We start from the raw sequence: 69,879 nt of genomic DNA, 5'->3' as shown, positions 1-69,879 counted from the left end.
GATGACACGCTGCTCCGTCCGAACGCAAACTCTGAGCACGCCATCCACGGAAGCTTGAGCCGGAATCATTTCCTAAAATATCATGACGCAAAGGTTTTGGGCTTTCCCACAGCATTGGATAAATGGAGAGTCGTGTCCGATACCGTCTGTCCCGAGCTTTCCCGCCCAAAATGTGTTTCTTCCGCGGCTCATCCGGCGGGATTTCCGCTTCGAAGCTCTCGAGTATAGCCGGACCGTGCGCATGGACACGGGAAATTCCCCGGCTTCTTTAGATGCTCTTTCTTGTGACACGACCGCTGTTCAGGCGTGTTTGTGCCCGTGACTTATGAGGGTAACAGCCGTAAACAATCCCGTTTCCCTTCAGGCTCATGACACGCTCGGCATTAGATCTTACGCGCCCACCGTCTCAGCGATTAGTCGTGAGCAGGCGCCATGAGTTTCGTTGATATTTCCTCCAATGTAACACTATGTATTGATGGTCAGAAGTTTAGACCATCAATACATGGTGTTACATTTAGACTCTAAACCCATGCTGCAGGAGATTCCAGCTCCTCAGAATCTACCAGATAGGGGTTGGGCTATGCAGGAGCCTTCGGCAAAGTGACGGTTGATGTTCAATTCCCGCGAGCATATCGTCCCAATATCGATGCAACCATATTGAAATGGCCAAGAGACGTTGGAATGATGAGAATCAGAGAATATGTATAGAGAACTTTTGTGTGTTTTCTTCTCCGTGTAGACCAAACAGGTTCGCGCGTCTATGAGTTCTCATGCATATGCGTTCCCGGACTGGAGCTTGTTTCTCAGAAAGTCGAAAATACGCAGGTGGGTGGCGTGGGTCCGATACCTGCTGCCGATCAGGTTTCCTCACGGGATTTCCTCTCCAAACAGCAGGAAGCATTCGCCGGGATCCGTCTTCGGGAGCGATATCTGGTCGACTAATCGGTGATAGACGGGACGTGAAGGGTTGGCTTTGTGGTCCAGCCTGGATATTTATATTCCTTAGGTGAACATCTCGAAACTCATATCGAGACGGTACTTAATAAAGATTGCGACCGAGGCTGGGCTGAAAAAGCAGTTCTAGAAGCTCTGACTCCATTTGGAGCGTTGACCTTAAAAAGAAGGGATGGGAAGGAGCGATGTCGGACAATAGGGAACATGGTCAGAGTACTCATATCTGTGATTCGAGATATCTACCACCATATGCCGCATCCTTGAGAAGAAGGAAAAGATTCGACCCTCCCGACAAGTCATTTATTATCCCGAGACTCGCCTGATTCAAAAAATAATAAATGTCATCCCACGAATTCGGCGGGAGGGCTGGGAATTTGAGAAGCTCCCCCACGGGCTGTCTGGGAGAAGTCTATCGATCATCACTCGCTCGATCAGAATCCCTGGATTTCTCGCGTGCCTCGGAGTCGGCAGTTTCCCTAGTCAAACCTCTGGTCCTGGATTTTCCGGGGATTCTCTCCTGTTTCTTATTGCTCCTCTTGGCCCATCTCCGATTCTGTTTTGGGGGAGGAGACGTTGACGGCACACCTGCAGAGACAAGCGTGAAACAGAGAAAACACGTGCTTCCCGTTAGACGTGAGGTCGAGCAGAAGATGGAGCCTCATCGGCGCTCCGTTCCTCTGCCGAGAATCACTCACTCGGGGCATGGAATGGGTTGGGGACTTCAACTCCTCCGGCTGTCGATTCTGTTTCGTTTCGAGAGTCGTTGAACCCTACACTCGAGCTTTTCCCTGCAAGACTTGCCTATTACACAGGCTGTTCGGAATTTTCTGAAATCAGGAGGGGAAAACCCCACTCACTTGAGCGCTGCGAATCTTTTCTCCTCATCCTATCTGCGATTTCGTCGTCGCTGTTGATGCCGTTATTCTCAGGGACCTCGAATCGGGCAGATTCTAGCCCATTGCCCGCGGAAATCGTCTCCGCTGTCGACGCAACATCGCATCCGAAAGCTTCAAAGAAGGGAATCGATACAGAGTGACCGATGATTTTCCGAGAAGCCTCGGACTTATCACTTCCGAGCTCCGCTCAACACATACCAGGAGGACCGCACTGGCTCAGGAGAGCGCACAGGATGAGAATATTGAATTCGCTCATGTCGATCGCTCTTATCTTCACAGAGCAATCGGTGACTCGAGAGGCCGTCCTTCAGACGACTGTAATCTCCGACGAGCGCTGAGGCTCTTCGGTCGCAGTTCCGCTAGATCAGCTCAGGCCGTCTCCGAGCGTGAGCATACTGAGAGAGCGGTTCTCACCAGGCCCGGACCCGGAACATACTCAATTTGATTGGCTCTCCAACAGCTTGGGAAGCGGAATATAGCCAGCGCCGTAAACACCGATAGACTGCCGTAGCTCCTCCATGAATAAAGAAACTCACGGTCGCCCAGTGAACTAAGAATGCTACGCGACACAGGCTGGGGTTTGAGACAGGCTTCACTCTGATTCTTTTTTGAATTGCGTGCGACGATGGTCGAAATCCCCCATGTAGGGGCTCCCTTGCCCACCACAATAAATCGAGGCTTTCTTTTTCAGGAAATAATGATGCCTTCATTCCACCTCAATCGGGTGGTGTTCTCATTCCCACACGATGATACCTACATAGTCAAACTTCATTTTAGAGGACAGTCAACTACGAGTGAGCACTTCCAAATCGATGTCTTCGTTTGCGATGAAATTCCGCCCCAAAATCGGAGCAGATTTCCTCAAATTTCCCTTGAGGATCTCTCGGATTCGTTCCGGCGCATATTCTTCGAATATTATCCCACTTTTCTCGACAAACATGTCCTGTATGAACTTCACGATTGTGCTGTTTGGACAGCCCTCGACGAGTGAGTGCGTGTAGATATCACTCCCAATCGAGCTCACCTGGAACAGTTCTTGAGAATGATTCCCAGAACCGATTTCTTCGTACATTCCGATTACACAGGCTCAGAGCATCGTTTCCGATCACCGATACGATGCTACCAGAGCGAAGAAATTCACCGACCGTGAGTGAGTCCAGCATGGACGTTTGGTAAGCCTGCCCGGTAAGGGTCCAAGCTATGAGAACTCTGACGTTCTCGAAGATGCGGAGCATCGTGCCGTGGTATTTCAATCCTCTGGAATTGAATCCTTCGAATTTCCCAGAAATCGCGAAGTTCTTCACGGCGAAGGTCGCTCTGACTGAAATCGAACCTGGAGGAGAATTCGAGAGTCCGTGACCGGAGATGTCTCCCGGAAGCGGTCGGGAATCAATTCGCTGGCCTCATAGGTTCGATTTTCCCCACCTTTAACTGGATGGACTTCTTGACGGGTGCTGCCGATCAGGCGCATATTCGCCAAATTGTGGGGTCGGAGCGAAGACAACGAGTAAAAAAGACCATCCTTATCAATCCAAGTCTCGTCTCCGATTTGAGGGAACAGGGCATCGCTGTATTCGATGCGTTTGCTCTTCACCACTATCTCAGCGAAGTAATCGAGTTTCCGCAAATCCAGAGCACCTGGAAATCGACGATCGGTGTTTTTTCGTTCGCATCGAAAAATATCGAGCACCCAGTTTTACCGAGACTATCGATCGGAGTGCATCGCAGGTTCGTAAGCTCAGTATGTCAAGCTTGAGCCCTAGTCGTACGTTTTACCGGTTCACGTCAGTCGTTCGGCCAACTCAACCATCAATGATCGTAGTGATCGTATGCGCAACAACTTGTGAAGATATTAATCTCGGGATGCGGTTAAATAGATTTATTGATTCAATTCTCATCCAATTGGGATCGGAAGAATGCGAGAAGTCGTTGGTACAAGAAGCGAATCGCTGCACGTGAGATGGATCTTTCGTCCGGAACACCTTTCTTGTTCTTCATCAGTCTTTTGTCCAGGCTGCGACTCCCGGCGACGATTCCGCATAGAAACTTACTGTGTCTTTCAGCGAAGCAGCCGATATGACCAACGTGGTCTGGTTCATGCTTCAATAGGAAGGCAGAGCACATTCCCTCGTCCGTCATGACTCTGTGATGCCCCAGATCGCCATCAGCGACGAGAAACGTCCCGGGCTCTGACGTTTCTCGGAGACGCCCTCGAATGATTTTCTTCATCCTCAGGGTCACAAAGGTCTTGGCACAGGCTCTCGCATTCGCGCCTACGATGTGAAGAATCAAACGACAACCGGATTGTCCCGCTGGATAAGTTATAGGAGTGGAGCATAAGGCTCGGCCCCCGAAGCAAGAGCCGCAAGTTTTCGCGATCCCGAACGTCTTCATGCTTGCCTGAATACTGACCGCTTCAAAGTCCCGTCTACCGCACTCCCGAACCGCACTGCACAGGTCTGAATTGCGGGAGAAGGCTGCGTTGATGAGCTCAGATGAATTCCCGGTCCGGCAGTGATTCCTTCAGAGTTTTTCCCGAAAGCCTCCTGGTCGCTGCTTCTGAGATCTTGTGCGGCTGCAAGACGCATGTGCCCTGCCCTGGCTGCACTTCCGAATGGCAAACATGACCGCTGGGTTCATTGGCGGACTAAGCTCCGGCTCTCACATACTGCACATAGAGGAAGTGAATGTAGCTCATATGAGCTTTGGCTTCCTCGTTTTCTGAGATGTGCGTTTGTTGAAGACTCGAGGAGGCTTGGGAAACATCGCGAAGTTTGTCTCGATAAACCCTTCCCAGAGCGGCCTCAGAGTTCCTGATCGAGGACACCATCCGGCGCACACGCCTACCGGGGCATGTTGGCTGCAGAGAAGCCTTGTATTACACCTTTCGATCAGAGATACTCCATCGGATATACACGAGCCTGGGTTTAAGTATCGGAGTCGCAGCTCATCCCAAGATGTTCGGCCTCAGTCCGCTCACTTGTTTGAGACTAACGATAGATACATGTCTAGCTTAAGAGTACATCATTGCCGTCTTCTGTGTGAGTCGCCGGCAATTTTTTCATATAATTCCGAAAGCTGTCCGGAAAAATCTTCGATAGGCGAGCGATTGCCGCCTCTGCGTGTCTCCGTGTTGAATCTTTGGTCGGTCAATCCGCAAGATTTCGGGGCACATGAGATCATCTGGACCGTCTGTCGTACCCGAATCATGAAGCTTTGGAGAAGGGCGGAGCCTCTCATGGGGGTTGAGGGCATGGATTCTATGGCTATATATGCTTAATATATAGATATCAGGAGTCTCGTCTTGAGGTCTGGCGCTAGAAGCCTCTCTGAAGAATTTCATCCCATCGATCCCCGAACGGATGGATGGGACGACCTATTTAGGTGGATTCCTTCGAGAAAACATCTCATTCAATACCCGCGAAGGACTCTGTTCCTCCGAGACCATAGAGTCTACTCCAAGAGCATGCCAGTCGTAAGGGACACATTGGCACCGAGTCAAATCATTTGGAACGTCGGTCATCCTCACAGCTGTTATTCGAGTTCTGGCAATGCGGAGGCTTGGTCTACGTAGACCCTTAGACGAAGCATGAATGTCTCAATACATATTCGGATCGGGATAAACGTTGATAGACCAACGAGGCCGATTAGGACGTCAGCATGGTCGGCCCCCCGCGCCGGGGTCCGAAGTTCAGAATCTGCAGACCTATTCAGAGTCCTGGACGCCGGTCTCGGCGCTGGCGAGAAGCCTATTCCATGGTCGATTCCCCGTTTCCTCATTCAATGCGCCGTTCACCTATGAGCTCACCAGAGAACTTTCACCATCGGACACTTGATCGTAGGATAATCAGACGAGGCTTGCCTTGATCGGATAGATCGAGGCACAGGTCGACAGAATGGGTGGCAGGAAGGGAAATCGCGAATTTAAGGAATCTTCCATCGACTCACGAGGTTTGCAGGTGAAACTGAAGAAGATGATCGCCGAGACCGCCACTAACAAGGCGACTCCGCTGAGTTTGATTAGAGAGTCAATGCTGAGCACATCGAACTTCCGCGCAGGCTTCCGAAATCGTGTGAAAGATTTCTGGGTTGTGGACGATCGACTTAGGATGTTATTTGACGTTTCCACCATAGTGCATCGTCGTCGTCATGGGAGAGGAACTGAAACTACTACAAGGCAGTCGCAGAAATAATGGGGGTAGCCTTCCCCCTCCCGGAAAATCTGGTCGGAGTGCAGAAGTATAGCCTCTGAGGAGTCACGCTATAATTCCGAGCCCCTGTCACCGACCCCTGGAAAACTTTGCGCCTGATCCTAGAGGGAAGGAGTCCTCATTAGTTGTTCCCGAGTAGAAGTGGCTCCTACTCGAGTCCTAGCTGTGGATTGCATCTCTTTTGAACACTTGAACCGACTACAAGAGTCTCCTCAGATGTGGAGCAATGCAAGGTGGCGGATCGAACAAGGTAGCAGTCTTCAAAGAGTTTTCTCTGCTTCTTGACAGAGGGGGGCTGCCCCAGGTCGGGCGTGAGGATGAGATGTAAGGACCGTTCCCATGACAAACTTGCTCAGTACCACAGAGGAGCTCAACGGAGTCGTTATCATGTAGCACCAGGGGAAAACTTCCGATCCCCACCTGAGGAACTCGCTCTGAGGGCAATTAAGGCTTCTTGCTTCAAGTCTCTCATCTTCATTCTCGAAGATCGTCTTGATTGGGAGCATCCATGGTCAAGGATATTTTGCTCTGATCACCCGATTCGTCTCCCTCAATAAGCATCATCCTGTGCAGCTCGCTTCGGTGTCGGCCGTATATGGTGCCGTCGACTTGCAGAACCCTGTCATATTCTCCCGATCACCGTGGGCTGGATTTGATCAGAGGTTAGAGGTCAGAGTCTTGTGCGAAGAAACTCCTCAAACGAAGAACTCCTGAAAAGACGTGGCTCTCGTATGTGAGGGCGCAAAAACCGTAGACCTAGCTGGATGCCAACATGGCAGAGTCAGCCAATCTTGTCATTGAGCCGGGATATCGTCAGACAGGCTTCCAGCCCCAGCTCTTTGGGAATCGTAGGTGGGCGGCGCGCCCAGGAGACCAGCCCGTTGGCGGGTCGGAGACGGGAACGGCGCTAAAGCATCCGCGTTGTTCGTCGGTGTAGGAATGTGGGGCTTCGCAACGGACGAGAAGATGAGGCGAATCACCGGCTGCTATGCGGAGCGATCTGTTCGTCCAGAATCGTGACGGTCAAGCGCGGACGGGATACAGTGGCTTTCGACCGCGGAGAGATGTTGGAAGAGGCGCCGAATTCGATGTGTGGGTTCCGAAGTCGGCTTAACCGTGAGACCTCCATCAAGGACACCCTTACTCGTTGTCTCTGCGCGCTATTGTTTCTCAGCCACACAAAGCTCTCCATCGTTCCCGTGATGCACGGACGCTCCAAAACGTTCTCTGTATCGAAGAATTAGACAGGGAGCCCGGATGAAGCTAGAGTTCCCCCTCGGACTGAGGTCATGGTCGAGGCCACCGATACAGAAACAGCAAAGCCCCGACGGGATGGAGGCCATCCCGGATCCCATCAGACTGCGATTATTGAGCTCCAAGAGCTGAGTGAGTCAGTATCTTAAGGCGGATTCAGCGAAATGTAGGGATTCGGTCCCGAAGAGAAACTTTACGCGCTCAGAACACCTATTTCGCATCGAGCGTTCCGTTATGGATCACACATCAACGACGATCTATCGGGAATCCGTGGAATATTAACGGAATCGTATCCGAAGAGGGAATCCGTCTCTGAATGGAATACGCATTGTCTGGTCTCATTCGAAGGTTTCTCTTCATAACGACAAAATCCGCGATCTTCTTCTGAAAGCCGCTGCGATCATGTCGAGCCCCGAAAATCATCCATTCCTTCAGATTGTAATCCTCTGACCCAGAATCTGTGGCATTGATCCGAGCTTTTAAGATCTTCGATCGAGTTCTCGGATAACTATCTAGAAGCTTGTAGCCGCCATCTCTATCTGTTCTAATGTCACCGAGGAAGGATCTGAGGAGCAGGAGGAGAAGGAAGACGGTGCACACAAGATCCGATCCTGGCAGAGTACGGGCCACCAAAGGTCCCACACCCGGGGCTCATGGGGGGGGGGGACTCTGGAAGCGGAAGTTGCGAACATATATTTGTGTTGAGACATCTTGACGAAGCCTTCGGGGCGGGCAAGGACGATTCCTGGAGTCCCTCAGGAATCGCCGGCGGAAATTCCTTAATCCAGGTCCGAGTTGAGCATCGGGAAGTTACCCGAATATTGTTCGAATCTCACGAAATATAGTCAAGTCAAATCATCGATGAAATTCTTAACTCTTGTGATCTTCAAGAGCGAGGATCCTAGAATTTTCGAAGTCGGTCTCTGACGGTCCAGAGCGTGGTCGTCACCGTTCTCATTCTTCCCCATTTGCGTCGTTCTCCTCCGGTGATCGGATTGCTACTGCGCGGAACTGGGCTCTTCCTACCCTCACCTGCCGAACGCTGAGAATGAACACCCACAACAATCAGAGCGAACGGAGGAGTTCCCAACATGATGACTTGCTCAAACTCATCGAGTAGGAAAACAACGCGGGTTTCCGTTTTTTTTTTTTCTGCCCCCGTTGAAGGCGTCTCGCCGCCGTGCTAGGAGCTCCCCCAGCGGGAACATGGGCTCGGTCAACACGACGACGTGTGGCGGTGTGGAGCGGAATTCGAATTGCAGCGGGCTCCGACTGGCACTCCAACTGGCCCCCGCGGCTCCCCGGAGCTCAGCGCGCATGTCTCTTCGCAGTCCGTTCGTCTGTACGGCGTGCCGTTGCTCGTACGGCGGCGGCCCGTGGTCTGGTTGCCTGGCGAGCTAGCGGGAACTCCGAGCTCCATGGGCCCCTGTCTGCATCGAGCCCTCTCTCGTCCTTTCCCTGTATGTGTGTTCTCGGTGCTGCTTGCTGCTGCGAGAGTGTGTGGGCCTGCGTGGAAGCCATTGCTGATTTCGCACTGATCCTGGCAGGGGTTTGCTGTCAAGTTGAGGTTGCTTTCTTCGTTGGCGAGCGATTCGAGCCTGAATACGCGAGCGACCGACTGACCGAGCGCCCGGCCAACCGACCGACCGACTGGCGAAGCGACCAAAGTGTCTGACTTACCGCTCGACCAACTCAGAGATCGAGCGAGCCAGCCAGCCAGCCAGCCAGCCAGCCAGCGACTGACGGACGGACCCACGGTCGGGCGGGCGGGCGTGCGGACTGACGGACTGCTTGACGGGCTGACCGAGCGAATTACTGAGTGAGTGATTGATCGATTGAGCGACGGACCGACGTTTGGAGCTAGCGCCCGATCAGGCAGGCAGGCCTCGAATCGATCGATAGTTTGTGCACTGTGATGAAGTGAGTGAGTGAGTCTACGACCGACCGTGCGAGTTAGCGAGCGAGCGACCGACCGACTGAGCGACCGATCGACGAGTCGAGAACGGTCTGCGCGACCAGCTAGCGATGGCTCTGCGTATTGCAACGACCTGAGTTTCGAACACGGCCTCAAGGATGAATCAGGTTAGCGCACGGTGACTACTACTGGGGGCCAAGCATGTCGATCGCGCTCCCAGTGGTAGACTTCGATACCGAGAGGGCCCGCTGTTGCTAAACTGTGAGCGAGCGAGCGAGCGTAAGCGTGCAAGCAAGCGCCCGCCCGCCCCGCCACCCACCTATCCACCAAATGGTCGAGGGCGCACGGTCGCGGTACGCCGCGATCGCGTAGCTTCTAGACGCCCTACAACAGCTTACTAGGATACGAACAACATCGTTTAGTTTTTGAAAGACGTCCGTTCATTCGTTTGTTCGTTCGTCTGACTGTCTCGAACCTCTCGAAGTAAGCAACCTCGACGTGACTGAGCAGAATGTGAAAGCACACCTTCAACTCCTGCGCGAGCGAAAAAAAAAAAGAAAAACCAACGCCAACATCAACCAACATCCAACAACGGCGATCCTCCAAGCGACGCGACAGCAGCAACTTCAGCAGAACGAAAAAACGAGTGAAACACATCAAACTTAAACCTCAACCATGGGGAATGAGGAAAGCCAACAGGGGGCCGAAGGAGTTCCCGGAGGAGCTCCCGGTGGCATGCCAGGCATGGGTGGCCCACGACCTCCAGGCGCAGGGGGTGGGGGCCCTTTGGGCGGTATGATGGGTGGTATGCCCCGAATGCCGTCGATGCCCACGATCCCGGGCATGTCCAGTTTACGTCCACAAGGCCCAGGTCCAGGCGGAGGCGGTGTCGGTAGTCTCCTTGGATTCGGTGGTAGTACCCAGCCTCAGGCGCAGCAAATGCAACAACAACAGCAGCAACAGCAACAACAAATGCCGCCGACGAGTATGGGCACCACACCGGGAATGGGGGGACCCAGGTTCCCCGCTCCTAGACCGACCGGCTCAGGACCAGGACCTCCGGGACAGACTTCGGTTCCAGGACAACAAGGAGTACCACCGGATCTTGATATGAGTGATTTATCGGCAGAGGAGAGAGCAAAAATACTCTCTGTAATGGCCCGTGCCCAGGAAGACGGCGATGCTACAAAAATGATGCCACAGCAACAAAATCAACCACAAGGAACGCCTAGTCAACAACAGCAGCAACAGCAGCAGCAGCAGCAACAACAACAACAGTTACAACAGCAGCAACAACAGGAACAGCAGCTGCAACAACAGCAGCAGCAACATCAGGCGGCGGCAGCCGCAGCTGCAGCACAACAAGCTCAACAACAGGCGATCCTAGAGTAAGTATCAGCTTTGTTGGTGCTTTGAGCGCGAGCGAGCGAGTGAGTGAGTGTGGCCATGTTCCTCTGTTCATGTGAGAGTGAGTGATCTTCAGAGGGTTTAATTTGCGAGAAAGCGAGCGAGCGATTGCAGACATTCCCGAATGCTCCCGTATGAACGAATTTCAAGCTCAGACGTCGGAGCGCGGACGGACGGACGTCCGCCGCAGTGCTCCGTATGATGATCTGCGGATGTCTCGACGTAGAGCCGCTGAGCGCCTTCAGAGTCAGACACGGCTCTCTCAGTCGTGCCGTCCCCGCGTGGCAACCGCATTGTTCCGCTCCGACGTTTCGCACGGTATGGGATGGTGGAAATCTTTCGTCTCGACGATGTCGGCTGTAAGGACCGGATGCTCCGTCGTCGGCTTCGAATTTCGGTAGTTTAATTCGAATCCACGGTAATCCGCAAAGTTCCGAGCGTATCCTAAAGAAATCATCCGGAGAGTCTATCCGGCGGAGGGTGTGAATGGCGGGCTAGCGCAAATAATACGCTGTGACACGTCGGGGCCTTTTCATTAAGTCGTTGACGTAAACTGGCTGTGACGTCTGACTGGCCGGAGGAGACGATGCCGCCCATTCCTTGACGCGTCTTTGGCTCGACTTCCCGAATTGTCAGAGCTCTCGGCGGCGAATCCTCGAGCCGCTCGACCTCCTGAACGACTTGCATGTGTCGTGAAGTACAGCCCGGTCGAGCGTTCGCCTGGCCAAGCAAATGGGTTCGCTCATGGCTTTGGTCGGTGCGGCGTTTGTTCGTCGAGGAGCGCCTTTCACAGCTCTGGCCGCCGCCGCCCCGAAGGCATTGTCATGCCTAACTCTCGGTGTTCTCCTTTATCACGAACTGTTCCCTCTTACCTTCTCGTATGCTAAAAAGCAACCTGGCCGCGGGCTACGAATAATCATAATACTGCTTCTGCTGCATAGCAGTATTCCTCAATCAGTTTTCTTCCCACGATCTCCACGACGGCAATGATAACAACGACAACAACAGCAACGACGACGGAATGAGGAAGGATAACGACAGCAGCGGAGCTCGAGCCTCCATACGAGGGTCAATTTTTTAATCTACGCAGAGGAATAATCTCAACTGGGGCTTCCATATAGCGCGCGGGCACTAGGGAATGCCCTGGGCGGGGGGCGGGCGGAGGCTTTCAGGGCTGGCTGGGCCACGGCTCCTCGTTTCCAGTGATTTCCGTACATACTGCCGACATGCATTCGTAGGAGACTGCTCCACGGCCGTTGAAAGCCGGCGGTGCAATCGATGGGTTCGACCCATGTGTCGTAAGAGGAGCTTGATGACTTCTGCTGCTTCAGTGGGCTCCCTCGGAGACACCGTGATACCTTCAACGGTCAGCAGATCGGAAATCGTACTTGATGACCTAGGCCATACGGAGATTTTTGGCTCCGGGTCCGGGCTGAGCAGTTTCAGAGCTTCCAGAAAGCATAGGGTTCATCCGGTCATTCTATATCAGGTCTAACTTAGCCTCAGTCGAAGGAAGACTTCTTGTCGAGGGGGCTTTGGGAAGAGTGCGAATGAGGGTCTGGCAGTGGGACGACCCAAGCGAGATAGGGCTCACTCTGCCATCTCTCAGGACTCCGACGGGAGCTGAGCTATTCAAAATTGTTGCTGGCGAGTTATGAGCGGCAATGCGAGCTGCGACAGCGTCCGTTGCCAAGCTCACTGTCGGCTGGCGGTTTCCCCCCTGCGGATACCAGCACGCCGCGCAGAGGAAACGGACGGCCGGGCGAGAAACTGGGGACATCAAGGGGGTCAGCAGAGTCACTCACCCGCGGAGCAAAGCGAGGGATAGGTAAGGGGACACCACCAGCCGACCTGTTCGTGAAAGAGGCGGTCATGCTACACTGCATGGTCTATGGATCCAACGTGGTGTGCTCGTCACCTTCTCCCTGTATTCCACTCGGTCAATTCATCCAGCCCGACCCAGGTCCTCCCAAATCATCCCCCATTCAAAACGTTCGTGATGGCAGGGCCCCGTCCGCGCACCAGCGTGTGTTTTGAGTCGGTGCTGTAATTGCTCCTAAAACCCGAGTCGTGAGTCCCTCCTTGGAAGAGTTGAATCGTGGGTTGCCGGGCTAATATTCTGATGAAAACGCGGCAAGCTCAGACCAGAGTATTTTGTACATCTCTCTGGGCATCGGAAAGAAACGGCAAAAATACCTCCCTTGATGTCTAGTAGATTCGAGATCGTTTCCAGCGATAGGAATCGACTCGCGTCTGTCTCTCAGAGCGGAGAAGCTATGGAAAAGGGAGCCTACGCTTTTCTTGATTTCAAATACTCGGCGGAAGTTTCGTACTTTCTCCCCGTCGGAGCAGCATGACGATTCGTCTCCTTGACGCAAATCACCATTTCAGACTCCTCTCGAGGAGTGTTTGAGCGGGAGAATTTGCCGCCTTTGCGCGTATCACTCGCGAGGAAACTTTTCGCAGCTGATCGCCGAAGACCCCAAGGGCCTGTCAGAGGCGATGTCAGGCTATCCGCTCTGAATGTGCGTAGGAGGTGAGACGGAACTGTGATTCCTCGTATCACTTTTCCCACCTTCTCCATCTGTGTTCTCGCTAGTCTTCCATTGACTGCTGAGTATGGTTGCGACCATATGCGTTGGTAAGCGTTCGATTGGAGAACCGAACAGTGCACCCAGTTCCTCCTTTTTTGAAGGAACGTAAAAACAGAACGACTGCCGGACAGTCGGATGGCCTGAGCAATCTGCACGTCACCTGCAGATTCGCCTTGTCCTGTTCCATTCTGTGGAATGGCGTTGTATCGTTCGGGAGGCGGCCGCTTACAGCACCCCGCTACAGGGGCATCGTACTTCGTCCGGGTCCCCGATGGAGCTCGAATGGTATCCGGCCCGGGTTTCTCAGCTCTGAAACTGCTCAGCTCCGCTACCTAATCTCCATTCAACGGGCTCTCGAAGAATTTTTCTATACGGTCGAAGGCAGTCAAGAAAGGAAGAGCGAAAAAGGAAGAAGATCCGAATTAAAAAGGGAAGGTAGATAGATAAAGAAGAGAAATGGAGAAAGAAATCGGATGGATTACTGCTGGAGTGTTTTCCCTCATCTGATGGACGCAGGCGTGGATCTACGCTTCGTATAATTCTTGGCTCTAGTCGCCTAGCAGAAAAATTCCATCCTCGGAAGGCTTCGTAGCTGGAAAGATCGCTAAAGAGATTTGAAAGAACGACTCAATAATTAACCATCTGAATAATTGAACAGCATACAGAATGATACAGGGATCTGGAGAGAACACCAGACTCCGGCTATTCGCTTTTGGACGTTCGGAGTATTTCATTCAGCCTTCCCCCGCGATGAAGATATACGGCGGAAATCTTCCGTAGAAGTTTTAGATCCATGAGATACGGAGCGATGATGAATGTCCTATCAGTTTTCCCTCGAGTCTTCGATAATAATTGCTTAATCGGCGATGAGCTATCAATTTGATTTCTCGAGAGCCCACAAGGTGGAAAACCCGTCCCGGCGGAAGATATCCGATGTCGTCAGATGCTACCTCGTTTGTGCGACCAGTATGCTATGTGTAGATCGTTGAGAGTGAGAGCTTGTCCGCTTGCTGAGGTTACCAGTCCCACGGAGCTATTGATTGCGCAGAACTCCAGTTCAAACTTGAAATCAAATTATGTTTCTCTTTTCAGGGATATAGCCGCAGCAGCCAGACCACAGCAGCGTTGTCCCATTTGTAAAAATACAGACCTCAATCTAGAGGCAGGTTGTCGCTGCGTCGACTGCGGCCGAGTGGCGTGCACTAGATGCGGAACGCCACTGCCACAACCAGATGGAAAGGTGAGTCGCGATTTCATCAAGGATGGGAGAGGAGTAGGCTGACGGTGCGGAGCGATCTGACCGAATTCCATGCAGATATTGATTTCTGAATGAATCAACGAAGGGTAAGAGGGGCGAGCTGAGAGCCCTGCATATGCGATGGAATTCGTTTCCATTTACCAAGGCACCGATTATCCCCATGATGAAGAAGCGAGCGCATGTCTATCATGCAATGACAATCTGGGAGGTGGGATATCCATGAATTCGTGACACATGTAGGGTGACCCTGCAAAGCTCCCATGATGCCCGAATCCGTCCTCCCATGGATAGTCCGAGAGCTTGGTCCGACGTCAACGGGCTCCCATTGCCAGAGACTCGATATTCGAGACTACGAGGAAGTCACCGGAGGAAGAAATTTCGAGATCATTAAGTTGATTGCTTCCAATTCTGAGAAGAATTAGGTCCCTCAGTCTCGCTCCGGAAGACGGTGGCCGCATCTGGAGTAGTCTCTCCGCGGAATCGCCGCCGACGCAGAATTAGTCACATGCTGGACCGGAGACTATTCCGGTCAGATTCCCGAAAAAAAATGCAACTTTGAAGGAAGCTGTGATGTCGAGCCAAACGTTTTATCGGGGAATCTCAAGCTCCTTACACTCTCTCGATGAGATCCCGACTCATGAAGTGCTCGGTTTCGATTACACAGTTTTCGAATCCAGTAGCTTCAACAACTTACTTAGCATAATAATTCCGTAGCTCGTAGACCGTGCCTTTACTCTGATCGGACGATGCTACCCCAAGCCTAGGATGGGATCGGGATTCCAGAAGAACAGCAGCGTCCACGCTGACAATCTCCCCCCCTTAACCACTGTGGCCATAGTGATCAGAACAGACTGATACGCCCAGGGAGAACGAGTCGAGTCTCTGAAAGTCCAGGGCCTCTCGATTTGCGGGAACGCCAATGACAGGGATTTTATTTAAATTCGAATTTAGAGTGAGTTCCGACCGGAATCGAGGCCGTGAGAGAGAATCTTATAGCCTAGGAAAACGGGCCACGACAACCAATCGATTCATGTTCCTTCACCGCCGAAGTGAGGTCTCATTCGCTCATTTCATCGCTTTCATCATGATCGGGGGGAAAGCTCGTGCATGACTTTGATATCTAACAGCTCTAGCGAAATCGATCTCCATCGGGAGCTCTTCCGAAAATCGTTCCCAACAACCTCGCGTTTGACGGCCAGAAGAATCGGTCGTGAAAATTACACGGAAGAACAATTGTCTCGCTAATGTCTTGTTCAGCTCGGTCCCATCAATGCCGAATAGAGTTCAAATAGACCGCTACCCTTGAAACGACGATCGTCAGCGGCTTGAGATTGAAATATTCATCACTCTGATCGGAGCCCAAACCCTGCAGTTTCGTTCCCTGAGACTGAAGACTCTGTTACGGGCCCTCCGCGTGGCCTGAACACTCGTCTCCGATGTTGGCTTGAGATTGCTTCTGGATTTGCATCAGGAATCGAGGAGATCTGCGACGTAGCATATGGGAGGAACGGAAAACATTTACGACATCTGAAGACATGAGTATCAATAAACGACCAGAACTATCATCGATACGCAGCGACCCGACCGATTTTGGGAAAATAACGAATTCCCCCTATCGAAGCTCGTCGTGAGTGCCTCCGTGCATTCGGCCGCTGTATCCCCATCTGCTGCCTACAGAGCTCCGAGAGAGTAGCAACGGATCGGATAGGTCGCTCCTGGAGGGACCCGCGACCTCATTGGACCGATGAACGAAGAAGATTCATCTTTCACTTCCCTCTCCGTATTTACGGTCCCTATTCCAATGACCTTTATGCGTGTAGGGTGTAGGCGATGGCACTTCATTATCCTCTCTCTGCTTCCATAATCTTTCGAGCGAGATCAAGCCAGCAGATGCTAATTACCCGGAGACGTCCGTCGACGGTATAGTATCCCGGGGGCTTAGATGATCTGAAAGATCGGGCTTGCCGGCTCATCTGCCGGCGAGCGGCTATCATGCCTTTGTTTCCGTCACTGACATAGTGCGATGACGTTTGCCTGATGCGGAAAGAGGAGACCGACTCGGATCCCGTCTTGTTATCCTTGACGTTCATGCTCCTTCGATTCCATTGACCGATCTCCTCTCGGAATTCGCAGCACGCGCCGACCGAACTAGACGAATCTTCTCGTTCCTTTGAGATCCGATCCGAGAAAGGATCGCAAGCAGACGGCTGAGCATGGGAAGTGATCTCTCTCCCGATAGACTGATGAAGGCGAGCGAGGAGCAAATTAAAAAGCTTTCGAAAAAAATGTTCACTCCAACGAAACTCCTCAACCGTCGGATCGCCTTTGTCCGGCAAGTACGCTCCGATTGAATGGAGTCCCGCGGGCCTAATATGTCGCAGCTTGGATTAATATTTTCTTACAATGTATCTCCTGCGAGCACGCAGGAAGAATAGAGGGGAAAGAGAGGAGGAAGGGCGACGGCGGCTCGAGAGGGAATCGAAGAGCCGCCGTCTCAACCCTCTTTTCGGTGTGCGGAACTCATGCAGTGCGACTCGCTGTCGGACGGATCGTTTCGCATCGAGGAAACCGTCTCCCGGTCGGAGTCCATCTTGCGATCGGGTGGCCGAGCGCTCAGAGGCAGAATCGGCGCGATTTCGTGCGGAATTTTCCCGTGACCGAGCGTTGCTTTCCGAGGAAGACGATTAATTCCCGGACCAATTAGAAACTCGTAGCGGAGGACGTGAGCGGAGCCGAAAGAATCGCCTCTCTGCTTTCCATGAATACCGTTTAGAAGTCACTCTGAGCTTTTCCGCATCCGAGGATTGTATGCAGAGCGGGCTCTGTTTGACTGTTTCCTCCCAACGCATTGATTCGAGGGTCTTCTGACGGATCGATACCAAAATTCAGGACTCCAAACGAATCCTTGGTTGGTGAGCCACATAAGCTCCTGAGCGATCATCTAGACTTCCATGTCGCACCCCGGAACGTCGTCATGTAAAGTGTAGCCCAGACGTGTTCCTATCGCGATTCCGCCGCTGAGCTGGCACACGGAGACCAGCGTCCGGTCATTCTTCCCTCTGGATTGATCGCGGAGACTATAATTTCCCTCAAAGTTCCGGGGCTCTCCTTGAAATTGAGGTCTTCAGCGTCCGGAAGACTCTTCGAGAAGACGGAATCGAGTTCGTTGATCCCCGCAGAATGAGATGATAATGATAACGTGTTGAGAATTCCTCCTCAATCCGCGTATCTGGAACGAGCTCAGCGCTATGAAAATAGGGACATTCCTCCTCCTAATAGATCCGTACGCGGGTCATAGCATGCGAAACGTGACGTCTCTGCTCGCATATCGCTCGGAACGGCAGCCGTGGAAGACTTTCAGAGTACCGGAGGCAAAGTCGATACTCAGAAGGAGGCGAAAATGCTCTTCTGCGACCGAAAAGAATTTCACGAGCACATCGAGGGCCATAAGGAATCTCGACCCAATATGGCATGGGACTCGCTCGAGGATGCGGCATGTGCGGGGCAAGCCGGTTCTAGATTTATTCCACCATCGACTGCAGCATCGGTCAATGCTTCTAGAGGCCGTTCCGCAAGCTCGACCTCGTCCGTCCCTCACTATCACAGCCGCAGCGGCTTCAGAAAGGCAAGAGAGTCGCCTCGCGGTCCAGCCGACTCCGGTGATGGTAGATTGTGGTGATCGGCCTCGAGATGACTCTGCCAACTCACCCCAGTTTGGCTCAGCTAGCCTTCCTTCGAAAACGTGAGATGGAACCTTTTTTCGCGTACTCGGAAGCCCGAACGTCGTAGCGCGAACTAAGAGTTCTGTGATACTCCTCCTCGAAGTTTCATGATGACGTGGAACGGGTTGCCAAGGTGTCCTGGGCACAGGAAAGGAATCCGTGGAACTGGATAAGGGAACGGTTTCCCGACACTCACTAAATCCGACTTTTCCGAAGAGAGCCCTCGGGGGCGAACTCTCCGATGATAAGAATCACCCGAGATGAATGGTCACGCCCACCCTAATTCAGAGACCTATTCGCACTCGTGTATCCAAACCCTTCTTCTGTTGAATGATATATTCGATTACAATTTCGACTTCCCGGACCATAGTCAGGGAAATTTCAGAGTCAACGGGGTTGATGATCAGGGTCCTTCCGGTTATATTGCGTTGTTTTCAGCGACTGTGCCGCCTGTCATCCTGGTTTGAAACCTTGGTAGGGACTCCGCTCGGATTTCGAGCGACATTACACAGTCACAGTACCGAATCCGGGCCGCTATGTATTTGTTTTGCGATCAGAATGTCGGGGTCGTGATTAATTGACTCGAACTACGCGTCAATTCAAGGGACGCGCTCTCATAATTCATCAATCCCTCTCCAACTCATCTATTAGTCTAAGCCCCGAGTTATACCTGCAGCGCGTCATTTGTCCATTCAATGATTCATCAATTCGTGCAACTCCTCCAGCTTTACTTCGCATCGGAGGGAGGCTGTTTTCAGAATGTTCGAGCGCCGCCCACGTCGAACTTCATCTCCTCAAACATTCAAGTTCGGGATGCTTACTTCACCGGCGGAGCAATAAATGACGGGAATAATCGCGAGGAGCCAAAACCGCTGGTGACTTATTGCGACTTCGTGGTAGCTTCTGAATGAAGTCTTCTAAGCCCTAAGCGAATGACGGAGCCTCAGCGTATTTCAGTCGAGTTAGCGAGGCACCTGTTTCTGGCGAGCGAGGATACCGAGCTTCCCGAAACGGCAATGATATGCAAAGTCGACTTCATGGGTCATCGCTCGATTCAGAGTCTCTCACAGCGGTTCCTTAGAGCGACACCGACGTCTACTTCGAAGTCCACTCGGGATTCCGAAGGACCCCGTGGACGCTCCCTCGGACGGCGATTGTAACTCTCGGACGCTGCATCCGAAATATATGCATGTATTCGGCTGCGGATTCATGTATCGTCGATTCACGAGCAATCACACCCGATCTGGGGAAGAATCTTTACTCGAAAAAGCTTACGGAAACGCGCACGATAAAATGATTAAGTCACAGAGCGCGTGGCTGAGGCTCGGGGAATAAAGAGGCTGGAGCTGTCATGATACCCGAGAGAGCTGTTTGAGAGTGTGCATCTAATTTCCGCATTTTCCCTCTCCGTATATATTTTCCTCTATGGGCCGGGATGAGCATGAACGATGTTCTCCTCGGGGTCTCGAACTTGACGCTCTCCTCCACTATGCAGCGCAACAGCCGATGATCCTCCCTCGAGTCGCTCTGGAATGTTTTTCGCAGAGAACTCCACGAAGGGAATATCCTTGAGGAAGCATCGCAGACAAACTATCGAACGCAGACCTATCCAAAACTCGGGATTCGGACGATTTTTTATTCAATTTCATCTCCATCGATTCGGAGTTGGAATCTCTAGCCCGGAAAAGTCGATTGCACTTCCAATTGCAACGACATCGGGATAGACGCTTCGCGATCACGAAACATTGTCGCATGAGGATTACGTGAGATAGTGGAATTTCCGCATTCGAGTCCTCGTGAGATGCTCACTCCAGGTGTTGCCGAATACTTCAGTGGCCGTATTCACAAGCCTTTCGATCGATTGACTCAGGGACGTGAGCGGTGATAACTCGCAGTCGTTGAAACCTGCTCGCGAGGCTGCCCGGACGGCCGTGCCGTCAGCTGCTTGTGGTGGCGTCCGGGTGCCTTTGACAGCTGCATGGTGTGCCCATGAACATCTGCCCGGAAAACTCCGCCATCTCACCTACTTGTGATGCGGAACTCCTGGAGAAGGCGATTCGAATTCCGTTATGAACTCGTCCACAGAATGTAGACGTCGAAGTGCTCCTGTTCTCACCTCGAAAGCCACATCAGCCCCCTCCCCGACGTTGTGACACGACGCCGCACCGTCGATCGATTCTCGTTCCGATTGATTTGAGACTAACGCGAATTATTCTTGTTTGCAGAGACCCTGGGTATGCATAGATTGTCACAAGAAATTCCAACCCTCCCGGACGGGCGATCTTCGAAGACAACCGACCCAAGCGGAAGGAGTTGCCAATCCTATGAATCCTATGAATCCCATGACCAATCAGCCTACCCAGGGGTCATTCCAAGACCCAAATAGTAAGTATTAATTCGTAACATTCTCAAACCTCTAGAAGTGCATCTTTCGCAATGATTTTTGTGGAGCCCCTGTGTGGCTCCTCCTCGCTCCGTCATGAACAAACTCTGCGCCAGCAGTTCGGATATTGAGCTGCGTGTGTGAGTAATGGTCGAATCGACGGAAACGCTTACGCTCGAGCTCCAACGGTGTGAGTTCGGGGGAGGTCGAGCTCATGGGAGCTTGAAGCCTCTGCGTCATCGAGAAGAACACTCGGCCGGACGGCGATCCATGAAGCGTTGGGGGAAGGTCGGATTTCTTCGCCGAAACATTTGTTGCCGAGCGAATCTTAAAAGCGGGCCAGAACATCATCAACATCAACAGTGACAACGACGAGATCCATTTGTCAAAGTTCCGTCTTTTTCCGTGCCGAGCTGGCTCCCTCTTCGTTCAAAAGATCTTGCCGAGATTTCGGACGCCAGCAGCGTCACCGTGTTTGTGGGAGTTGTCTCCTCTTTCGGGATATCGTCTGTATGACGGCGTTCCACTCCATTGAGCGCGCGAGGGACCGATTTTTAGCGCAGCTGGAATCGGCGGAGATGGAGTCGCCAGCAATTATCCAGAGGGGGCACAGTCTCTCCGATCGGTCCGCACGAATGTATTACGACCGGAGCGAGTTGAGCCTTAGGGAAGGAATAAGATCGAGCTAAAAATGGAAAGAGGTCGAGAGAAGCATCAAGCATTGAGCCTGAGGTGGATAAACTTGAGTGATTAAGCCAAGACCGGATCGAATAGAAACCCTAGGGCTCTTCTTCCTGAGAGAAAAACATTCACTCGAGAAGTACTCGCTGAAGGGATCCAGTCACGCAGATGTTTTGAGTCTTGGAAGAGCTCTGCGTAGACCGGGTAATTCCATCGAAGTGAATCATACCATTCCGTAAAATATGAACCCTCGCTGGCTTCGAGAATCGGAGCCGAGCCCTCCCGTGTGACTCCACTCTAGGATGCAGATCATCCCTGCATCAGGAGGTTGTATATACGTGGAAGACGAAGGACCAGGGTTTCGTATTCAGAGGGGGGTCGACGATTCGTTCAGGCGCTTCGAGGTTTCAATTATATCGGCAAAGAAAGACTAGAACAGTTTTTCCTCTTCCGCGCCCTGAGAGGCGAGACGGGACGAAACCGAATGTATCGGTAGATTCCCGCTGATTCTGAACGAGATTCGCCGTCACTCAAATCAGCATCCCGGAAAGGAGTCTCTCTGCCCTATACTCCGTCGGCTCGGCGCGCCGAGCACTCGTCTCCTCGTGGCGAACCGAAAACACGAAACCCGTAAGACCCGTTGCGTCGAAGCCGAATGATCCTGGACGGCGAAGGATGACTAGCCCGCTTCCGTGCTACGGGATCATACGTGAATTGTGTCCGAATGAAACGATCATCTTCGGATTCAGACGGCGGGTCTGCTCGTGCTCCCCGGAGTCGAAGGAGAAGAGCTCGCAAAAAAAATCGAGCTTCAATACGCTTCGATGGAAAATCCACAAGTGCGGTCTCTGGTCCCAGCATTGGTACTCTGGTGCGCAGGAGACGGGCGCTTCGAATACTCGCGTACCTTGGGCTTGAGCCCTTAAATCTGGGTTGGCAGGTAGAACATTACTGCGATAGATCGGACAGCACGATTATGGGAGCTTGTTTGTCCTACGAAAGGGTCGAAAGCCGGTCAGACAAGGGTCGATAACCCAATGAAAAGGAGCGTTCCGTCAGGCGGACGTCACATCACTTGACGACGATGAAACTACTCGTGAGAGTGAGGGAATCGGCTCACGCCAAAGAAGGGCGCGCCGCGTGACTTGATTCGCGGGAGGGGCGAAATGAGTGGCGGCCGCGCCAGCAACATCGGCCCCAGGCCCCTTCAGACGTATCGTTGGCGCCGAGCGAGTTAATGCGCTCCGTTCACGGGCGCGAAAACTTGACATACGTTTTTACGTCGAAACAACAACGGACGCATACATTGCCGCCTCTTATGAGGTGATATTGCGTACGAGAGCTCTTTCGCAGCGGAGCGTTAGCAAGAACTTGTATACGAGACGTAGGTTCAAGTGAAGCTGGCCAGGTACATTTGCGCTACGATCCCACATCCGAGGCCATGCGGATGACACGGCAGCGGCGGCCTTCGACTCGGACCGACGGGCGAGCGAGCGGTCGGCTATCCTCGTGAGCCAAGCTAGCAGGCTGCTCGTTAGCCGGAGGGCCGACCAACCCCAAAGAGGGCCTGGGCTAAATTTAGATCCCGAAAGCAGCGACCTCTATCAGGTGTCCTCGACAACACAACGGAGAGGGGGCGAGCTTCTTCCACGTTCGCTCCCCTCCGACAGGGCTAGGGGCAGATGTAGAGAGAAAAGGCGCGCGCTCCCTGCCTGCCTGCCGGGCAAGCAAGCAGGCTCAGTGGCCAAATGGTTGTTCTCCTTTGGTTCTCGTTATTACCCTTTTCCTTTCTTTTGCACAGGGCTCTTCTTTTTTCCAGGGGTTTTGGTAGTGGTGGTGGTGGTGGAGAAGGGAGGCGTGATAGAAGAAAGGAAGGGAACGATGCTCGCTCTGACTGCTGCTGCTGCTGCTTCACCGACTTGGCCGACCACGGAGGAGGCTTTCGAGCGAGCCTTAGACGACGCCTGGTAGTCAGCCGGGGCAAGCCGAACAGACGAGTCTGTCCCATTCCTCGGTGGATAGATAGAGCCGCAAGCTGGCAACGAACTCGCCTTCCGCTGACCGAGGGTTAGCAGCGGCGGCAGAGAAGGGGACGGCACATGTTCTGCGAGTGAGCATTGCGACCAACGATACGGCTGTCGATTCTTTCCCGCTTCTTATTTTGTTCGTTTCGGGAAAATGGTTCCGAGGTTTCGAAACTCTCTTCTGTACGCCGCTGCCATCTTCACCGTTCGCAGCCGAGATTTTCGACTTCGTCCATTGGTCGAATTCAGCAGCTCTCCGTGCTGCTTACTCCTCGCTCCGACGCAATATGAGAATCGCGAGATCCTCGGTGCCAAATATCACTCCGATTTCGGCTGCCGCGCTCTTCGCTGTCATCGTTCGTGCTCCATTATAGTAGATGTCTCAAATGACGGTTTTTTCTCTTCGTTCCTGAGGGAATCTCTGAGGAAATCCAGAAATAAAATTCATTCGATGGAGAGCAGCGTAACTTGAACAGGCCCAGTCAGAGCGATTCCCTGTTCGATAAGACTGGTGCAATTTATGCGCAAGCGTTCCCTGTATGAAATCGCTGATGCGAAAAGCCGAGAGTGCTTCCGCGTGTCGTGGGCCAGTCGAGGAACAAACATGCGTGATACACATGTTGCTCTCCCAGATCTCACTCGTGCAGCATAGAAGTTTCATTCGATCCTTGTTCGATATGAGAGCTTCCGTCCCGTCGAAATCGAAGGCTAGACTCCAAGTCCGGACCCGCGGGGCAGAGCGAGTGCCTGACCTAGATTTTGCTTAATATGGTTGCTTTGGGAATTAGAGAAAGCGGACACTGACCACCGAGGCTATAATTGAGCGAGCTAGCGCATTATCAGATCGATGAAAGAACGAAATCGAAGAATTCATTTACACGGAAGGAGCGAACGTCCAGAGCTTTATCTTCAACTCCAAGGAATCAGTCGAGATTCCAATCTCCGCCCTTTGCCCGAGAAGTTGAGATATTGACAACAATGTCGGTTTCGTATACTTTAGTTACTAGCTTAATTGCTCAAACTCAAGCGCACGGATCGTGGAGCGAGAGTTCCAAACGAAATAAATTGGCCTGTCCCAACAGTCCATCCGAATAGGCACCCTTGCTTCTGTGACTCCGTGGGATAGAACTCCTAGAGAAACTAACGCCTCGTACTTTTTTCCGTCATCAGGTATGCAAGCTGGGGGAATGGCCAACCAACAAAATTTGATGGGCCAAAACCCGAACCTAATCGGAAATCAGCAGCAAGCTGGCTTCCCAGGATCTAATTCGGGAGTTGTTAATCAAATGAACCCTATGGCTGCGACAAACAGGCCACCAAATCAGATGAACCCTATGCTCGGTGGGCAAAATCCACAGATGATGAACACAGCGGTCAATCCAAATCAGATGATGAATCAACCGGGCATGATGAACCAGAATCCAATGATGAACCAAATGACTGGCCAGAACCCGGCGATGTTCAATCAGAACTTGGGTGAGTCAGAAACACTAAAATCAATCGATTCCTAGATTCCTCAAATCGACGTGGAGCATCGCTATCGGAATTCCAATTTTCAATCCGATTTTTTTTCAATCTCAATTGCTCCTTTATTTGTAAGGGAGGGGGGGGGGCGGAACATCATAGGATGCGCTAAGGATTTGCGATCAACTGAAAGATATTCGGGGGGCCATGAGCCAAACCTCGATGTCCGCCAGGCGAATAAACAATTCAGACGCTCGGTGTTCGCAACAAACTTCGGTGAGATGGAGCACCTACTTCGCAGGTTGTTCGCCCTAATATTGAAAAATATGTCGAGTAGATCGGCCTTGTAGAGCTGCTTCAGAATGCGGAGGTTATAGTCGTCTAGAACATCCGTGAGGGGCTTGGGATTCCATCCCATCCAAGCTCAGCGGACCTACAGCGGAGCATGAGTCTCTTCCTGAAGTATATCAGAACTCCGTCGAGGATTTCACGGAGGTGAACCAGGGATGGGTTCCAAACTGGGGAAAAATATAATAGCCGGGAATGATAAGCGACTCGAAGAGTCGAATGTAGGGGTCTGATTATCAAGCAGCGGAAGATGGTGTTCACGAGCGTCTGGGAGGATCGGACCAGTTGGACAATGTGATCTCTGAAGTCCAGATTCCGTCGTGCAAGAGCAGGATAACACATGTCCGTCCAGCGAGTACTGCCAGTCGAACCCAGACTGAAGAACGACGGTCTTCGGGAGCGAGGGAGACATACCATGGGCCGAGCACCAGTTAAGAACCCCGTCGGTAGATATTTGGAGTCGTACACAGGGGTCTTCGTTTTCTATGGGGGTCCCCAATTTCAAATCGTCGGCATGGAGCAGGTATTCGACGTCGGGGAGCAGGTAGTCGGCAATGTCGAGTACATAGATAGCAAATAGCAATGGAGAAAGGGCACTGCCCTGGGGCAATCCACGTGGAGCGGGGAAAGGCTTGCTAAGCGCGTTATCAACTTTGATCCTGAAAAAGCGGCATCGGAGGAAGGCTTCGATCCATGAGATTGTGGATGTATGGATTCCGATTGAACGGAGTTTCGATAGAAGGAGATCATGGTCGAGTCGTTCGAATGCGCTCTTCTGGTCGAAGTAGATGCAGTGGAGGTGATGACGTCGGTTGATGATGGATGCCCAGTCTCGGCTCATGACCAGAAGCTCTGAGAAAGTCGACCTATTTCTGACGAAGCCATGTTGGCGGCCGTCGAAGAGAGAGTTCTTGACCATCTTGGCCATCATGATGATCCCCAGGGTCCAGAGCTCGAGGGCCAGTAAGGCCCTCTCGTCCTCAGGAGAGTCGACGATGAGGCAGAAAGATGAGTAGTTCGGGTGGAGGCTTTTGAATATGGACACAGTAAGGGATCCTTCCACATTGGGTTTGATTTCCCGTACATTTTCTCGGAATTCCCCGCCGAACACATGGTGGGGCGCATTCCGAGAGCGAAAAGCCTTTGCGACTTGATGGGTTCTTACGCAAGGAGTTGTACCTTTCGGGCGGGGTGATTCTGGTTGGATCTTGGACTTGGGCAATATTTCCGAGGTTCCGCTAGACGGTTCCCGTCGGCGTCTCCGTGAGGATTTCCGACAGGGATTTCCAGTCCCATCTGCCGAAGATGTGGGCGGGATTATCCGCTCCCCGGGATCTGCTCATTACGCAAGATCTCTTCGGCTATGCTACGACGTCAAAGTGACAGCTCCGACGATGCCTACGTATTCCGTCCAATTTCCTACCTCTTTCCGGACCCATGATACGAGTCTGTGACAAAATCACCGAGACTTGACATTGAAATCTGCAGGAAGCAATCAACAAGCAATGGGCGCCGCGACGACTCAGCAGCAAAGCACAGCGTCCTCGATATTAGGAGGACTTCTCGGAGGTGGAAATAGTCAGCAACAACAACAAAATAATCCGAACCAACAACAATCCACCGGAAGCTCGTTGCTCGGTAGTATAACTGGTGGGCTTCTGGGAGGAAGCACGCAGCAGCAACAACAACAACAACAGCAACAACAACAACAGCAGCAGCAACAACAACAGCAGCAGCAGCAGCAGCAGCACCAGATGAACATGATGCAGAACCAGCAGGGCTTCCCAGGTGAGTTCCGGTTGGAGTCCCGCGGTGTATGATGATTTCAGGAATTCTGAACTCATATACCTTGTCGTCCCTTCATCGGAGGGCTTGGAAGAGTACTGTAGCTTCAAATTCTCGTTGTCTTTCAACCAGAAAAATTGGACAAAGGACTTCCTCGGACTCGTCTCACGGTTCCGCTAATCCAATTGGACCCTGCATTCCAGGCATGATGGCACCTAACCAGGGACCTGGTATGATGGGAGTGGGCCCTGGTGCAATAATGAATCAGAATCTGAGCCAGAATCCAATGATGATGAACCAGGGCCCACAGGCCATGATGGGTCCCAATGGGCAACATATACTGGGACCTAACGGTCAACCCATACTGGGTATGGGAAACGCACAACCCATGGCCATGATGGGAGCCAATGGTCTACCTTTGCTGGCAAACACACAAACTGGACAAATGGGACAATTCGGTGCAATGCAACAGCCGTTTGGAAACATGCAGCAAGGTTCGTCTCTCTCGATTCTCATTGAATTGGATTCTCTTCGCTCAACAAGAGCTCAATCAAAAAATTTACCTCCGCTCTCGATGCGGAAATAAGCGGACAGGAACCGACACTGATTCGCGGGTCCTAGATGTTGGTGGTTGCCAATAGAAAAACATAGACCTCGGCGTTTCCGTGAGCGCCTGATGAGTTCCTCAGCAACCTTTCAAGCCAGATCGGAACTCGCCATGAGACGCTTATTTGATCTACACCTCGTACAGGCATGAATCCAGCTTTAGGACAGCAGTCGTACGGGTATGGTCAGGGACCAGTACCTTCAACGAACGATCCATATGATCCGTATGGCAAGAGGCCTGAAAATCAACAAATGCAGCAGCAGAGCGATGCCAACTGGCAACAGCAGCAGCAACAACAGCAAAACTGGCAGAATAGGGTAAGTGGAGAATCCGTCTTCGCACCCGTATGCGCATAAGTTTCTCTCCGAAATCGTCTTTATGTTCGGAGCTCCTACTTTCTTCCCTCCGACCGTGTCGAACCTCGAAGTGTCGCCTTCCGTGAATCACTTGCGGGCGAGCGGCAGGTGGACTTTAGGCCCGCCGGCTCGCTCATCCGACCGCTAGTCGAGGGGTCGGAGGCCCGGCCTCCAAGAAAGCTCAGCGTACCGCATCTTGGAATCTCACTTTTGACATGAGGAAGAATGCTCGGAACTATCCACTCTTTTGGGGAATCCCCAAGCAGAACCCCGATCGACTCCTTCCGTGAAAAAACTTCGCTCCTCAATCGCGATTGAACGCTTTCAGACAAACGACCAGGACGGAAGAATGGCCTCGATGATGGCGGGCCCTCAGGGCAAGCCAGTGGTAGCGACAAACCAACAAGGAGCACGTGAGTATGATGTCGTCATGGTGGCTCAACGAGGAGCTCGTTATGGAAGTGGCGGCATCATCATCGACAACAACGACGACGACAACGATGACAACAACAAAAACAAGAACGATCGGCGTCGTCGCAATGATGACGCCGAAGACGACAGCTCAGAGGACTCGGATGGATCCGACGATGATGATCTGATTGAAGACGTTCTTATGACCGTCTATCAGACGGGGGGGCAGAGAAGCCAAATGGTCGACGCCGATGCTGCTCTGGAAGTTTACACTATTCCGGAGGAGGCTGAAGAGGAAGCAGCTCTTGACCTCCCGGTAGCCAGCGGCAGCACGGCGGGCCTATCGACGAGTCAAGACATACTCAACTCAGACACTGCCCAGAGCCTGCTACGGTGGAGAGGTAGGCCTTTGGCCCGGCCCGGCTTGGCCCTGTCGAGCAAGTCGGGCCAAATGGTTGTCGCACGCTCACCTCACCACCAAAGCAAGGCGAACCGCGATCGTCACCGACAGATCAGTTTCCGCCGACATCAGTTGATCCGACCAGATACTAGCCGACAGACAGACAATACGTTATTTTGCTGTTAATCGATCGTCTAATAATTATTCCACCGAATGAGTGACCGATTGACTGAATGGCTTCCCTAGCTCTCGATTGAACGTTTCATAATCTCACCCGTTGATTGACTGGCTGACATTCTGTTTTCTCTTGGAGGACGCTGGGCGTCATCACGTCAAGTGAACTCACTGAACGAGTTCACTTGAAGGCTCACCCAGGTAGCATGGGGTTAGTGCCCCTTGCATACTCGACCCCCTCTATGACCAACTGGAGAATATTCGGTACAGAGAATTGCGTAGGCAGCTGAGCGTTTCCCCTTATGTTCATGTTCGACAGATTGTCTGATTGATTTATTGATTGATTGATCGACTAAGTTACTCGACGAAGCGTCTCCGTGGTTGATCCTAGCTTGAAAAGTTGGATGACACGTACGAATCGTCATTCCTTCCGTGGCTGGATGGACGACGGCTGGTTCAAACGATGAATGGCTGGAACCGAGAAGGGCGGTTGCAGCGATCGAAAATTCGGATTGTGATCGATCCATCGCTCTGCCACTTACTAAGGAACTATCAGTTTCTCCGCTCGGTGATCGATTCCCGACGGTTGGCCGGCCCCAATCCGAGAGGAAGGAAATGAAGAAGCGACTTCGCTTATTGTCGCTCCGTGGGCGACCTCTGCTTTCGATCGGCTTCTGCGAGAACGCTCGAGTACTTGCAGATATGGGGACTCCAAACCGATCATCAAGATAAAAGGCTACGGAGCGGATAAATGGATGGAGGAATGAATGGTAGAAACTATGCACATATGATCGATTTATTTATCGCTTCGAATGGTTTTCATTTCTCCACCTTTTCCTCCCGCTGAGTGGTGGCGAACCGATAGTGAATATTTGCAAGGCATGTTTTTATTCACGCTACAATTTTCTCACATTTTCAAATGCGTTCTCTCTGACGTTCTTGGGCTAGAAGCTATCGAGAATTGAGCTCGCATCTCAGTTTGCTTTGGGAAGTGTCCTTGTGCCGTGGTTCCTGAGGAGGGCAACTCCGTTCCCACGCGAGACGCCCAGAAAATCGCAAACGAGTCCGGGGCCTGAACCTCCGTATTCCGAACTCACACTGCGTGTTCCGGACGCTCACGGACATTCGGATTCATCGTGAATCTCCGATTTGCTCACACAAGGATGTCGTCTGTTGCGAACGTTGATAGGGAGTCAGTCCACGATTGGAAGTCATATCGACGGCGTAGGAATGTGACAAGCAAGCGAACCTAGGAAACCTCCATGAGTCTAATTACCCCTTTATGTCCTCAAATCACGAATACCACCGAAGTAGATATTGAACATTCCGAAATATGATCAAAGTATTTTTAAAGACCTGAGAAGAATGCTCGCCCAATGCAAATCGGCACAGGAGCACCGCGGTGGTTATCGAGAAAAATAGACGTGACGTACTGATGATCCGGAAGTTTGTTCCTCTTACTCTCGCAGACAACAAATTCACGAAAAAAACTTGTACTCACAATGATGGTCTGATCTGGAAGCGATCGCGTTTCGACCTTGGCAGTCACCGCTGATGTCGTGTGGTTGTCTGGTCGTACTCCTTCCTGAGTCTGTCTCCCTCCCTCTTTTGCAAATAATCCTTTGATGAGTCTTCCACCACATGACCGATTGATCGTTCGATTCAGTGATTGGACGATAGATCGGCAGAGCTATCGATATACTCAGCCTGATGACGATCAATCGACCTCTTTCCTGTGTTCCGTTGTGAGACCCGACAATTAGCTCCTGCCTAAATAAAACGCCACAACATGCTCGCTTGGAAGACCCGCCCGCATGATATGCTTCACCGCATAAATATCTCCGTCGCGAACACAAAACCATCATCAGAATCACGATCCAGACGTGGAATACTCGAGCTCAATGCTGTAATCTGCAAGAGAGGCACCGCATGAGTGTTTATCTGTCTGTGTGTCTGTCTGTCTGTCCGTTAGTCCTGAGTGCGGGACAACCTTTGGCGGATCCTCCTTGGCCTCCGTCCTCCTCTAACGGCTCTGCTGTCGACTCGTTAGCCATAGTCTTTGTATGCCGACCCGAATCCCGGAGCCTGTCGATCGAACGAACTTCAGGCGCTTCAACGCCAGGCTCAACTCACCTCGTTCTCCCCTTTCAGGCCAACAAGGTCAATTGCCACCGCAGCAGGACACACGCGAGCAGAAGCCTAAAAACCTCGCAGCTCCGCGTTCCCAGAGGACTCTACCAGCACAGGTAACATCTTCCTCCCCGATAGAAAGCGCTACTAGCTATCATTCTGCCCAACCGGCTGTGGTTCAGTCTTCTGCGAACGAAATCGCTTCTACACAATCGTCTGTTGCCGCTCGAACGGTCACGGTAACGGCCATGTCGACCCCGCTGACCTCTGTGCGCGAGGAATCGCCACACGAGCCCCTGAGTGCAGCATTCTCAGGTCTGTCCGAACACACACAAGCTATTCTTGACAAACTCAAGAACACACCGCCTCTGGCCGGTGCCTCCTCGACCAATGGTCTGTCGCAAAGACAGAACGGCTATACCTCCGCCAATCGGTCGATTGCCGGTTCCACATCGCCAACGGATCAGCGCTCCAAGGATCACAAGGATCGTTATGGAGAAGGGCCCGCACCGACTGCAGCCCAGAGTCCAAGTTTCCAAGCGACTGCCTCTTCCCAGCGACAGGGCTCCGGACAGTATCCCGAGCCCAGCTGGAGATCGCAAGACACTGAATTTGCCCAAAGGAGAACTATATCCACTTCCGATGAAGATAACCGAAGATTCGAGAAGAATGACCGGAGGCTCGACTCCGACAGCAGAAGATACAACTCCGACAGAGACCGCTACTATTCGGATAGGAGATACGATGCCGAAAAGCGATACGACTCTGGAAGGGGACCCTATGACCCCGAAAGAGGGCGTCACGTTCCCGATCGGAACAGATCCGATGACGACAGGAGATACAGCTCTGACAGAGATCGTTATGAGTCCGACAGACGTGTCGAGCCGTCATCTCGACGATACGACGATGAGCGTCGCGCTGAAAGGAAGATGTATGATGACGTCGATGATGGATCCTATGATCCCGACAGACGTTATGACGCAGCCCACAGATCGAGAGACGATTACGAAGATGAGCGCGAGTACAGAGAACAGCGTCCGGTTAATGAGCCCATAATCGCAACACGGATCGTTCCCCGTGGCAACGAGGACGCCAGTCTTGGTTCATCACTGAGTTCTCAACAACACAATCAACAGCCATCATCAAAGCCCGAGGTGCGAAAGCGACTACCCCAGCAGCCAGGTGGTACCCTAGATCGAGACGCGTGGGAGGGTTTATCCCCGATCCAAGACATGTCTCCAATTTACGAAGAATCTAGCAGCAACGGCCACTTTCACATGCAGAGGAGCTCGATTCCACGTGCACAAAGCGGCACGATATCGGGAATGCTTGCAGACTTCGACCGTGCGGTCGCGGGGCATGCCACCGATATGTATGGTAACCCTCTGCTCCAGACAAACGAGCAACGTTTGCAAGTGCAACAGCAGAATCCGCAGCAGCAGCAGCAAATGCAAGGCTATCCTCAACAAGCGTTACAGCATCCGATGGATCAACAAGAGCTGCAAAGAACCCAACACCAGCAACCACAACAACAGCAGCAGCAGCAGCTGCAGCAACAACAAATACAACAGCAGCAGCAATTTCCGGATTCGCACCAAGCTCCTGCGAGTCAGATGCAGCCTCAGCAGGTGCAACAGAACCTCTCGATGCAGATGCAAGGCCAGCGACAATTTCAACAGCCTCAGCAACAAATGTCGCAGCAGCGACCGCCCAATCAGCTGCCGCCCCAGCTGCAGCAGCAACAACAACAGATGCCTCCCCATATCCAGCAGCAACAACAACAACTGCCTCCGCATCTCCAGCAGCAGCTGCCTCCCCAGTTGCAACCGCAGCAGCAGCAGCAAATACCTCCCCAAATGCAGCAACAACAACAACAACTGCCTCCGCACCTGCAACAGCAACTGCCTCCGCATCTGCAGCAGCTGCAGCAACAACAGCAGAAACTGCCTCTCCAGCAGAACAAACTCCCGGCGAGCCTGCAACAACAACAACAAATACCTGGCCACCTGCAGCAGCTCCCTCCCCACCTGCAGCAGCAGCAACAACAACAGCTTCAACAGCAAGCTCTGAATCAGCCTCAAGCGCAACAGGGAGGGGCGCAGAGGCGCCAACATCGACGTCTCCCGCAGGAACCGTCGGAAATCAAAGCTGTAACGCCGAAGATGGCCGCTGCCGCAGCTGTGTCCACGATGACCGACACAGGCGGCCGTCCCATACCAGCCCCACGGTTGCTAGGTAGTCAGCCGACTCAAGTGAGCCCTCAGACGGTTCTAGTGCAACAGGCTAACGCTAATGTGGGTACCTTGGTGACACCGGTAGTCGCTAAACACCCAAGCCTGGTTTGTGGGGTTCAGAGATGCAACGCCACCCCTGTTCAGATCCTGCAGCCACATCAGTGCACCGCGTTAGTGCAGACGCCCAGAGCCGCCCAAGTCGCCCCCAACGCATCAATTCAAGAGCCGGGCCAAGCGCCACCTTCCTCCTGCCCACATCATCATTCGGCCGCTGTCCCGGCAGGAGCTTCCGTTCAAAATGTGACGTGCTGTCATCACCATGCGGTCGCTACGACTCCGGTCCCTCAAGTGGTCCAGCTCGTACCTAATCATCTCCCCCACCATCATCAGTCTACTAATCAAACGAGCGACCATCGATCATCCGTTGGACCGATACCGCAGCCGCAGCAACACGCGTGCCAGACGACCGGTGTTCAGATCAGTTCGAGCTCCAAGACCCCCATTACTCCTCAAACCCCAGGAAGTACCCAGGTAAATTGAAGTGCGTCGACAGCTACCGGCCAACCACCGCCACCAAGAGGAACTTCGGCTAGGGAGAAATTCACTATTGATGTTCTTGATGTCTATACACAACGATTGATTATTCAGTCGATCGATCGATCAATCAATCTGTTGACCTTAGACGGTTGATTTGATTGGTGAATTGATGACTAGAGCCGATGATCACTCTGTCCGATCATCTATCTGACTCTCCGACGCTCCATCCGACCATCCATCCACCCTTCGAACTGCCTCTCTATCGAATACCGCCTCCCATCCATGCAACCATCCGTTCATCACTCACTCAATCAATCAATCCATCCATCAATCTATCGGTCAGCGATCTCGATAATCCCCTCCTCAAATCGATAATCGTAAATTATCCCGAAACCCCGATCCAGCCACTGCAGCCACCACAGGGTGGGCCGATACGGTTGCGATATTGAATCGAGAGCCTATGATGAACAGACCTCAGATGCAGGAAAACACTCAGATGATGTTTTTCATGAGTTCGTCGCTCCACTCGGTGCGAACATGCATACCGTTCCGTCGGATACGTAGTAGGGAGATTCTTTCGATTAGGGTTTTCGCAGTGAAGACTTTTTCGCGCGCTGTATCTCTTGGTACACGATCATTACTTGGTTTGCTTTGAGGCAGAGTTGCTTTGCTGAGCGCTATTCTCCTTCAATGACACGAAATACTAGTTTATCAGCGAGCGTTCTCTTCGCGAATGATTATCGATTTTTACGTCTCACTCGGACAGATACTGAGGCTTTATCGCTGTTTTCTGAGAGAACGGAGTGCATTTAGGCGCGTCCTCAGTCATCTAGGCTTCGAATGTCTTACGTCATTTGGTAATCCGTCGAAGCGTTGAGCTCTATCTTTCGTTCGCCGCCTGTAGGTTTTCGCATCAAAAGTGCGTGAGTCTCGATTGCTAGGGTGCTTCCATAGAGTATTCGACTGTCTTCTTCTTGTATCATTTCCCGATCGGGATGCATCGGATATCGATGTGGGCTTTACCAAGGAATTCCGCGACGGGTTCCTAGAAACCGTGGAATTTATTCCCGGCTCTGAAAAAAGTCCACTCCATTGCTCAATCATACTCACCCAGGGAGAGATGTCTCGAACGGAATAGGAATCTGGAAACTCGGGACATTCAGAGGGCGGCTCATAAGCTTCTATTTCAGGTCTGGTAGGAATCTATCCATTGACGAATTACAATTATCATTCACCTCATGCCCCAGATCTTGTGGGCCTGTATCTAATCTTTCTCGTGTGACGCTCCTCGAGCAACTGTGCCTCAAAGGAAAAACATATTTTATATCATTTCGAAACCATTCTCTCTTACCCATTAGCAAATATTCTTCAGGGTTGGGCAGATCTTCTGAAAATCACTTCAAATGTCCTCGTGTGAATGTGTATGTCGTCCTCGTGGTCGTTTTTTTTTTCCGTATCCGTATGAACACATTTCGTGGATTCACATGATTTTTTTCCGCGAAACTCCCAGACCGCTGTTGGTAAATCACCTTCTCTGCGTTTTTCGGTTCTGTTCCTCTCCACTTTATTTACTCCCTCCAATCGGTTTCGGGAATACGCTCTTATTTTCACCGTTCTTCATCGTTCTAGTTCGGTCGATGTCATCGATGTTGTGTGGCTGTTCTGAGTTGTAGTCGGATGAAACTGCAGTGGTTCGACGGTGGGAGATGGCAGTTCAACTGGTGAAATGTGAGGGAAGATTGTGTGTTGTCTAGCGGACATCTGCTGAATTCGCAGCTGAAAATCCTTCGATACGATTACATTTCTGTCCGAATGCCTGAAGGAACTCTTGGTGGTGCTGGCGGACGACATGTTACAATTATGAAATGTTGGAACTCGAGTCGATCAGATTCGACCGGGACTCATTGAGAGCGATGAAAAAAACTATTGGCACCAACGGTTGCACCCATCTCCCACGAGACCCACCGCATGAATCCTCGGTTCTGCTAAGTTTTTCAGCTTTTTGGCGTTTCCGTTTCCAACCCTCGCTCAGCTTTCAATTTCCAAAAATAGATGGCAAATCCATAATAATAATGAACAGCATCGCGTATTTTTTCGTGACGAGTCCTCCCATAGGTCGTCAATGCGATGGAGTGGAAGCATTTCACTTCTTCAGGGTATTTCTCCCGATTTCCTATGGAAACACTGCTCGTTTCGGCTTATATCGACTGCTTCCTTTTGTGAATTTAGGTGCTTTTTCTTTTCTGGACGTCGCGGAATAGCCCTCCTTTCGAAACCCCGATATCCCGAAAGCGGGCTCGAGTTTTGATTCGATACCATAAAATGGAGAGAGTCGATCACCTTGAGATACCGATTTATTTCTATGATTGGCTTTTCTTATTTACGTTCAAACGCAATTAGAGACCTCAAAACGACTCTTGTCGACGCATCACTCAGTCATTGGCTCCCTTCTGGTCTGTCCTCTGCTCCATGTGACAATGTCAGGGGGTCGGCGATCGGAATAAGCGCCGGTCCGGTTGAAGATTGACTACCCGAAAGAGCATTCGAAACGCGTTTTGACTAATGGTGAAATTTCTTCTTTTCTTCTCTCCGAATCTCTCGCAGGGGGGTGACTCTTCAGATACGATGAGCGAAGCTGACTCGACAAGGTCAGGAAAAGTTCGTCGAAGACTACCGCCCGTTCCTCCGGGAGAGCAGGACACAACTGCTCTTCTTCTAGGCGCAGGGGGACGACGTTCTAGGGATCGTTCACGTGGTGCTCTATCCGCGGCTGGCGAAAGACGCCGTGCCCCAGTCCACCTGCCTCGAGCCGCCTCCGTAGACGGTAGCGGTCTCCCCATCACCAAGGCCAACTCCAGTGCGGCAGACGCTCTACTACTGTCAGGTAGGCACCGACTCCTCCGAATCTCTCGTTTGCTCGCTGAATTGGTCTCTTACGGCGATTCGAAGCTCCTCCAGCCACGGCCCATCGGCGGGTGCATAATAACTCACCGGGGGTGTTCGACTCATCGATTCGACCGCATATTGATTTTCCGCAGCTTCTGGCCTCGATGGAACGATAGCCAGGCCGATGTCGGCCACGGCCTCCTGCCTGTACGGATCCGCCGTTGTTTCCCCCGGTGGAGCGGCAGGCAAAGCTCTTCCTTCGTATATGACGTCCCTCAAGGAGCAACTCCGAGAAGAACTGAAGAGCGTCACAAGTGAACGGAAGCGAATGCTTGAACTCAACAACCGGGACAGCACGCGCCGCTCAGAGAATGATCTTGCGTCTCTCCTAGCAACATGGAAGCCCCTACAGGTGCTTTTGCCGTCGCGGTATTCCTCGCCGATTTGAATTCGACCCATCAAGCCTTCGGCGGAGGAAAGCTAAATCAGATACGTTTTCTGCAGGGCGAAGCCGATGATCCACTCCTCACTCACAGAAGACAGCTTTCGGATTCGAGAATATGTCATCCAGACAGCGCTCTAGAACCTAGCAAAAAAGCCGAATTGGCAGCGCTTGAAGCTAAAAGGGCCGCACTCGCGGCCAGAACAGCGAAGACGATGCCGAGTAGATCACGGACACCCATGGGGCCGCTCGGAGCTCGACCCTCGTTCAAATCGTACGAGTATGAATACCTTGATGATCTTCATCGACCTCTCCCGGGGTTGTATCAGGGACTCCGAAGCGGTTCCATGACCGACCTCCGACAAGCAGCCACGTACAGGACTGGTCTCGACTCCGATTTGGCCGGTCAGTGTTGGACCGAAGGACCTTATTCCTCTCCCCGGGCACCTTGCCGCGGCGAGACCTTCCATGCTCACCGTGAGATCTTCGTTGCAGGACCTAGCATCCGGTCAGGTTTTGGACCCTCGATTCCGCTCCGACAATGCTCGTTAGAATACGAATCCGATCCTCTTCTACGAGGTAGAGCGTACGACCCGCTGGTCGAGCCCACAATGGCGTTACCCTTGCGAGCTCGATCAGCGCTCGGACGCCCCGCGCCATTACTGGCAGGTGAGCCTGATGCGATCCATCGGCGTCGGACTGAGTCTACACTCGCTGGCGAGACGAACCCTAAATATTCTGGATTCCGAATCTTAAGTCGTTTCTTGAGAGTCACCATAAAGGGCCTAAAGGAATCCGTCTCTGTTCAGGACAACCGAGAAATCGATCTAAACCGAGATCATGGCATCCGTCGCCATATGTATCCGAAGACGAAGAAGAAGCAAGGGAGGAGCGCAAGGCGCAAATCAAAGTAAGCCTTTTGCCGCAACCTGAATGGAAGGGGGAGGGGGACTTGAAATTAGTCGGGCTCTGAAGGGCGTCACTCGATTCGGTCCGACAGACCTTCATATGATTTCTGTTCTCCCCCTCAAGGCGGAAATAGCGCGACGACGACACCAGATTGAAGGTAACGTAAGACTGCGAGATGAACTCTGGAAACTCCAACGGCTACAGCAAAGCGAAACGGGCCAAAGTAAGCTCTCACAATTAGGATACAGAAGTGTTCATTTATTTGACTCGTTTTTTTTCCTGAAGCTCCTATTCTTTGAAGACCGAGCAAGCTTGATTGATTCAATTCCAGTGCCGGGGTATCGAGACCCGCTTGGCTCTTACGGAATGTGCGGAGTTGCCTGTCCACCGAATCGTCGGAGCGTCTTGAACGCTATCGACGATTACCTACAGCGTGACTACCGCACCGGTCAATTGATAAACCAAAGACCAACGTTCGGATATGCGCCACAGTACGACGTCGCGTAAGTGTTCGGATGTCCTTTATTTACACTGTATCTAAGTCAAACTCGACCACAGCGAGCTTCGAGCCCCGGTTTTTTCTTTTCGGAGCTGACGGATCTCACACTGAAATTTTTAGCAAATCAAAATCGTTCGACGGATCACCGGCTGAATAATATTCCTTACCCCATATACCCTGATGCTTCTGAACTCCGGATTTACTATAAAATAATGAAACTCACGATGAGCACTCGTAGACTGAGGAGCGAACGAAATAGGTGGCCGCTTTCTGCTCACCAATGCTAGTGCGTGTGGCTTCGCTCTTGACATTTCCACATGCCCTGGTTCCAGAACGCGTTTGGCTCAGAAAGGTTTGGGGTTCGACCCGCTGTCCGCTGCTGGTCACAGAGCACATACGACAGCAGCGGCAGGACCTTACGGAGCACCAGTTCGGACGGCGGCTGGCATCCACCAGCCTGGTTACTACAAAGACGACTTATACGCCACAGTTCCTCAACGCAACTTGAGCGGGAGACCTCCTCTCTTCAGAGGCTCCAGCTTAGGAGATGAATATCCCGCGACGGCTTACAGCTCTGATCCAACACACGACGGATACGTCGACATGTACGGACGGTTTGATTCTCGGACATGCCCCGTGAAATCCCCTAGTCGGAGTCCATGCTCCCTCACCGGACAGCTCTCGTCCGGTCTCGCCTCGGGCTTATGCCAATCCCCTCCCAGCCACCAGAGCCTCCAGTCATCCTCACTATCTACCCGTTCCCGGATGTCCCCCATATGTTCCCTATGGTCACAGCACGTCCTCCCGCTCGCATAGCGCTTGCTTTCCTGACTCTGCGCTTGGAAACTGACGTGTCGAGAGAGAGCAATAATTGGAATTGAAATTTCGCTTCTGTTTCGGTATTGCAGGATAGGTATGGCAGGTCGACGTCACAGAGACGCCATTTCTTCGACTGCTCCCTACGTCGAACCTCTGATGATGTCCGCCGATTTCTCTCCGTTCACAACGGACACGGAGATGACGCCATCTGACAGTATGGCAACACCTGCGATGCCCTTATTACCTGACATGCCAACGCGATCAAGAGGATTGTTAGAGAATTTAGGCGGTGTTCAACACATGCGAGGCTGTAAGTACCAACTTCCGGGCACCCCACCCTTATATTGGTAGTCTTTGGTATTTCTTCTGTTCTCGGCTCCGATAGGCGAAACATGGAGCCGATCAAATCGGTAATCGGGTTTTGATTTCACCAACATTTTTTCCTCCTTGTTTTTTCGTACCCACGGTAGCGATAAGGACTGATCTCAGGGATCATGATCATTCACGAAAGCTGGAAGATTGAGTGCCGCGCTAGTGAGGAATGGAGAGCTGACTGCTCTATCTGAATGGCTACAGTCTGGGTTCGATGCCTAGGTAGCTTTTCAACGAGAGTTTGAACACCTGACCTCCATCGCCGTAGACCGCTAGCCAAAAGTCGATCGACACCTGATTAATCGGGGAGCGACCGAATTCATTGCCGGATTCCCGTTCAAGCCCTCTCCGCGGGACGGTGATTCCGTAGCATTCGGACAAGAGCTCTCGATATGCTTCGTATATTTCGTGTTCCATGCACAACCCGAAATTCCCGTAGCCCTGAACGCGGACTGTTTGGCAGGCTCCGTGTTGCTGTGAAGGCTGATTTTACGACAAGTCCGTATCGAAGTTGTGGTGGTGGTCGTCGTCTCTCTGGTGTGATTCTCTCGACCCACAAAATTCATTTTAATCTCGCTGGTGTTGTCATATCGTTGATCGTATGGTTCCTTGTTTGGCCGTCCTTCCTTTCTGTGCTTTTGCCTGATTGATTGATTGGACTGATGTAGATTCAGGGATGTCTTCCGACACATTCGCAAACCGAAAGACTCAGGTGTCGCCTCAACTGCAACCAAACCTGTCCATGCAAAGAGCTGTGCAGAGCCAAGTAAGACTCACGTACGCATATTTCCCGTTATTAAATCAGAACAAAAAACTCATGGGCTTGTCCTCGCTTTCACCGATCCCTTGTACACCGTTTTCTTCCAAAATCCCCGAATCCACGACTTTCCGTTTCCGACAGTCCTCCCTCCTCCTCAGGACCCCAGAACCCTTCTCTCAATATTCCCCGCTACTTCCAATCATTCTTCCGAACCACGCGGTTTTGTTCTCCTTCTTCCGTTCCCATCGTCTTCCGAAGCCTAAATCAAGTCAAGTGTCCAATGAAGGAACTTTTTCTCGGGGAAGAATCTCCCTGTAACTTATTCTTGCCGTCACAAAGTCTTAAGGCGACCCTGACTTACGGCGAACGATCTTCTTCGAACGTTTTGATGAGTGAATGCCTGCGACGCCCAGGCTGTCCTGAAGCTTGACTTGCTGCCTGAGAAACCTCGACTACCCCCCAGTCCTCTATTCTCGTGATATGTACCCTCGACATGCGGTTTGACTGATTTCCGGAGAGGAGCGATGCACCGTTTTTCCAAACGCAGATCCTGAGACCGAGGTGGGAGATCCGCTCTGCTTCCCGCTCCTCTTTAATCCATAATTTTCAATCCTCCTTGCGATAGAGCGTACTTGACAGCTTATCCGCCTGAGAAAGGAGCATTCAGTCCTTGCCGACGTCGAGAGAAGCTGAGCCGGGTTTCATCTTGAGATCTTTCGGAATGCGCCGTCCCAGACTGCTCCGTGATCGAGCGGTTTCCTTCTTGTCGTAGAAATCCCTGATTTCCATTGCCGGACCTCCTTCTCCTTTTTGTCCGTGTTCTTGGTAGTTGAAAAACGGTGTGGATTATCCCGTCAACCCGCACTATAATGCGAACTGTGATCACCATTCATCCATCATGTGATCATGCGAAAAGCAAGCGTTATCTATATGTTTGTACATCTACATGCATATACAACGTACTCGTCATATACTACATATTTACATGCACATTTCGAATGTTTGCGTGTTCGTGATCTCGCCGCGGATGCAATCGGTGCTCACGGAGGCTCTCTTGCAGCGGGCCCCACGGGAGCCTATGGGGCCAGAGAGCTTCTTGGCAACCCACTATTCAGGAATACGAGGGGAGCCCTTCCACTTCGGCCTTTGCAACCAGCAGTACCCGGTATCAACCAGCTATTACAGCAACAACAAGAGTTGCGCCAACGTACGCAGCAGGCCAAGCTTCCAGGACGATACCTTCAGCAGCAGCAGCAGCAGGCAGCTTTATCAGGACAACAGCCTTTCGGAAACCCGTACAGCGGCCATCAACGATATACCCCAGCATCCATCCATCATACAACAGGCCAAGCACTCGGCACACACCAAGTACCCTTTTCAGATAAAGCGCATTTTGCTCATTCGGGACCATCCCAGAGACCAATCGGCGCTACACAATGGTGAGTGAGGCCCTCGACCCGAGGGAACTCGGAATCCGAATTTGGATTCGGATTCGAATCCGAAGTCCTGACGATGTTCCATCGGTTCTCCCGTCGAACCTAGACGAGCGCCATGTCATTGCAGGGAGCGGCAGCGGTTTTGGTGTTGAAATTGTCGGGGGGCGACCTTGCCTCGATGCTGCGGGCGGAACGGGGGCATTCGTGACGCGAGTCATCCCCAAGCCCGGGGGTACGGTTAATACATTGGGCGAAGTTCGCGTTGGCGACCAGGTGCTTGAATGGAATGGCGTGGTACTTCAGGGCAAGTCCGCCGGATATGTGAGCAACATCATCGCTCGCACCCTAGAGGATGAGATCGAAGTTGTACTCAAAAGGTATGTCTTTCATGATCGTCACTATCTCATGCCCTTCAAATCGAGCGGATGGTCAATCGCGAGCGGAGTTTTCTCATTACTGCAATTTTCTTCCTCAGTGATCCCAACCATATCCCTCAATCCCGGAGCTTAGCGAGCCATAAAAGTCATCCGACGTCGTCTTCTTTTGAAACTCTAGATGAGCCCAATAGAAACGCAGGTGAGTTTCGTCGGCATTCGACGAGAGTCTAGCAACTCGACCACACCACGGAAAATACCGAGGTGCAAATCACGAACTCGAAATCGCTCAAATCTGGCGAACTCAGGCTCTTTTCCGACCCGAGATATCAATTTATCGCTCTACTGAGCGAAAATCAAGAAGGCGTGGGTATATGGTATCGATGGATATCGTCGGCGATCCCTGCGGAGGGGAGCCCTCTGATTCCTAGAGAACTATCCTTACATCCCGCCGTGTGTCGGAAGCTTTCCTGTACTCGAGAAGGTTTCTAATCGTGAAGGTGCTTGTAGACGACCCAGGAGCAGCAAGTGCATCGGCAACGGGCTCTCGGACGAGGGTGAGGAAGGCGACTGTTGTTCGATGTTGTTTGCATCACGGGATTGCGCCCCCGGGCGAACTGTCGATGTTTGATTGATCGAAGTCGCTTCGCGTTCGATGAGCGCTTGATGGTGTTTGCATCCATGTCGTTCATACAGGCCAAATCATTATTTCATTTGATCATAGTTATTCGTGGATTGCATTGGTTTCTGTCTCTGTAAATCGCTCCGATCCTCGTCGGAATCCGAGGACGTCGTGATTTTTGTCGTCTTCGTCGTTGTCATCGTATTGCTCCGCTGATCAAAAGATACCGGAGATCCCCAATGACTTATCGTGATGAAAGGTGATCATCACCATTAGTGCGGGACCCCGGAAAATCTTTGAATGATTAGCTGGGAGCAATGTTTAAATGTTTATGGTGAATACCGTGGGTGACTCGCTGGATGCCTACAGGATTCTCCACCCGACCCACGAATGTCGCAGCGTATGATAAGTGATAAGAAAGTTGTTGTTTTTCAATGACTCGTCTCTCAATTGAATCGCGATCCTGATTGTGAGACTCATTGCTCTCTTCTCACCTCCACCAATACCTCTCCAACGATTGGAAGATGGGTTATGAAGTGATCCCCCACACGCTTCGGGAACGTCTCCCAGAGGAATTCAAAATGCTCCGTAGACGAGGAATGCAGGAGCCTTTCGTTCCGCTACGAGTTCTGCCCTGAATTGATTTTCCATCACAGTCGTTTGGATCCGTGCGAGAGGGTTAATCTTTTTCACGCGTTGTCGATCATTATGTGAACTCTGATGGTACATCGGCGATTCCTACAATCTCTCTACCGTCAGATTCTCTGTGATTCTGAGTGTCAAGTCTCATCCAGTCCTGCCAGTGTGTATCTTAACCGTGGATCCATTGATGTCTTCGTCGCATGGTTTGATCATTGATTAACTCGACTCAAGTGTTTTTCTCTTTCCATCTCTCGGCAGAATACTCGAGGACCGATCCGTGGGGAAGTGATGGTAAGGATTCTTTTCTTCTTTTCGAACGAAGATGAACGTGAGATCCGTCCTCCTCGAGACGTTCGAGCACCTTACCGGTGGGGTGTTGACGTATCATAATTTCACAGTTGCAGATATGCCATGACATGCAGGCGCGTATTCTCTACGTGAGTGTGGTCAGAGCACGCCACTTCAAGCAAAGTGGTGATGCGAGAATTTTCAACCCATACGCGCAGTGCATCCTCATACCAGGCAACAGGTAATTGGATTTCTCATGACTCATGCGGGCGGCGAAATATCGCAGAACTCGCGGCGTGTCGCGCTAAGGAAATTCGAAATCCCAAAATTCCCTTTAAATGTCGGAAACTCCTTGAACTTCATCCGGATTCGCGGCGAAGGCAGCTCCCGTGAACAAACTATGAGCTTCGCAAGTTCGACCCTCAAGCGACTCTTGATCCAGCCGTGTCTTTTAGCTTGTGGCCAATCTCAGGCAATGACCCGGTCCCACCGACTCCAATCGACGTTCGGGACACCTCCGATTCTCAGTGCCGAATTCCGCCATCTGCGGGGATATTCCCTCGAATCGTTTGGAGGAACTTTGACTCATTGCCGAGCGTAGAAACGACGACTCTCTTCGGAAACTTCTGAAAACCGTCGATCATCGCGGTCTCCGCGAATAACGCGATCGCCGAGAAATAATTGCATGCCCACTCATAACTCATGAGCTACATTTCGATAGCGGATGTCATTCGCATCTGGATAATGTGCGTTGATTCGATCGAGTTCATCTGTTTCCAGAGAACAGAATACCCGGCGCACGCGGCACCTTCCGAATTCCTCGGAGCCCAAATGGAATCAGACGATGGTCTATCCGAATGTCAGTCGCGACCAGCTGTCAAATCACTGGCTGTTGATCAGCGTTTGGAACCTCTCTGCCGTCGACCATGCAGAGGAGCTCTATCCTCAGGAATTCGATGAATTCTTGGGGGAAGCAGCTGTAGACCTGAGTCGAGACGCAGATGAGCAGGAGAGATGGTACGTTCTAATACCCAAAGCCAGCCGTCCCAAAAGGCAGCTCACCATCATGGACCAGCAAGGGTGTTCAACGTCTTCTCTGAACACCTCTCAAACTCATATTGCCCAGCAGCGCTATCAAGAGGGTCCCTCGAACCAAAGTAGGTGCTGCTCAATATATATCTGAACATCGATGTCACTGTGATACCTGCTATCTATCGCGCAATGAGGATTCTTCCCCTCGCATCAGGACAGATCCCGGAGCAGTGATCCGATCCTTCATTCTAGGCGGGAAGAAGTGGCACGTCTATCCCAAGAGTGCTGTCCGGCGTAAATCGATATCTGTCGATATGGGATCGAAAGGACGAAAACTGTCTCTCCTACCGTCTTCCTATGTGGCCGTCAACCCGTTGCTCCCACGCGGTCCCGTCGGCATCGGAGGCGCGGCTTTCGGGCGGTACGCCTCCGTGTCGTGTCCCGTGTCATAACGAAAGGACCAATTCTGCTCTGCGGTCGGCTCGAATCAACTACGTAGCTTAATTTCTTGTTCTAAGTGCCTTCAACAAATACTTTTTCTGCAGTCAGTAACACGTCTGAACGGTCCGATTGGTGGTCCGGTGCAGTTCGCCCGCCAAAAACGAGCGACAGAATAGCATAGGCAATATCTGAGAAATTTACTTCGCTGTCAGGTAGTACCACCGAGGGTATTCGCCAACCCGAAGTTTTACGCGTCTCGCAGACTTATTTGACAAAAAATTGCTCGACCGCTGAGCGATTCGTTATGCGATCGAAAGCTCTATCTGATTGTAAGCAGATTTACCTTACACCGAAGTCGGCGGCGATGAACGGGCGATTTTGATGCTGCTCGTACGTGCACGCCTTAGGAACGCTTAATCCTCGATCGGATTTCAACATGGGCAAAAAGAACACGGCATTTGCTAACTGTCTTCGGCGGGTGCGAGATCGACCCGTATGAAATTTTGCCGTGACAGATACTCACCATGGTTTGAAACGACGAAATGTAGTCAAGAAACCGGCTCACACGCCGTAGCCAAGATTTACTCAGTCACGACTCGTTCCGATAACAATTGTTTCCAGCCCAGACTAGTGTTGAGGAGCTTCTACGCATTGATTCAGCCCTTTATCAGCTGATTCAGCTTGACGATCTTCGAAGACCAGATCGAAGCAGACGGCGAGACGATTCGGGCTCGTGGGCGACGACCAGGTGGATATTTCCGTTGCGAAAGTTCTCAATTGAAGGATTTCGCTCTTATTCCTCTCAGGATCCTGCGACCCCGTCGAGGATTCTCGACCGGCTCGGGACTCCTGATTGAGTCTCCGCATCCCGTAGCGTCCGTACTGAACCACCGATCGGGCATGTTACCGTATGACTGATCTCCGCTTCTGAGATTCATTGGTAAAGAAGTACGAACATCGCCAGCACCTGGAAGGTTGAGAATGATGGAAGCCGTTCTGTTGCTCGTCGTTGTGATCTCTGTATTATAACAAACGTACTGACCGACAGTTTGATTGATTGACTGCCTAACTAAGTGACTATGATTGATTAGTTGGTCATCATCACGTACTTAGTTCACTATTGATTGAAGACTCGCCCAGTGACTGGTTGTCCTTGAAGTTATAACTCCGGACGAACGAGCGAAACTCTGGGAACAGATTCCACACGGCCATCGAGAGTTGACATGAACCATTCGAACAGAGTACGGAGTTTCGCTCGGCTGGAGAATGAATCCAAGCTCAGAATTCAACCATGAACCAAACGAGCAGCAAAGTATCATTTTCTGTTGACTCTCATCATGAGATGGATATCGTTTCTTGGTGATTTCTACCCATTCAACGTTAACCTATGTACCTACCTAAGAATTTTTCTACTACAGTTGTTCTTGCGGAATGATCCCTGATCTCTCGCATCTCATTCGCAGTTGTACTCAATGTGTCGAAGGCCAAGTTGGGGAAGGTCGCAGGATTTCAGTTCAGATCGACTCAGCGGTATAAATCCGATCACACGCTCTCCCTCTGTGTCACCGAGGAGTGAACAGAAACAGGGGAATGTAAAAGAGATATCGGCGGGGAACGAGTCGACTGCAAGAGACATCCTCCCTGCCACAAGCCCCGAATTGAGACAACGCGGAAGATACGCACTCATTAATTCGGTCGAGAAAGTTATTCTTCTCTGTTAATTTGGCTTGATAGAGCTCATCGATCCGATGTGCTCCATTTTCCGGATAATGCCAGATAATTATTGTGAATTTAAGGCTGAGTTCTCCTGATACGTGTGCCTATCCACGCTCCTTGTATCATCCCTTCTTTTGCGCGATATGTTGATCTTGTACACTCTTAATGAAAGCTTAAGAGTCAAACTTAATCGATACCTCCGTTTTCTTCTTCAAAAACAGAATGAGTGGATGAAGTGGGAACGTCTCTCGGTTGTTCAAATATTAAAATATCACTGGTGACAGCAACATATCTATGTTCGTTCCGTACTTGATCTTCTAAAATCGAATACAGCGCAGCACACAGTTCAGCGGACGAGGGTTATACTACTGGGCGGTCGATTGGACTCGAAGCTACCTTCGACGGCAGACGCGGGAAGGAAGTTGAACTGAGCGGAACCAAAGCCAACTGGAACCGAGCCTTCCATCGCTGTCCTGTTCCGAATTTAAGAGGCCGCCAAACTCGAGCGAAGTCGTATTGAAGCCGCAGAACACCAACCTAGAGCCGCGTTGCGTTCCTCTGAAACCAACCCAGAAGGATTCAAGGCATACCTGAACATCGAACTGGTGTGCGATTGAGCAGCCGAACCAGAGCCATGCCAGCCAGCCAAGCAACTCTAAGGCCCGGTTGTCTAGACCGGCCATCATTTTCTGATGATCAGTATGCCCGACAGATTGACCGACCGTCCGACCGATCCATGGAAAGGTGGCACTACGTATAGGTTTTCAATTTGGATGTTGCCGATCCTTCAAACAAAGATCGGTCAGGGCCAATTCGCGACGATGTACAATTTACGCATGGATGGATGCTTGATTGATTGATAATAGGGTTGATTGATGCAGTGATCGATTTCACTGGGAGCATTCGACTTTTTCGAGTCGGCGCAAGAACATCAGCAGCAAGCAAGCCGTGTGTTCAAAGAGTTAAACAAGCGTATGGCGTTTATCTTTTTTTGCGGCGCCTCATACGAATACCGCTACCTTACTGATAATACTAATAATACTACTACTATTCATTACTACCGCTACCACTACTACTACGAGAAACACCACGAATACGAGTAATGCTACTATCATTACGATAACCACAGATGAAACCACTACCACTACTATCACCACCAGCGGAGCTACTGATACGAATGCGCCTAAAATCCATAGACGATTTTAGTAACGAAACGAACAGGCACACTTCTGCTGAATTCCTTGAGCCGTGAATTGATTTCTACTGAGGACGTGCACACTCGTCGCGCGTGTTGTGTCCCGACGTCGTCACTGTTTTACCGTTGAACTATCGCAGAACTGCTTAGATACTCGATCATCACAAATGATTGAATATTATCATCGAGGAAGATGAGGAATAAAGTCCGCAGCACCGAGTCAAATCGTTGAATGAAAGTAACACCGAGAATTGACTAAATGGCAAGCGAATGGGAGTCGGTACTCAGAGCCTTGACATGCGCAGGCGAGCATAGAAGGAAGTTTAAATAAGCAAACGAGACAGGTATGAGAGTGAAAATGATCTGCGCTTCTAGAGCGTCTCCTACGGTCCGGTTCGAAGCAAGCCGTAACTTTTCCTGGCGTCACGAACCAGCTTTTGAATCATCTATCTGGGGAGGAATTGAATTCTTCACCTCTAACCAGATTCCGCTGCTGATTGCGATCTCCTGGATAATATCATGGGTTCAATCTTGCCTTTCCTCGACGAATGTAGTCGCATGTATCGGGGGTATCCACTACTCGTACTGGTGGTAGCCGAGGGTTTAGGGAGCTTGCTCACGATCCGATTGATTTGATTGTCGTTCAATTGATCACTTCCCGAACATCGATACGTTTTCCGCTGCTCTTCCGAATGTGTACCAAAGTCAGACTAGCAAGAGAGCAAACAAACCAATCAATCATTGATCACATTTTGTTCTTCCTTGACGGATACGGCTGATGATGATGATGATGATTAGAGGTGTACGGATAATGATCACGCGGGACATAATGATGAAACGATTGATGATGATGATATCCAGAATGAAGAGTTGATACTTCGAGTTAAGAGCGTGACACATTTTTGAGATATACATTTGTACAAAGCTCATGATCGATAGTTTTGAGGATATCACATTCCCCTAATTCGGCGTTCGAGCTCGCCGCTCGCTCGTGTGTATCATTGTGTTGCTAGGCTGTTATGAGAGCGAGAAATTTAACTGAAACAGTGCGTTGAGCTGCTGCGTTATGCAAGCTTGGAATATTATTATCCTTTCCGCTGCGAATACAATAAAGTCTGTTTCGATTGATCCGGTAATGGGTGAGAAATGGACCTAGTTCGGATCCTCTCCGCTCGTCTGAATCGGCGAAGGCGATACATCTCGCACTATCACCGAGGAAGCATAGTGTCGAGGCGGTCGCTGCCCGAAGCTGGCAGCAAATTGGAAGCTCCTGATTAGCTCATCGCATTTCTTCAATGCGTCTGTCCTCGCTAAACATTCGAGCCGCGAATGGGTTCGGTCACAACATCACAAGGATCCTCGAAGGAGACTATGGGAGGAGGGCCGAGCCGCCTCTCGATGCGCCTTCCGGAATATCGCACACCGGGACTCCCCGGTGTTCACGTTCTCTCAGAAGAAGAACGTTGTACAGAATTTCTTGCAAATAGATTCGATCATTGAAATGGCGCATTTCGAATCCAAACCTCTCCTCCTAGTTGATTAAGGTCCGCATATACATTCGGAACGCTCGCAAAACGACTGTCTGCGAAGCTCAGGAGGTCAATGAAGGTTCGTGGGGAATCGACCGTCGACACGGTACTCGCTGAAGCGACGCTACCCGCTTGGTCGTCTCCCGAGTAGTTTCATAGCTGCTCACAATCACTAGTCTCCTTCCTTTTCCAGAGATTCTGGCCTGTATATTAGTAATGTCCTTGACCGATCCTCCGCAGCCGCTTTCCGTCGTCGGATTTCCCTAAACTTCATTCGTTGTGTCCGAGCTCGGTGGAATCTTGGATGCGAGCAGATCGACACTCGTTGCCATCGATCGACGGCATCACAGAAGGACTCTGACCTCCGCATCTGCGGACGAGAAATCCGTCGACGAGAGAAAGTCTTTTCCCGGATGGGCTCTTTGGGATCGGTGGGAGTTTGCGACTTCTGGACTTTTCGTTGGAAATGAGTGTGTTTTCCACATATGATGTCGCATCGTGCGTTGCCCTCCCCGGAGTTGGGACGCGATTCGATTTCGAACGGAGCAGCGAGGAGGGACGGCGAAAAGTTGCGGAAGTCTTCGCCACACATTGTTCGGTCGGGGTCCGACCAATTCGCTCTCGGGGACAAATAGAGCGCGAGCGCGGTCTGTTCAGACATCTTTTCTACTTTCGAATGAAGCGCGAATATGTCGACGAGTGCCATGTGACGTCAGTGCGTTGAGTAGTGAGGAAGGCCTTGTGGCTCCAGCGGTCACCCTAGGTCTCGAAAGGTCTCAAAGAACCCAAATGATGTACTTCCTTGCCAAGTATGACTTCCCCATCTACCCGTGGACGGCTAGCTGAGAGACTGGCTGCTCCTCGAAAATGACTTTCAACAGAACGATAGCATCCTGGTTCTGTGCGGGGATTCTTTTAGCTGGCATATCTACCCGATCCCTACTTCGCAATCACGTGGATTGATTGGTATCCCGAGTCTTCGGCATGGCCCGTCGCTGCTTATTTCAGGATTTTGTTACACATCCTCGAGATCGGTCGGTGGGTATCTCAGCTCTTAACGCCTCTTCCCTTATAGGGTAAGTCTCACAAAGACCGCACAAGCCTCACAGCCGGTCCCATGCCTCGAAGCTCCTTGGGGAGAGCGACGGCCAGCTCTCGTCTCGCTCTGGTGCGCTCCACAGAAGCCACGAAAATCATTCACCGATCTTCAATGATGAGAACACACAATTCGATCCTCATCCAAACTCATTCTTTATTCAGTAGAAAAAGCCAAGGATCTTCCCTCCCAAGTGCTTGCTACGGGCCTCTTCGTGGTCCATGATGCCTCCGGATGTGGTCATGACGACGTATCTGAAAAAAACACGCAGAGAAATCGTATTGAGCCCACCCTACTGGATTTTCGTCGCGGCACTTTAGTATGCGTTCGTGCGCGCCTGAGCTTGAATCGACGGAGACGGTCGCACAAGCATTCATTCGATTTCCCACTCGGCGAAAGGACGGAATAATTAGGAGCGCTACTGCAGAGCAGTATGTACACTGGTCGATAATGTCAAGTTCACGAGAAAGTAACATGATCTCCAGGGCTTCTTTTCTTATTTCCCTCGAGCGAAACACACTTCGTTTCTGAATCGTCGAAGAATGCATTATACGGGGGATTGGCGACGGATATCGTCACGGCTTGAACTGGGCAATCGGGTAAGAATGTCACAACCGGGGGCTCGCAGTGAGCTCCATGCCTGGAAATTTGAGACCTCGGGACTTACCCGAACTGTCTGGAGGGGAGCAATGAAGACATCCAGTTTTCGTAATCCCGGATGGGTACATCGAAGCGGGGCGAGATGACTCCGCATTTGTTGATACGTCCGTTCAGGAAGACGACGATTTTGCCCGAGCGATGGTCGTCGACAACCTCGAACTCTCCGATGTAGCCTGGGGGAAAATTTCGGTCAAATTGAGCATCTGCGCAAACAATACGCGGAACTTCAGTCTTTCGTCGTATTCGGATATCAGACTGGTTTCTCCACAAAGCGGTCACGGCGCAAACTGCGACCTTTCAGAGACAAAAAATTAAACATCATTCAATTCGTTACGAGCTTCCCCCAGGACGGGAACGCGGTTTCGTAGGGTTCCAGGGATCCGTTAAGACTCCCCAGATATGCGGGACCCAAACGGTCCCTCGATAGAATGGACACCGATTCGAGATATTTTCATGGAATTGATGACATACCCTTCTTCATCATTACTTTCAAGAATTTGATGATGACATTCGAGCACGGTCTGATGAGGACCTGGCGCTTGCCACGCTTTTCGGCGTTGTTGATGGCATTCAAGGCCGAGGCCAGAACGTTCGCACGGACCATCGCGTTAGCTGGAATTCGAAAGAAGCTGTTAAGACAGAGATTCGTGCATGGAAGGCCGAGCAGGATTCGATCTTCCGCTGGCTGTCGCCCAGATCCTCTGAGCTTGCTCGAGATTCGAATGTGATAGAAGCGGAGAAACGGGCAATATTCCTGCGTTTCCGCTTCTCAGGTCGATTTTTTCGAGCTCCGAGCCAAGGTGATGATATTCAGTTCTTTGTATTCAACAAAACATGAGGAATTCCACACTCAGCCACGTGGTGGGCTGAACACACGCGACGAACCGGCACCCCATTCATGAAGAGTCTATTGGAGACCGAATCGTTTCAACGCACCAAACGACGCACTCGAACCGAGAGACTCTTCCCATGCACAACTCGTTCACGTAAAAGCGCGATTTCCAGCAGAAATTGATGAAAGTTCTCCTCGGAAGTTACCTTGTGTTCGCCACGGGCCTCAGCAAGCGAGAAAAGAATGGACGCATCCAAAATGGCGCCGATCCGTGAGATTCGGCGAGGCGCTCAATCTAAACATTGGCGCGAAATTTCAAGTTTCGAGTCGCCAGACTCGATCTCGCCCAGTGCGGATGATCCGGGGAGAGTTGTGGAGTATTTGTACCAGGTGAACGCTAGAGTCGGAGCAGTGTCGAGGTCCATCTTTCTCGGGGAGATATCTTGTATCTGAGGGACTCGTGAAGCCAAAATCCGGATCCCGGTCAGGAGAGGGGATTGAGCCGTCATCGCCGTTTGAAGTTTCCGAATACTTACGGTAGAAGACGAGGCGGCCGAAGAAAAATGTCGAGAGCTCCTGGACATTCAGAGCATTCGTGCGCCGCGCCGTCCAGTCCCAAAGCCAGGATGTCTCGCCCTGACTTTTTGCGATGCATCACGGGTGAAGTCGAAGGACGCTCTATGCATCTTCTAATTTTGCTCCGCATTCCCTAGGCGCCTAGGCGGTACGTGTCCTGCGAATCACTCAGCGATTCGCTCATCGAACAGAAGAGGACGAGCCCAGGTCTGATAGGAATTCGTGCCGCAATCCACCTCCGACAAGCTTATCTTCCCCGACGATCGACCCAGCTTCCGAGAGGAACGGAAAGTGCAAGAATTGCATGACACAGAAACTGCTGAAGGAAAACAAAGTCTTTCTCGTCATGATTCCGAGGCCGGGATCTCTCTGAATAAGCTCTCGACGGCTGGGGCTCGTGGAGCGTCTGAATTGCGGAGGCAAGCTTTTCCCAGATCACCTTCTGAACTTCTCATCGACCCTTTCCGAGATCATCGGGGGCGATTCTATTTTGTGGAGAAGGAGTACAGTCGCTTCGTGTCGAGACCCGCATTAGCTTGCTAGGATTCCGTGCTGAAGACAAGATTTTCGGGAACGACATTCTCGACATGATGTCCATTCAAGATACGAACGGGCGAATCTCACTATCTTCCAGACGGAATCCAGAGCATCAGTTATTTGTAATAGGCAGAGAATCCCCTACGACAAGTGATATCAGAGTGATTTCCGATTCCCACCGAGAGGTTGGTGTTGTAGAACCTCGAATTTTCATCGACGCGACCAGATAACAAAAAAGCAACTCAACGTCAACGGCTGAATTCGCAGTGCACGAATGTCACTGGCGCCACATCTCAAACAGAGCCGCGGTCTGCGTTGAGCGGGAAGGGGAAACGGAATATCTCTCTCATGTTTCTTTCGCTTCGGAGAGTCAAGGGAAAAAGGAACGACCAACCATCTCAGGAGAGCATCTGTTGTTTGTTTTCGTTTAGAAGTGAGACGTAAGTTTCGAATCGCAGCCGTATAAGAAGTCACAGGCGTGATCACGACCTTTCGGATACTATTCTCTCAGACTTGCCGTGAATCAATCTGGTCCGAACGTGAGTTGACGTTATTCCGCTCAGCTGTCACTCCCGAGTTCGAAAAAAGTTACGTTCCGGAGGTGGAGTTCTCGATCATGAACTTCTGTACGAACATTCGTTAGAGCCGATCTCACTTTTCAAGGCTCATCCTCCTTCTCGATGCCTTGTGTCTTGCCTATTGCAGAGTCACAAGTCACAAGGCAATCACGGTTGCTCGTCACGCGAATCCGAAGGGGGTGGTGAGGACGGTGCTCTGCTATCTACCGAGAAAAAGAGGGGACATGCAAGAGTCACTTTGAATGAGCGTATCTACTCACCACGAGGGGCCCTTAATCCGGGAGCGACCGAATGAAACAATGAATGGCTTCGGTACTCGGTACATCCGGATCGGTATGGGCAACTTGGGGAAAAGGGGAGAAGCTTCGGATCAATCAGCATCTCTCGTGGAGCGAACGATGCGATTAGATTCGCGGAACCGGGGAAAAGCAGAAAGCAGTTGATGAAGTATGTATTCCCAAGCCCCGTCACTTCCGCTCTTCATTCTCATAGTGGTCGGCGACGACCGACGATTTCCGCCGATCCCTCGACTGAAGATCATGATGCTCGGAGTGTCAAACACGAACGTGTTAGCTCGTAGCTCAGCTTTTCATTGGCTCAAAGAGGAGCAGTCTGGAATTTTCTCGGAGAACTTCCCGATAGTGAAGTCTCCGGCGAACGTTGCTCGTCAGGGTTCTCCCGTGGAATGTTCCAGAGGGTTCGAAACATTCGAAGACAGACGATTCTTCTCCAACACAAGCCGGGCGTGATAATCTACTGGGAAAGATGAATCAGTCGTAGTGTCTCAAATTGGTTGGAACTTCTGCGACTGTCACTCGACACGCATCTGACAAGTTTGGATTTCCGATGATCGCGAAAACTGCGCTAGACGAGCCAACAAGAGCCGATGAAGCTCGGAATTTGAAGCATGAAGTCCGGAGGATGTGAAATTCGATCAGAAGCAATTGAATGGAGAGAGGAGAGAGGCTACGGAACTTATGACTCCAACCCGGTGGAACCAGCTATATCTAGGAGTTCCGTGATATGTGTCAGCAAGGCACTCGCGGGCTGTCTTCGAAGATGAATCTCAATGATCCGGACATTAGGTGGGAAAACAAGAGAAAAAAATTATCTCAGCTGCGGGAGCTCTGCGCTCGGAGTTGAATCGAAATTATTCCCTGACAACAATGAAATTGGGGAGGAAACGCGCGAGGTGATTTCTTCCCTTGACAAGCGTAGTTTCCGCTGATCTTCTATAACCCAATTCTCGAGCGGACCTTGCTTCGAAGGAAGTGACGGCCCCGATTCGAACGCATTCCGCTTGCTGGGAGCGTCATACGGAATTTCCTCAGTGTGACAGTGGTTTCTCAGCCAGATAACTAGCTCCACTAAGTCGGGAGCCTCCCATGAATTTCTTTGAAGCTGCTCTCGATTACTCCTCTCTCCCCCCTCGCTGTCAGTTTCCGAAAGCCCCCCCGGAGTTTCCACCGGAGGACGTGTTGATGACTGTTGGGGAGCTCTCGCTCTGGAGGGACTGACTCCAACGAAGGACTTCTTCTAGCGGCGTCGTAACTCCACTGAAGTCTTTGATTTTCCAGCAGGATGGGGTCGCGATCGCGGAGTCGCCAACGGGCTCAAAATTGGACTCTCGGGTTCGGCAACACAAACTCGGGAGAGCTCGGTCTCGGAGGTATCGAGGACCATATCGTCCGAGGTGCGTACATTGGCCGCGTGATTCTCTCTGTCGATATCCGCCAAATTTGAAACGCGTCATTAAGCTAACCTACGCTGTAGTTCCTAGAAGTATACCTCAACTCGAGGGTATCCGCGTCCGACAAATTGCGACGGGAGCTCACCACACGTTGGTCTTGACCTCGCACGGCCGAGTTCTATCGTGCGGCAGCAATGACCATGATCAATTGGGCCAGGAAGTCAGCACAACGAAACCAGGTCCGTAATTTCCTTTGGAATTTCTCAATGTGACTCGCCGACGGTGGTGACAACGCAGTCGAGGATTGAATGAAACCTCAGAGAGCCACAAGCACGAATGACTCTCCCATTCTCTCGTCACGTGATTTTCCAAATTCACCGTACATTGATGAGTCAATCGAAGCCGAGATATCTCCAAAGTCACCTGAACTTCTTCTCGGAATCCAGAGCCCGTGACGGCCTTGCAGTGCCTGAGAATCGTTCAAGTCTGCTGCGGTCAGCAGCACTCGATGGCTCTGACGGAGGCCGGTCAAGTTTACATGTGGGGCTCGAACTCCAAGGGCCAACTGGGTAATGGGGAAGGTCAAGAGTCGCGTTTGTCGCCCAGGTGAGAATCGCTCGAGAGCCTTTCGACTCTCCGCCCGAATCGCGGCGAAAGTGTCGGATTTTTTTTCTAGCGTAGGTTCGTCGCTGTTCCAGGTTCGTGAAGACCCTCGCGCCCTTCACCGTCGTCCAAATTGCTTGCGGATCGAATCACTGCCTAGCGCTTCTCAACAACGGCGCATTGTACGCGTGGGGTGACAATGGAAATGGACAATTGGGAATCGGAACCGTCGGAGAACCTCAAAGGGTACCGGTAGAGGTGACAAATCTTCTGGGTGAGTGATCGGGATACATTGTATCGAAAACCTTGTCGAGATGTTCCGACGGGGATAACGCGCTCGAGAAGAGAGTCGAATGTCGAGCCCCTCATCGTGCATTACAGGGCTCCCATTATCGCAAATCGCATGCGGGGCCAACCATTCGATGGTCCTATCAAAATCAGGAGTTATTTTTGTGTGGGGCTCTAATCGCTTCGGTCAGCTGGGGCTCAGCGACAACAAAGACAGGTGCGTTATCCTCTCGTATGGATGGGAAATAATCGGGGACTCAACCCCATGGGACAGGGGAAAAAAATGCGGATTCCTTTCGATTTCAGAGCCTTCCCGACGCTGTTGAAAACTCTCCGTCAGCAACATGTGAAATTCATCGCGGCTGGCGGAGCTCACAGTGCTGCTCTTACGGCTCACGGCGGAGTATTCACATTCGGTTGGTCTTTTTATGAATCTCACGAAGTGCGCATATCCCTACGGGGGACTGAATCAAATCCTCAATCGGCATTGGCTCGGAAATTGTTCTCATTGATCGAGAGAGAATTCTGTCGTCATTCGTAGCGGAGCTCGCGCGATTCTCATCTGACATTTGAGTTTTTCCGTCTGCCGCATTTTCAGGGAGTGGCTCCTACGGACAGCTTGGACATGGCTCCAAGAACGATCAACTCACACCAATGAAAATTCAAGAGTTGATGGGCACCACGATAACACAAATTGCCCTGGGCAGGTGAGACGGTGCCCGAATCAAGGCGATTCCGCCCCGAATGTGGATTTCTGCTCTAGTCTCATCCAGAACTTGCATGGGAGCCTCTCAAAGCTCATGGCGACACTTATACGACAGGTGTCATACTGTTTGCTACGCTCCAACAGTTGGAAAAGTATTCACATTCGGGCTTGGCGGTAACGGACAACTCGGATCGAGCGTTTCAATGGTATCAACACCCACCCCGCTGGCGGGCAATTGGGGAAAGGTAATTCAGACAAGTCTTGAGCTTCGTGACTGCGACCGAGAACCCATTAGCTCCTTTCGATCCCCCCCCCCTCCACCCCAGACCCGCTCTTATTGGGCTTGATGATTGAAGGGTATACTAACGGGTTCGTCCCTATCCCAGAGCCTCGAGATCAAACTCTTCCGACGTTCTTCAACGAAATCCGATCAGACCAATCAAATTGATTGGTCCGAAAAACTCAACGAAGAGAGCATACCACGAGACGATCCTGGGGAGTCGCACGAGCCGCTCGACCCGGAAGACATCGACATGGAGGTAGGTGTCCGTACGACTGTCTTCGAGTGGGAGTGAACGACGTTAGACTTTCGAGAGTGTCTCATAGATGTGATCTGGATGGAGCCTCTCTATCGTTTGATTCTATCCTAGGTTGAGGAGTCGCCTGACGAGGAAGAGGAACCCGCCATAGAGCTTCAATCCAGAGAGCTCTTAGTGTATTCGATTTTCGCTGGCGGAGACAGGAGCTTCCTTGTTTGCCACGAGTCTAAGGTACCGATACCGAGCTCGTGATATTCTTCGAGAACTGCTCCATCTGATTGGGGAGACTCTTGTTCTGCAACTTCCTGTTCGATCCACAGCAACTGAGCGAGAACAGACCAGCCGACTACAGAATACGACCGAAAATCCAAGAGATTTCGACGCTAGAGATCGACATCCTCGAAAGTCTTCCTTTCCTGAAGAAAGATGAGCAAGTGCCTGAGGTGAGACAATGCAGTCCGAACGCTCGTAGACGCGTACGCGCGGATAAGTGCCAAGATTGAGCTCGTTCATTCTTGCAGGATATCATGAACTATTTGGAGCCTATATTGAGTTCGCTGGCGTGTTTGAACGGTTCATTCCTCGTGGAAGACGATGGTCACTACAACTGCACAGGCCTTAATCATGGAATCGACGTAGAATTGGCTATGAGGGGACTGAAGAGCTTGGAGGACACGAAGAATACGAGCTTGCAAGAATTCATTGGTACGTTTCCAGAAGCCTCCATCGCCTCGATGTCGTGATCTCACGTCGAAACGGTAAAAATCGAATTCATGGACCGCCTTTCATGGGATCGTCCCCAAATCTGCCCTGTTTCCATCAGGTGCTCAACTTAGCGAATTGCTGAGCAAAATGCAATTAATGTCCACGAATCCGACCGACATCGAATGCATCCGGGTATTTTTCCTCGTTCCGCTTTGTCATCTGTACCGGCGGATACCGCAATACCTCGATTCGATTACGAATCCGTACCACCGTTCCCTCCTGAGGTGAGCAGAATCCATTCCGCTGTGCCACCGAATTCCTTCGTTTTGCGCTTGAATATCAGCCTGTGGGAATCCGCGAGTCGTCTTATAAAAACACATACAATCCGAAAATCGTTCTCGATTTGCAAGAATTTTCATTTCTAGGCTGAAACAAACCGCAGCACGAATCGTTTCTTCGTGGTTTGGCTTGTATGACGAACACATGTTCGGAGATTTTGTCCGATCCGTCAAAAGTATCATAGATCACGTGCTCATATACAGCAAGAATGTAAGTCACCCATTACCTCCGACCATTCTCCTCATTCAGTGAGAGAAAACAATTGCTCAATGTCCCCATCAGGGAATCGTATGTATCTGAGCCGCTCTGCGCTTTTCTTCGAATCCAGGCATGCAGAATCGCCTGACGGAGCCTCCGCGGCTATTTCATCATTACAGGACACGATGTCTTTGGAATACGCACTGAAGACACTGAGAATATTGAATGGAGTAAATCGAGAGAAACTTATTGTACCCTTCGAAGAGTTCTATATCGAGATTCTGCATCAACATATCTCTATCGAAAAGGACTATCAGGAGTGGTCAATGTTGTCTCCCGACGTTCGTATGCATAAAATATTCTTCTGCGACTATCCGTTTGTGTTCGATGCCGCAGCGAAAACCATCATCCTGTTGGTGAGCGACCGGAGTGTGATGATATATGAATCCAAAAAGTTTCGATAGGTAGATAGCCCATCTCCAATGCGATCGGTCAATTTCCTAGCTCACGAGAAGTGAGACTTGGGCCGACTTCAAACCTCTGACTGATTCGCTCATGTTCCTCTTACAGTGCGATGCGGCAATCCAGAAGCACTCGGCTGTCACACAATCAATGCAACAGAACTTGAATCCTCTCGCTATGATGTTTAGGCAGCAGCAGATTCAACCCTACCTCATCCTAAAGGTTCTAAAAACATCAGAGCGATATTCGTCCAATACACCGTTGCTTCCCACGTCTGGTTGTTTGCTCGGATCCCTGTCCTCACCTCCGATGAAATTTTTCCCAGGTGCGCAGAGATAACATCATCCAGGATTCTTTGCATCAGTTAGCGTCTAAGGAGTGTCAGGACCTCAAGAAACCATTGAAGGTTCGTTCATACCCTCAGCGACATTATATTCCCCTCGAGAAAATGCGGAATGTGCGTGAAGAGTTCTGACATTCCGGATCCCGACATGGAGTACGATATCGGATGGGATTTCCAGGTGATATTCGCCGGCGAAGACGCTGTCGATGAGGGCGGAGTTCGTAAAGAGTTCTTCATGCTTTTAATTCGGGAAATACTTGACCCCAAATTCGGAATGTTCACCGTTTATGAAGATTCTCAGTACATGTGGTTCCATCAGTCTCTTTTCCAGTGAGTACAGATCGGTCTGCAATCCCGATTCTCTCAGACCCTGCTTCAGTCCCTTTTCGAGATCCCTCGATGAGATGGGAAATAATTGTGATTTCTGAATCTTCCACAGAGACGACAGTCGCACGGTTTTCCTTATCGGGATTATGTGCGGACTGGCGATCTACAATCAGACCATAATCCCCCTCCCGTTCCCGCTAGCATTGTACAAGAAACTTCTGAGAGAACCCGTCAACCTTCAGGACTTGGCCGTTCTGACTCCAGCCACTGCGAAGTGAGTTTTCCGCGAGCGACTGCAAACGATTCGGAGATAGGGGTCACCAAGCATCGCTTGCGAACCTCGAACCCTTTCAATTGCCTCCGTCTTCCCGTTTCCAGGGGCTTGCAAGATCTGTTGAATTATGATGGCGATGACGTCGAGTCGGTGTTCTGTTTGAACTTCACAGTAACACGAGACAACTACGGTCAGATGGAGGAGATCGAATTGAAACCGGGAGGCAATTCGATTCCTGTAACGCGGAAGAACAAGTAGGGAACCAGATCATATGTACACGCAGGATGAGCTCGATTCTCCCGCGAGCGTTAACGACTCTCCGATTTCATATTCGCGGTATCTGAACTCCGCGATATTCTTCCCAGGGCTGAATACGTAAAGCTTTACGTCGACTACCTGCTGAACCAGGCCTGCAAGGAGCCATTCCAGCTGTTCAGCGACGGATTCTACCGCGTTCTAAAGTCGGATATTCTCAGTCTCTTCAACGCCAACGAGCTCATGACTCTCGTAGCGGGCAAGGTGAGTCCTACTCAATCCCGGAGGTTCAGCGTCTAATACGATACTTGACGAATTCAAATATGAATGCGAACTAGGCTTTAATGAAATGTAATACCATCCATACCTAGGAGGACTACGACTGGAAAGACTTGGAACTTCATACCGGTTACAAAGATGAATACAATCCAACGCACCCAACGATACGCATGTTCTGGAGAGTCTTCCACCAGCTGACTCAGCAACAGAAGAAACAGTTCCTTCTGTTTCTGACGGGTACAGACCGTATCCCTATCCTTGGCATGGGGGAAATCAAGGTGAGCTTACCGATTTCTCGAGCGCGGTCATGATCGGAATCGTCCGCTCCTCGAGCAGCTCCCATCTGCCATATCTAACCATGCCACTATGCAGATGATTATCATTCCCTATCGAGCATCGACGGTACATTTGCCGGTGGCGCATACGTGCACGAACACCCTAGAACTTCCCAAGTATGCGAACGAAAGAATCCTCAAAGAAAAATTAGTGATTGCCCTAGCGAACAACATCGGATTCGGCATCCGCTAAGCGAAGCAAAAATCATTCGGAGAGAGGTGAATCGGTGCGAGACGAATCAAAGACCGAACTCGAGTCCCAAACCCACAGGGCTCGAGATAGAATTTCGGAACAGAATAAATGCATGTGACGTCGACATTCTCACATCGTACTCATGCCGTGCCCGGGCAAACGATGACGCGTGAGCGTGTCGTCCAAATTTGTTTCCCCTGTCTTGGAGAGGAGCTTCCCTCTCTCGATGCGACGATTGCTCCTCCGTCCGAGATTTCGGAGCCGAGCTCGGGAGCTCGCCTCGGGATATCCCTACAGAGGCGTCCGGAATAGAGTCATCTAATAGATGGAACCGTACCCGTGTGTGAGCATTCGGCCTAGGGCCTAATGGGGATTCATGGGAGAGGACATCGGAGGAAGGGTCCGATTTACAATGCTTTTTTTCCTGTTTTTCAGATGACGATTCAGCCGATGAGGACCGATGAGTCTTACCTCCCGGTAGCTCACACCTGTTACAACTTACTGGATCTCCCAGCGTACAGCACTGCCGAGGTCATGAAAACGCGGCTGGTTCAGGCGATCGAGCACACCCATGGTTTCGGTCTAGTCTGAAGAAACCACCGCGGATAATGAGCAAATCCTCTCCTGAGATGAGAGCTCCTCTACTATTCCTCCAATAATATGCTGTCCGTGGCGGAGGACCACTCGAGCCTTTCTCAAGAAATGTGATATCGTTTCAAAAACACTGATGCAAACTTTCCACCGCTCAAAACCCTCCCATTCATGTGAAGCGATCTTTCAGGGATTTTGAGAAGTTGCCTCGCTGATCTTTTCGAGAAGTTTTGTAAGCGTTTTTGTAAATGTGGTCTTACGGTTGAGTTTCGGGGAAGCAGTTACAGAGATGAATTAATAAACAATTGTTGCTGTTGTTACCGATATTAGTACATGGAGCTTCATTCAAACACTATACAAATATACTTAGTCAGTTCAAGAATTGGATCGGATAGAAAACCCGCAAAAGAGACCCGAGCACATCATCGAGGAGCTTGTCCAAGAGCAGCTTTCTGATGGCTGATTCGAAGCCTGGAATTTCGTTTTGGTAGGAAGTAGGAACAGAGCGACGAAGGTCGTTCATCATCTGTGAGAAACATTCAGGACGACGAAGTCCATCAAAGATGGAATCCACGCGCTCCAGGAGCCGGGAAGCCAATTCCTCAAAGCTGTCTCAGTCGGCGGGGCCGATGCGTGCTTCGAGCGATTATCTCGAGGAGCCTGTCAGGTACGACGCTTCGATGTGGAGGACGCCGGTCTGAGCGAGTCGTCGCCAATCGTGTCGGAGCGAACCCGTCTCATACGCAAGCTCGAGTGAAGGCCACCTGAATGATGCATTCCTCTGGTTGGCGTCCGACGTATATCCTCGTCAGTTGTCGCTGATGATATGCTCGATTTTCAAGCTCTCCGCAATCGGAATCGTTTCACGTCAATCTGAACAGTGAGGCTATCAGGAGAACAGAGGAATACTCACTCCCAGGAGGTCCAGGTCTGGATACTGCCGTCGACGAGCTCCTCACAAGCAGCTCGGAAAGTGCAAAGAAGCCCATCTTCAAGTTTCCGAAACCCCAATCATACCTCGCGACGCTTCTCGTCCTACTCATCCTCTTCGGGCTCATGGTCGTCGTCAAAATGCCAGCCGGCATAGAAGAATCGCAACTGTAAGCTACCGGCTCCCGCGCATTCTGTGAGTTCTGCCGGCCTGTTCTTCTCGATGATCCGCCTTCCAACGATAGTCTTCCCATATAGGGGGGATGCTGTGATATTATCCACCTGGGGCGATGATCATCCGATGGTCGGCGCTTATACATTTAGGTATTCTTCAGAGAAAATGATCTTGGTGAAACTCTTCGAGAGAGTTTATACCGATGTTCGATGGGAAACGACCCATGACGCCGGAATTTTCGAGTGAGTGAACTCGTGGACACATCTCTTTCCCATCGTTTCGGCTACCAGTCGTGGATGATCCCTTAACCGGTCGCTCGTTCATGATGATAAGAAGAATTTACGCAACAGTAAGGCAATACAGGACGCGGCCCATGTCATACCTCAAGGACGTACGCCGGACACCCCTCTGAAATTATACCGCCCGCTTCTACCATCGAAGGAATTGGTTGCTGAAACCAACGCCTCGTTGAGGAAGTTCCCTTTCCGGCAAGACAAGGAGATGATTATTGAATTCAACATAGTCTTTCACGGTGAGATCCGGACTCCCTCAGGTCAATCGAGCCATCTACTGTCTGACCGAGGCTTCCATCGAATTCTCATCGATCCTTCCAGATGTCCTCGTCTGGCTTGGTCTGACAGTCGTTTTGGAAAAGAATGTTTTCGGCGGTCTGAGATCAGCTCTTCTGCTCATACACGGGATGAGAATAAGTTTAGTGTTCAAAACCGACGCTTGCGACAAGGCGACGTTTTGCATGTCTTCGCCCATGGGGGACATCTACGTGAAGCTGGAACGGCTTTCTTGGCATTACGCGGTGGATGAGTGGCAACAAGCCCACTTCGACTCGTGGGGCGAATCATGCTTCGATGGAGCGGTATCTTTTTCTCTCGGAAACAAGACCGTGCCAAAGAGCCCTGATCGCAGGGCGGCTCTGCTCTCTTGCGAACGGAGCCTCATCCCCGTTATTGGGGCTTTTTGGAGCCGATTCGAAGTCATAGCGGAGATTGCCAACGAGATCCACATACAAAGTGAGGCTATTCACCGAGTCATGCCCCTCTGGAATCAAGGCGAAGAAATCGACCCCAAGAGATTCGAGAACGAAGCAGAGAAAGGTCAGAAGAAGAGTTCGATGAGATTCATACCGGATTTCCCGATCCGAGATGGCCATTGCTCCACGCGGATGACACGCCGATTCCCTTCCAGTTTGTAAGACACCTCCTGATGACTTCGAGGATTTCGACTGCGTCGATTTGGCTGTGATCTGGACTGTATACCGAAGAAGTATCCACATCGGTAAACCAGTGAAATTATTCGTGAGTAATATTTCAATGCGATCAATTCGATACGGAGCAGTATCGACAGGGTATGAGGGGCAATATCTACCCCCACTAAGCTTTCCATTAAGTGGTGGCCGGTGGGAAGCGGGTCGATAAGACTGCTGGGAATGTCCGGAAACCTAATTTGCATTCCACTTCCTCAGTTCCCCAAAACATTCGAGCACACCACTCCCATGTGGATGCTCGGCGCGGCCGCGAAAGAAGTGTATCGACTCTCCGGTGAATTTCGTGGAAAGAAACTTTCGAAAGTGACTGATTAGCTAGTAGGAATCTCTTTGATCCGTACTTCATCTGTCGCGTTGAATGAATATGCTGTGGGTTTTGTTAACGAAGCGCTGTCTTTATTTGCAATTCGCAAGGCAGACGAAGCATGGTGAAATCCCTCCCCGATTTTTCCTCTCGGGAATAGACCTCAGTATTTGCGGTGAAACACGGCGCAAGGTCGCTCGATGATTTCGCCGGCACCATGCTCTTCAAACATTCCTCTGTCCCACTGAGAGACTGAGGTATTTGGGGGAGAAAGTGGTGAGAAGATGATGCGCTACGAGCTACGACGCAGTTTCACTCATGGAAGGTAGTTTCATTGCCCCCAAGCCGGGGAGACAGAGCACAAACGAGTATTTGGATAGTGAAAGATAAGGGCTTTTCTCTAATCTGAGCGGATGTATTCCACACGTTCTTTGTCGATCGAGGCAACCGTAATAGGTTTTCCGATCTCGAGATCGGCGTCCCGGCTCGGATCGAACGGTAGAGCGAAAGCGAGTGCCGGTATTTTCGTCAAATCTTCCGGAATGGCATAAACCTTGTTGACAATAGCGGAACTCCCGTAATCTACGAATTTGACAAAAATAGCATTTTCCTCAACTTTCTGGACTTCTGCTCGACATAAGAGATTGCACATTATTGCCAGGACCGCTTGGTTCTTCTTCGGTCGATCTATTGCGCGTCTCTCTTTCGCGACGACAGAGAGCTCCTCTGACAGCACCGAAGCGTATTTGTCTACGGATTGCGAGTTGACGACGTACATTTTTCTATGCGCCGTATCCACGTGCATGATGTAGCACAATCCGGATTGAGTCGTGGGCGGGGCGATTCTTTGATCGAATTCAGATATCTCGGTCAGTTTCCCGTCTTCCGTCATCACGAACAGCGAGGCGCTGTATTTCATTGTACCCAGAGGCTTGTGGAGTTTGCAGAAGATTTCTTCTCCGCAGAGTTCACCGGAATCGATCCGAGATCGGTATGATTCTGGCACTCGAACGAGAATTCCGCCAACAGGCGGTTGGCGCCAAGTCGTCGGTGCCACCCCGAGTAGTTCCTCAACTTTGGGAACTGCTCTGGTCACGGCCTCGTCTATCAGGGTGACTAGTAGAGGTTTCTCTGGGCCTCCGACTTCCTTCACCTGCGCTCTTTTCCATTGCCAGTCGTCCCAGACGAGCAGATATGACCTCTTCTCGAGACTTTGCAGAACTTCGGTCTCCGGATCCTTCTCGAAATTTCTAAGGAACTTGAGCTCACGCTCGACAGCTCTATCTTGAAGCGCCAAGCTCGACCCCCGCCAACCGAGGATATTGACAATGAAGAACTTGTTTAGCTGTGGCAAGTCCTCCGATGGCTTCGGGCGCGCTCCTAGTCTCACTGTGATGTCGAATTTGCCATCGAAGAGAACCACGTTTTCCTTTTCCCAGACAGCGTGGAAAACTTTGTCGACAAGTACTTCCTTCGCCTCGCCTGACAAGGTGGCGATGCTCAATCGCCCGCATCTCACATTGTCCTCCTCGTAACTTGTCTTCCCTTCCGAGCTGGCAGGCGAGCAATCGCTGCAGCATGAAGTACTCTTTCCTTGACGGAGTCGCTCGAGTTCTCGGAGCATAAGTTGACCGAACGGCAGGATTTCCTCCACTAGAACCCGGGACTCCGATGTGGCTCGTTCCAGATCCACTCCTCGACGCGAGGAGCGTATCCATGGTACACGCGCATATGTCTTTCTCAAGTGCGGACGGAATTGTTCGTCCGATCGCATCGGTCGCTGAGTCACCCTGGAAACGAAAAACGAGCCGTCAGCGATATCGACGAGAGAGAGAGAGAGAGCTCATCCAGACTTCCGGATAGACTGAGTGACGAGAGGGAAGTAGTCGTGAAAGTCGCGATTTTCGCTCCTGCGACTTAAGACCCCAAGCCCAAAAGGGAATCGGTCAAAAGATTCGGGAAACCATCGGAACAGAGGAGCCCGGAGCCTTTTACGAATGAATGTACTGCATGAGCATATGAGATTATCCTACCTCCTAATCCGCGGCATCGTGCAGCCTCCAACTCCAACTGATGTATTACGTGAATGAACTGCGGAACAGCGAGTCTTGTGAGCGACAGTGATGCGTGGAACTTCGAGCTATGCAGCGAACTGGCTCGACGGCGCTGGCCGTTGGAATCGCGACTTCTTCTCCAGAGGCGCAGGCTACGACGTGAAAGTTGCCCGCGAAACTCGATTTCCAAACTCGCGACGAGAAAGAAGGTTCGGCATTTGATATCGAACTCCGACGGAATGGCTTTCTCGAATGTCCATGATGCCGTGATTGCGGTCATCATCCCTGTGGTGTCTTCATGGATCGAGTCCGCGTGATCCGCTTATCGCGAATCACGGGTCGTTTTTTCTGCGCGTCCTAGGTCTTGAGTCTTGAGCACTGCTTCCGCTTCGTGCGATATTTCAGACAACGCATGTAATGCGCTCGACTCGCGAAGAGGGTCCGCTCGAACTGTCCGTTTATTCTGTCCTTCCGCTTTCGAAACAGGCCGCTCATCTATTTTTCAGGGGAGTAGGTGAAGCTTGACTTGACGCCTAACGAATGGATCGATGGGAATCGAGCGGAAACTTTGTGTTTGATTGTGGGGGATATCTGCCGAACGGACTTTTCGCGTCGGATGGGTGGAAACCAAATGGACTCTCCAAGGACGCGGTCGAGAAGCTAATGATTTCCCACTGTTCTGAGGAATCAAATCGGGAATTAGGCTTTCATTCGAGGATTTGAATCAGACCGAAACCTTGAGGATCCGAACGGTGAAGTCGGAGAATCAATTCTCGGGGCCATCGAGCTCGCCCATTCAGCATTGGTTCCGAGAGGGGAGAAGAAAAACATTCCTTTCCCACAAGTCGTCCCCGAACTGTCTCTGCATGGGTCTCTTCAGGCTGAATCGGAGGTTTCTTGTTGTGGCACGAAAGCTCGGCCCGATCTAGGGGTGGGCAGCTTTATCGAAAAACTCCCCTGCCCCAAATATGAGCCTCATTGAGATGTCCCGTTACGAGGTTTCTTTGGACCCGTTCAGAAGCGGATAACATGAGGCGTCTGGATGTCTCGCCAGCTCAGATCCAGGGGTCAGTCATGGACTGCTGAGGCATGGCGAAGTTATCTTCTTCCGTGGGGGTCCACTCACAATGATGATAGACACGGCTCATTGAAAACTACACGACTCTCTAAAAGCCCTTCTCACCGATTCGGAAAGACAGCGCAGCGATGGGAATAGTTATCGCGTTTCCAACAAGCCGTACGATTCGAACCGTCCCGACGCGTTGGCGAATCCGTCCAGGTCGCCGCATTCCGTGATGCCATATCTGATGGGTGATTGGGGCTCAATCGATTCTCGCCGCATTTTATTCTCCTTCATAAGATTCACACATGCATCGTGGTTGCGGGGAGGTCAGGTTCGAAGTTCTTGTAAGGAATGCAATGTGAAACTTTTCTGAGCGATACCTTGGCACCGTAAGTAAAATAATGTCATCAACTTCCGACGCTCGAATTTTTCATCCCGCCTCGAGCTCCTCAGGTCATCTATGTATGAAAGCCTCGCTCAATACGGGAATGAGCAAGTATCGACGCAGTCACCCCGGCGCACAGTGTGGCCGAACCCTATTTTAGGCGGCAGAAATTATTTCAGTGAGTTTTTTAGATTATTCTCGTGGTACGAACTCGTATCAGTCATCGAAGGAAATATCTGGCTCTCAGGCTTCTCACGAATAACCACGTGAGCTTTCTATCTGCTCGCGACTGAGGGTAGAACATGGCTCCCATACCTCGTGCTCGGGGAGCACGCCGTGTCGCATCGAGACGGGAGATTCTCCTTCAATCTCTCCGTTCAATGGAGCTCTATTGAACCTTTCTTCATCGTCCTGCTTCGAAACGGGTTAGAGAAGAGCCCGAATCAATCGCGTCTGGCCTCGAGTCTTCTGAGTCTGCATCGGAGTACTCACAGTCCGAATGCTGCTCTGATTCTTCCGGGTGACATCGAATATCGCGAGAACTTCCACTCAACAACAAGTCGGCAACTTCCTGGTCTACGGAGCTCCCTTTTGTTTTCACAGCGTCACGAGACGAATTCACGAGTGAATCAGACGATATCATCAACATCGAGTAGAGATCGAAGATGTTTTATCTTCTCGGGGAGCCGCGTACAATAACTTCGCAGGTCCGGCAGGCAGAAGATCCTTGACTTAGTCCTCTCCGCCAAGTCCAAATTTTTTTTCCTGGGCGTCCTGCTCGAGGTGTCCCTTGAGACGCTCTTGATGGTCCGGGCTACTCGGGCACGTCTTCTTGTGCGGGTAGCTCAGTGTGGTGCACGATGAAATCGAAGTTTCTGACTTCGAGCCATTCAGCTTCTTTTCCGAAGAACCGTTCCGCTTTCGAGTTATGTCTCCCGACTTTTTCCCTCACTCGGGACACATGCCTGCTGATCTGATTTCTGATCTGAGATCGGTTGCTTAGCTGCTCAATTTCAACATGAGCATGACTCAAAATGAGTCTCTCCAACCCATCAATGCACTCGTTCTTCCGGGAGTTGAAAATTGTCTCCGCAAATGTCCTCCGAGGCACCCAAATTCGAATATCTGAAAACAGCACGCATTCACGTTCGCCAAAACTTGCTTGGTTTTTTTTTCGGAAATTGGAAGGAGGGAGGGTGGAAGAGGATTTTCCACCCCATGAGCCGCCCGGGTCCGCCCTGGACCGTGTACTTTTCTGGCGGTGAAATTTCATGAAAATCAGTTTTTTTTCGCAAAAAAAGATGCACTCAGAAAAACTTCTAATTTGCATATTCTCGTCGAATGAACCGCTAAACTTGGAGTTTCAGACTCAATCTTACTCACGATTCGGTGTTTGCTCCATCCTGAATCGATTCCACGGAAACTCGAGCGTCGACACGAATCGGAAGGAAAAAGTGACAGTCCGGAGCAAAAAAAACTTCCTCCTTGCAGAGTTTCTCCACAGAGATACAAGTGCTTGGTTTCTGATTGGTGTGTGTTTCCGAGGTCCCCATACTTCCTCCAAGACGCCACG

The 69,879-nt window shown here is 51.2% G+C and overlaps 4 protein-coding genes across 5 annotated transcripts; 2 read left to right on the top strand and 2 right to left on the bottom strand.

Moving 5' to 3' along the window:
- Positions 1-1,363: 1,363 nt before the first annotated feature.
- On the bottom strand, positions 1,364-2,196 carry LOC100898433 (uncharacterized). Its single transcript, XM_003746528.1, has 3 exons — positions 2,049-2,196; positions 1,812-1,961; positions 1,364-1,539 (listed from the first exon to the last, which is right to left on the bottom strand). The coding sequence occupies exons 1-3, from the start codon at positions 2,104-2,106 to the stop codon at positions 1,364-1,366; spliced, it is 384 nt and encodes a 127-aa protein (XP_003746576.1). The 5' UTR covers positions 2,107-2,196.
- Positions 2,197-9,905: 7,709 nt separating this feature from the next.
- Positions 9,906-43,502, top strand: LOC108864658 (uncharacterized). The gene is made up of 25 exons (XM_029112379.1): positions 9,906-10,534; positions 14,324-14,471; positions 20,437-20,596; positions 24,470-24,775; positions 26,600-26,829; positions 26,890-26,899; positions 27,100-27,390; positions 27,648-27,820; positions 28,188-28,272; positions 28,465-28,671; positions 30,996-32,493; positions 32,584-33,739; positions 36,350-36,629; positions 36,784-37,043; positions 37,136-37,478; positions 37,569-37,742; positions 37,865-37,983; positions 38,106-38,205; positions 38,314-38,485; positions 38,814-39,095; positions 39,390-39,610; positions 41,493-41,871; positions 41,937-42,245; positions 42,344-42,444; positions 43,339-43,502. The coding sequence occupies exons 1-25, from the start codon at positions 9,906-9,908 to the stop codon at positions 43,500-43,502; spliced, it is 7,797 nt and encodes a 2,598-aa protein (XP_028968212.1).
- A 7,436-nt stretch (positions 43,503-50,938) lies between these two features.
- On the bottom strand, positions 50,939-52,555 carry LOC100897995 (40S ribosomal protein S15Aa). Of its 2 annotated transcripts, none has more exons than XM_003746451.2 (4): positions 52,502-52,555; positions 51,935-52,075; positions 51,471-51,636; positions 50,939-51,057 (listed from the first exon to the last, which is right to left on the bottom strand). In XM_003746451.2, exons 2-4 carry the CDS (start codon positions 52,065-52,067, stop codon positions 50,964-50,966), a joined length of 393 nt encoding a protein of 130 aa, XP_003746499.1. In that variant the 5' UTR covers positions 52,068-52,075; positions 52,502-52,555; the 3' UTR covers positions 50,939-50,963. The 2 variants fall into 2 exon arrangements, with proteins under 2 accessions (XP_003746499.1, XP_028968230.1); XM_029112397.1 differs by having other exon boundaries at positions 52,400-52,525.
- Positions 52,556-54,216: 1,661 nt separating this feature from the next.
- LOC100898284 (probable E3 ubiquitin-protein ligase HERC4) lies at positions 54,217-61,643 on the top strand. Its single transcript, XM_029112401.1, has 24 exons — positions 54,217-54,433; positions 55,564-55,679; positions 55,760-55,915; positions 56,123-56,282; positions 56,375-56,553; positions 56,661-56,784; positions 56,874-56,983; positions 57,166-57,274; positions 57,389-57,518; positions 57,660-57,812; positions 57,924-58,043; positions 58,133-58,255; positions 58,334-58,517; positions 58,636-58,801; positions 58,943-59,066; positions 59,234-59,470; positions 59,625-59,738; positions 59,842-59,922; positions 60,038-60,189; positions 60,299-60,460; positions 60,565-60,714; positions 60,826-60,979; positions 61,087-61,272; positions 61,367-61,643. The coding sequence occupies exons 1-24, from the start codon at positions 54,429-54,431 to the stop codon at positions 61,520-61,522; spliced, it is 3,351 nt and encodes a 1,116-aa protein (XP_028968234.1). The 5' UTR covers positions 54,217-54,428; the 3' UTR covers positions 61,523-61,643.
- Positions 61,644-69,879: the final 8,236 nt, after the last annotated feature.

The sequence above is a fragment of the Galendromus occidentalis genome, unplaced genomic scaffold, assembly GCF_000255335.2.
Source record: "Galendromus occidentalis unplaced genomic scaffold, Mocc_1.1 scf7180000077497, whole genome shotgun sequence".
NCBI lineage: Eukaryota > Metazoa > Arthropoda > Arachnida > Mesostigmata > Phytoseiidae > Galendromus > Galendromus occidentalis.
The sequence above is the reverse complement of the archived record's forward strand: the minus strand, read 5'-3'. Positions and strand labels throughout refer to the sequence as shown.

What these genes read in the sequence shown, in the direction of transcription:
- LOC100898433 (XM_003746528.1), bottom strand. Translation starts at nt 2,106, where the DNA reads ATGAGCGAATTCAATATTCTCATCCTGTGCGCTCTCCTGAGCCAGTGC. An exon ending in GAGCCAGTGCGGTCCTCCTG is followed by an intron (nt 1,962 to 2,048) that starts GTATGTGTTGAG and finishes CCTTCTTTGAAG; the next exon opens with CTTTCGGATGCGATGTTGCG. An exon ending in AAAAGATTCGCAGCGCTCAA is followed by an intron (nt 1,540 to 1,811) that starts GTGAGTGGGGTT and finishes TTGTCTCTGCAG; the next exon opens with GTGTGCCGTCAACGTCTCCT.
- LOC108864658 (XM_029112379.1), top strand. Translation starts at nt 9,906, where the DNA reads ATGGGGAATGAGGAAAGCCAACAGGGGGCCGAAGGAGTTCCCGGAGGA. An exon ending in GCAAAGCGAAACGGGCCAAA is followed by an intron (nt 38,206 to 38,313) that starts GTAAGCTCTCAC and finishes ATTCAATTCCAG; the next exon opens with TGCCGGGGTATCGAGACCCG. An exon ending in TGAGCCCAATAGAAACGCAG is followed by an intron (nt 42,445 to 43,338) that starts GTGAGTTTCGTC and finishes CCTGATTGTGAG; the next exon opens with ACTCATTGCTCTCTTCTCAC.
- LOC100897995 (XM_003746451.2), bottom strand. Translation starts at nt 52,067, where the DNA reads ATGGTCCGTGCGAACGTTCTGGCCTCGGCCTTGAATGCCATCAACAAC. An exon ending in GAAAGTAATGATGAAGAAGG is followed by an intron (nt 51,637 to 51,934) that starts GTATGTCATCAA and finishes ATTTTCCCCCAG; the next exon opens with GCTACATCGGAGAGTTCGAG. An exon ending in CTCCCCTCCAGACAGTTCGG is followed by an intron (nt 51,058 to 51,470) that starts GTAAGTCCCGAG and finishes TGTTTTTTTCAG; the next exon opens with ATACGTCGTCATGACCACAT.
- LOC100898284 (XM_029112401.1), top strand. An exon ending in CGAGGACCATATCGTCCGAG is followed by an intron (nt 55,680 to 55,759) that starts GTGCGTACATTG and finishes CCTACGCTGTAG; the next exon opens with TTCCTAGAAGTATACCTCAA. An exon ending in ACACAAATTGCCCTGGGCAG is followed by an intron (nt 57,275 to 57,388) that starts GTGAGACGGTGC and finishes CTTATACGACAG; the next exon opens with GTGTCATACTGTTTGCTACG.